Below are 72,089 nucleotides of genomic sequence, written 5' to 3'. Positions count from 1 at the left end.
TGTGCAGCAAAATTAGGGCATCCACGTGTGAAATCTTGTTTAGACCTTGGCTGTCTGGCTTCTTGTGGGTCTTCTCTAACATTGACTTCACATTTACCCTTTTGTGAAGGAATGATTCATTTCAATGTAGAAAGTTTATAATGTATCAAGGAAGCCAAAGAGGAAGGCATTCACCCATTATTCCTTTATTCAAAGATAACTATGGTTTACATTTTGATGTTTATACCTTCAATCTTTCTTCAGTACATAAACATAATTTTAAACAAAATTGTGATTATATTACATTCTGTAGTATAATTTGTTTCCGCTGAACAATATATTATGCATATTTTCTCATCTGATTTTAAAGGCTATGTAATAACTCACTGTACAATAAGTAATTGTGATGTTATCATAATAGCTTTAATCAATTCCTCTATTTTTGGACATTCAGTATTGTTTGCAGTTTTTCACCTGTATTAATAATTCTGCAACAAGCATCTTTGTCAATTGATTTTTATATTCATCTCTTATCATTTTCACAGGTTAAATTCCTAGAAGTCAGACTGTTGTGTTGAAGTACTTGTTTATTTGTAATGCATTTGTTACATGTTTCCAAATTGCCTTCCAGAAAGATTGCACCATCTCCACTCCCAAAAGCAGAGTACATGAGTGCCCAAGAAATGATTTCATCATTAAAGCCAAAACTTAAAGGACACATCAGAGTTTAAACTTAAGTGGGTTAGGGAGTGCTTGTCAAAATGTAAGATGCAAAAATTTGGAGAGAAGAATATAACATGAGACCTTTGTGGACCATGTCATGACACAATATTTCTGTTAAATGTTAATTGCTACTCACTCACTCTATGTTAATGGCTGTAGAATTGTAGAGAATAGAAGATCTGACAGTGTCTCAAAGCAAGAGAGAAACATGGTTTAACTGTAACACTTTTTAAAGTCATAAGAGGTTTACATGATCATTTTATATTTCAGTTATGAGGAATTTCTTTTAAACCTGGTTATAGATAATGTAATATAGCACCTCCTCAGAATTCACACAAAGACAAGGCCCAGGGACCTTGCCTGGCAAGTCTGTTATATGAAAGAAACCTAGGTAGCAGGTTCTTCCCAGATGTGTGGAACATACCTGCATGCCTCTGGGCATTGCCAACTGACTCTTCCGTCTGCCTTTCTTGTTCTCCATTCAGTCTGTCATCAACATTCATTTACCTTCAATGACATGGTGCTCTTACCCAACCCTATCTTCTGACCTTGTTCTGAACCCTGTAAAGTGCAATCCAGATTAATCGACTCAGAACTTAAGAGGTGTATTCTATGCTAGTTGTTTTTGGAACGGATTCTGGCACGTTACCAACCTTTTCACCCATCTCAGAGATGTTACAATGGCATGTACAGATCTCATGGATCTTCTCCAAGTATGGGCTGGTGGTAAGGTGCATAATTTGCATGTGCTAAGGCATAGAAACAGGAACCGTGAAGAAGAGAAGGTATTTGCATGTGGTGTATTTTGGACTCGATATGTTGAGCATCCCTTTTTAACTGCCAAAGCATTAGGGTGGCAGCATTGTGTGAAATCCGGATGGCCGTCAGTTATCAATATAAAACCAAAGTCCTACTGCTACCTACTACTGCTCAGAGATTTCCAAAGGTCACCAATTCAATGGAATGACCAGTTGTAGGTCAGCCAAATCATCCTAGGCTGGTTTCCCAACAACCCCATATCGCCATGATCCCCAGCACCTTGGGGCAACCAGGGAGGCTCCAAAATGCCCATGCCAAATGTTAGCTTGCTATTTGCCAAAACATAGGTAGACCCTGTAGATTCCAAATAGAGGTAAATCCCCAAGTTTTACAAATGAAAACTCCCAAGCCTCCTAGGAATGATTCAAAGTTGCAGAACTGTTAGAAAATCTGATGGAAAAGAGAAGAAAAGACATGGGCTGGGCCAGAGCTTGAGAAAATTATCCTGAACCAGAATGGTCTCAAGAATGGAGCCAAGTGGACTTACACATTGCCTATGTTTTCCTTTTGTTTCACTTGTTTCATTCTGAATACTCTTTAAATAAAATTCTTCCTGTCTGGGCACCTGGGTGGCTTAGGTCATGATCCCAGGGTTCTGGGATCTAGCTCCACACTGGGCTCTCTGCTCTGCAGGGAGTCTGCTTCTCCCTCTGCCCCTCCTCCTGCTTGTTCTCTCAATCTCTCTCTCTCTCAAATAAATAAAAATCTTAAAAATAAAATAAAATAAAATGCTTCCTGTGTAATTTTCTCCCTGTTATATCCACCCGCTCCCTTGGTAATTCTAAAGAGAAACAGCAGACCCTAATGTAAATAAAACTAAATTTCACTGCAGCATGTCACAAGATATCAAAACAACCTCAACGGATAAGCCAGGGAAAAATAAGGAATAAGTATCTCCATTAAACTGGTGGACTTTGAGTAAAGTAGATTATTCTCTACAGTGTGGGTGGGCCTTATCCAATCAGTTGAAGGCCTTAATGGAACAAGACTGACCTTGCTGAGCAAGAAGGAATTCTGCCAGCAGGTGGCTTTTGGACTTGAACTGCAACATCAGTTGTTCCGGGGTCTTCAGCCTGCTGGCTCACCCTGCAGATTTTAGACTTGCCAGCCTTGATAACCACGTGAACCAATCCCTTAAAATCTCTTGATAGATAGATGATAGATAGATAGATAGATAGATAGATAGATAGATAGATAGATAGATAGAAAATAGATGTGAATATATGTATATATACATACATATATAGAGAGATACACATCCCTCTACATGTATAAACACACACATACATACACACATACACATTCTATCGGTTCTGTTTCTCTGGAGAACCCTGACTAATGCAACTGCTCTATACTTTTCAGATGGGAAGATTCCACAGTTGTAAGAACAAGGCTATCTTTTGGGGGCCAGATAGAGCTGCTATCTTCAGGAAACAAACATAGGATGGAGGACAACAGCAAAACAATCACAATGTTGGATGAGTCAGACCACGTAGATGAGTGTACGGGGAGCCCCACCAGGCACTAACTGTCCTGCTTAATCCACTAGTGAGAGAAAGCAGGTGGGCCCAGCATAATGAGAGGGACTCTGCTGATTATCTGTTTATTCCCACAGTTAAAAGTGTCAAAGAAACATAAATAAATAAATAAATAAGAGCTGAAGAGCAAAGCTTGAGAGCTGTACATTTAACCTCCGGAATAAAATTTAGCGCAAAGAAGGCTAAAGTTGTGAGATACTTACTCCCATTCCAGAAGCAGTTAGAGTACTGAGGAAGGACTTTTCCCCTCTGAAGCATGAAACGTGGCTACTGGGGGCAATAGTAGAGAAAACAGCATTCTTCAGGATGCTCAAAAGCAAAACTGGCTGCAGGATTTAGAAACACACAGAACATTTCTGATTCTTATTGAAAAATAAACAAAATGTAGCATCGGTGGTTAAACAACATTCTGGTTTTACGCTGCACACACACAAAACGAAACTACAAGTCATTTGACTCCTGGGTCTAACCTCAAGCTCCAAGACATGAAGTATATTAAACTACTCTCTCCTTGCAACTCTGGCCTGTCCTGTGTTCCAGAAATGCACCCTTTCCATCAGAGATGATTATACCCCCTGCTCTCCAGCCCAAATTCAGCTGCCTGTCACCTGTTAAATATTGGTTCATTTTTTTAAAAAATCATTCAGATAAGCAAGAAAAGCAAAAACTTAATAATACAATCCATCACTCAAAGATAACCCTATTAACATTTGGTGGCTATCCTTCCAGACTTTTCTACCACAGCCAACCTCACACGAGTCATTTTTAGTTCCTTTCTTTCTGAATAATTATTCCCCAAAGGTTTTAATATTTTTTTAAAGATTTTATTTATTTATTTGACAGAGAGAGAGACAGTGAGAGAGGGAACACAAGCAGGGGGAGTGGGAGAGGTTGAGAAGCAGGCTTCCCGCTGAGCTGGGAGCCTGATGCGGGGCTCGATCCCAGGACCCTGGGATCATGACCTGAGCCGAAGGCAGCTGCTTAACCGACTGAGCCACACAGGTGCCCCTCCCCAAAGGTTTTAAAGCAGTTTGGGCACATTCTTCTTCCTGAGCCTCTGTTTTTTACCACTTATAAAATGAAAAATAAAATAAAATAAAATGAAATGAAGATGGTACGCATAACAGCTATGTGATCGGGTGGTTGGGATAATTAAATAAGTTAGCGCACCCAATACATAGAAAGACCTTCCCACACCTCCGTCTGCTCTTCAATTCCTTCTTCCCTTCCTCCCTTCCTTATTGATTCGTTCCTTGAAAATATGTTCATTGAGCACATACTCTATGCCAGGCACTGCACTAGGTACCAGGCTGATGATAATGAAGAAGAGCCGTGAGCCCTGCATCCATGACACATGGACACACTGAGGTAGAGAAAGTGATGGGGCAGTGGAACAGTGGCAAGGACATCAGAACTCGGGGATGAGGAGGAAGGTATTGTCCCAAGCGTGGGGAATAGTATTACAAAGGCCCTGAGATGGGTCATTGAAATACGGCTGGAAAAGGAAAGAGTTTGCGAAGGACCGGGCTGGAGCCAGCAGAAGCTGGAAGAGATAAGGAGGGATTCTCCCCTCGAGCCTCCAGAGAGAGAGCAGACTGCCTCCACCTTGAGCTCAGATTCCTGGTCCCCACAACCATGAGAGGATGAGTTTCTGTTGTCATAAACCACCCAGTTTGTGGCCATTTGTTATGGCAACCCTAGCAAACAAACACATACTTATAATTCTCCTTTTTAAAATTGCTCCTATAATTATCAAGCTGAGTTTCCCTAACTACTGGAATCATTCACGAGTTACATGTTTGTTTTTTACCTGTAAAATGAGTGATGTTGATTGTGCATAAGTGAGGCAAGTATTTTCTTTCTCCGTTGTTTGTTTATGTTTTTGCTTAGTGAACTCATTTATCCAAGTCAAAGCAAAAATAAACGTGAGTCTGTCCTAATCCAAAGCCAAATTTGGGAGATGTGGAATTAATAAGATGCAACTGTAAAATGGTGAGATCTCTGCTATTTTTATAGAATGCAATGCTTGTGTTTGCATTTGGCTAATGTAATTGATCATCAGCCAAAATCATCTGCTCCAAACTTACACTCTTATTTTTAGTGCTTCAAACCGTTTGGAAAACATCATTCCGCTTCTGTTTGTTTCTCAGAGTGAGCTCAGCGGCTTTACTGCAGGTAGATGCTTGCTGTCTATTAGCTAAGGCAGAGGTTCTCGACCAACACAGCGCACACCCTTGGCGGTCCTGGTGCATTTGTTTTTGATCCAGGAGGTACGTGTTACTGGAATTCAATGGACAGGAGCCAAGACTGTCCCACTCAAATGTCCATAACCACCAATGACATAGATTTCCAATGCAACATTTGTGCCACACTGAAGAGAGTCCATTTGTCTTTAGATATGTGAAAAATACTAAAAAGTAACTTGTATTGTCTTCCTCTCTTTGTATTCAAGGTTCCTTATGCATAACTCCCTTAGACCTCTTCCCCATCAGATGGTGTGCTCACACGTCCCTCTCTCATCCCCTACTCTCTGTGTTAAATCAGAATTGAGACACACTTCATTCATCTTGGTATCCCCAGCACGTTAGGAACAGAATGAGTGCTTGATTCAGTTGGATGAGTGAAGGAATGAACGTTGGTAAGCAAAAAGTTTAGGAAAAGGTTTATAAGAAAAATGATCCCTTTTGTTACAGAAGTACTGTTTGAGGAAAGAATGAAGGATTTGGTATATTTGCCTAGAGTCGTTGACTTGCCAGTTCTACCATTATCATACTTGGTCTTGGTTTCTTCAGCTGGAGAATAAAGGGAGTTGGAGTTTGGTCTGCCTTATTCTGAGGTCTTTTTCAGCTTCACAAATTCTGCTTCTTTATTGAAGAAAGATAACAGCCCATCAAGGTTGATACTATAGCATTATTGTCAGGTGCAAACAATTTAAAATTCTCGACTAATCTAACAGCAGCCATTATCATATTCAGGGTCAGAGTCTAGATTTGGCCAAACATCCATTTGTAGAAACTGCCTTTCAAAAACACAAATGTAACTAGTTCTAGAATGTAATCTATGTGGTTTTGTGTCATCTTGGTTTCCACGGCAGAATATTTTTCTTGCCAGCCCTGGAGTAAGAAAGGGAGGTTACCAAGAGATGTTTTAGGTAGACAGAGTTGAAAGAGAATGAGTATGGCACAAAAGAAGAGAGAAGAGAATATGACAAAAATCATAGGATCTTTGTGATTCAGTTGTAAAAGAGGGTCTTCCCTCTTGCTAGTGAACCCTCTTTTGCCTTCTCAGCCTCAACCCTTTCTGAAGCAAGCTGCCTTGTTCACGAGGCCCCATATGACAAAAAGTTGAGGGCAACTTCCAGCCAATAGCCAGCAAGGAACTAAGGTCCTCAGGCCAACACCCACAAAGAGGCAAATCTTGCTAACAAAAACACGAGCTTGGAAGTCAATCCTTCTCTAGTTGAACCTTGGTTGGTTGTAGAACTTGGATGGTTCTACACCTTAGCACTGGTCTACACCTTAATGATAGCCTATTAGAAACCCTGAAACAGAGGACCCAATTAAGCCATGCCTAGATGCCCTGACCCACAGAAAGTGTCAGATAGGTAATAAATGTGTGTTGTTTTAAGCTGCTACATGTGGGAGTGATTTGTTACACAGCAATAGATGACTAATATACTTGGTATCAAGATCTCACATATAGTTTGTTACCTGGCACTGAATGCCAATGACCATTTTTTATTCTTCCCTCTGGTGCTTACAATCATTGTTGACTAAAACTCTGTTGGTCACCTACCATCCAGATCTTGGTTTTTCCATTAAAATGAAGTAGAATCTTAGGGAAATAGTTGACTCGTACATCAGGGCAGAAAAAGCAAATGCAGAGCCTGAAACATTTTGTGGTGCCAGAAAGTAAGGAAGTGCTCAAAAATGATGGGCTATGTCAAAAGAATAGAAAAACCAACTTGAAGGAGACTTCAGTGGTCAACCTAGAACAAGGTGAGCAAGAAAACAAAGGATAGTAATGTCTTATAACACACAGAATAAAATGAATACTCATGACTCCGCACAACATAAATAAGCATGGAAAAGGGGACATAGAAAGAATGATGCAAATAGAAAATAACAAAAGACAAATTCCACAGTAATCATTGTATGATGAGAGATGGTGTGTTGACATAGTCTAAAAATAAAATATCTATTAGTTACTGAGGGGGGGAAGACTGGAAAAACCTTGAGATATCACCTTAACCAAATGATCTAATTAACATCACCAACAAGAGGACATTGCATATAAACATCACATACCTCCTCCTGATATCATGCAGTAGAAGAAAAGTTCAATATCACTTTGGATGTATTCTTGCCAAAAATGCCTAACTTCAATTTATTTATGAAAAAAAATAAGACAGATGCACCATTGAGAGTTTTACTATTATCCAACTGTATGGTGCTCTCTGGATCTTAGTTTCTTTTTCTAGAAAATAAGGGGGTTGGACTGGTCAGTATTCTTCTAAAGTGTCAAAGTCATGGAGACAAGAAAGATAGGATTTTCACAGATGAGAGGAGACTAGAGACATGACAAAGAAATGCCATACGGGATCAGAAAAGGGACTTCAGGGAACACTGGTAAAATTCAAATAAAATCTCTAGATTAGGGGCACCTGGGTGGCTCAGTCGTTAAGCATCTGCCTTCGGCTCAGGTCATGATCCCAGAGTCCTGGGATCGAGCCCCGCATCAGGCCCCCCACTCTGCGGGAAGCCTGCGTCTCCCTCTCCCACTCCCCCTGCTTGTGTTCCCTCTCTCACTGTGCTTCTCTCTGTCAAATAAATAAATAAAATCTTAGAAAAAAAAATCTCTAGATTAGCTGACACAATGTATCAGTAGTATGTATCAATTAATTATTAAATATTAAATCGATTATTAAGTATATATCAATATTTCTTGGTTTTGATCACTATGTGGTTACACAGGATGGTAACATAAGGGTAAGCTACGGTGAAGGGTACAAAGGAAGTCTCTCTACTCTTTTGCAACCTTTCTGCAGATCTAGAGTTATTCCAAAATACAGGGTTTAAAAATAAAAAACTCCATCTGCTATCCTAAGATTGGGATTCTGATGGTCTTTGGCCTCACATCACAACCTAATAGGTACAAGATCTTTGATCTAAGCTGCAAAGGAGCTTCTCCTTAGTAGATCTCTATGGACCCATAGCAAAGGACACCCTGCTTCTGAATAGGGGGTGGAGTTCGCTTTTCTGATATATTGACTATTTTTATTTAAACCTCCTATAAAATATGAGCTCAGTTTTAACTAATCTCTTCTAACTTTATAGAGTCAAGAATCCACAAGTTTTCATCTCTGTCCTTCAAATCATTAATGATAGAAGTGTTCATAGAAATCATTCACAAAAGAAAAATGTGCACGTCGAGGTCCTTATATACTGTTCTTTAGTCACGTTTTTACATGTTTTTCACATGACCTACTCAGTCAAACCTCAGTTATTTATAAATGTGTCCAGAACATACATAGCATGCCACAGTTCATAATGATCTGAGGAAAAGGTGATTCTACCAATCATTATGTGTGTTATGTCGGCGGTAGAAGCTGTCTAACATTGCCTTAATTATTTCTTGTAATAACTAACGTTTTACTCTTCCTGCCTATCGGGCACTGAGCTGATCACTTTATGGATAATTTCCTTTAATCCTTCAGTAGCCTTCAGGTAGGCACAGATGAGACAGCAAACATACATTCCCTAGTAATGTCTGGCTTCAGGGAAAGAACAGGGTTGGTGTCTGCTGGGCCCTGTGGAAGTTCCGTTCAGGGGAAGTGACCTAGTTGCCACAGGCAGCATCCATTATCTGATCAATCCCCTTTTATTTATCTCTCTTTTTTTTAAGGGGGGGGTAAGGGGAGAGGGGCAGAGGGAGGGGGAAAGAGAATCTTAAGCAGGCTCCCCGTCAAGCGCAGAGCCCGTTGTGGGGCTCGATCTCACAACCCTGAGATCATGACCTGAACTGAAATCAAGAGTCCAATGATTAACCCACTGAGCCACCCAGGCGCCCCCTTTTATCTCCTTTAAATCAGATTACTCTATTAGCATTGGAGATGGGGGGGGAGGGAAGAAGGAGTTGAGAGAAGGAGGTATGAAAGGAAGGAAGAAAGGAAGGAAAGCAGGAAAGAAACATCTCAAATTGTATGAAGAATCTCAGTGTTGTCACAAAAAAGGGAACTTTCAGTCTGATGTGTTTTAAATCAGAGAAGTTTCCAACTGGAAGAGAAGGACTCAGGGGGAATATGAAAACCATCTTTAAAAATGTGAAGGGCTGTTTCAGGAAACTGGGATTCAATTATCATGCGTGGTCTGAGAAGGAAGTTTAGAGAGACATATTTCAGCTTATTATCAAGAAAGTCTTGGGGCACCTGGGTGGTTCAGTCGTTAAGCGTCTGCCTTCGGCTCAGGTCATGATCCCGGGGTCCTGGGATCAAGCCCCACGTCAGGCTCCATGCTCGGCAGGAAGCCTGCTTCTCCCTCTCCCTCTCCCCCTGCTTGTGTTCCCTCTCTCACTGTGTCTCTCTCTGTCAAATAAATAAATAAAATCTTAAAAAAAAAAAAAAGTCTTTCCAGCTTTGAAGTCCAGTTATGGGTGAGGCTGCCTGAGGACTTGGCGAGCTCCTGGCCCCAAGAGGTGCTCCACAGGACGCTGGGTGTCCAGCCCTCAAAGAATAAGGATAAAAACAGGGACTGGTGCTTAAATTAGATGACCTTGAAAGTCTCTTCTAGCCAAGAAGCTCCAGGAGGAATTCTGAGCGTCCTCTTTACCACTGGATCAGATCCTTCGGCAAGATGGCAACTTCCACTCCTTGCTCCGGGTATCGCGAATCTAGTCTGCTTGCACATTGAATGGGGAGAAGCAAACTGAATAGTGTTTGGGGATAATAGGCCGACTTAGACAACCAGTAGACTGCGGTCAGAGTCTTTCAGAGCCAAGAGAGATCTATGTGAGTTCTAAAATTTGGAAGACTCACTTTTGTGAACTTCTGTCCCTGAGGGTCTTGGTCAGCCCTTACCTATAAGTAGAAGGCTGTGCAGTGTGATGAACAAGAGATCATCCCTGGGGGTGCCCGGGTGGCTCAGTCGGTTGAGCGTCTGACTTGATTTCAGCGCAGGTCATGATCTCAGGGTCATGAGATCGAGCCCTGCATCAGGCTCGCTGCTCAGAGGAGGGTCTGCTTCTCCCTCTCCCACTCCCCCTGCTTGTGCTCTATCTCTCGCTGTATCTCTCTCTGTCAAATAAATAAAATCTTTAAAAATAAATAAATAAATAAAAATTAAAATACATCAATATAAATTCTAATGATTATGAACAGTTGAGAAACCAGAAATAAGAAAAGGATGCAAAGTATTTAGTGAAATCAAACCCTTACAGAGTATAGGGTTTTGCTCACCAACATTAACTAAGCATGGGACGCTTCTGCCCAATCTTAAATAATCCCTGTTAGTTTTTCCATTCAACAATCTGTGTGATATTTATAGAACAGTGTGGTGATGAATCTTATATTTCTCTAAACATATACCTATGTGTGTATGTCTATGTTTATACATATGAAAATAATTAGGAGAGAGAGAAGAAACACATGAACGCTTTAAGGCAACAAAGGCCAAACAAAGTATCCAAACCTGTTAGAACTTCGGAATAGAGAGAGATGATGGTGGACTACTGTAATCAGGGACCCTTCTTACAGGTAGTAAGATCTGAGGAGGAAGTTGAAGATGATCGAATGCACAGAAAGGAGGAGGAGGGCCTTTCCAAAGTGGAGACAACAGAGTGAGCAAAACCTTGGTAGCAGCCATGAGCAGGTTCTGAGAACCCTGGTTTGGCTCCTCCGTTAAGTTAAATCTTACCTGTGTCTTTAAAAGGTGCCAAGGACCGTTTTCCTCATTTCCTCTGACTCCTGTCTGTGCTTTGGTGTCACTCGTGGTGCAGGGTGAAGGACTGGGCCTTTCTGATGAGTACCAGGCATTCCCAAGGACACAGCGCTGCCAGAGATGAAAGCAATGTTGTCTCATTTCTTAATGCTGGGAGAGCAGAGCAGAGGGCCCTGCAGTCCACACGCTGTTCTGCTGGCTGGCCGGCTTGCCCGCTAGTTCCCCCCAGGCCTATAAATTACCCTCTCCACTCAAAGTGCCTCACACACTGCCAAAATGCATCATGTGGGGAGGTAACAATGGTCAGTTACAGTTTTATTGACATCTATGGAACAATCCAGAACTTAGAGTAAATTGAGCACACCAAGTAATTTGTATACCCTCTGACCATCTATTTCTCAGAACGAACAGGTGAAACTGTGGGTAGAACTTGCTATGCCCGAGACTGTTGGGGTGTGGGGTACTCCAGGGGGATAAAACCATCAGGGGCAGCCAAAGCCTGATCCTAGACCCGCCAACTGGGACTAGGCTGGAGGATAAAGCAAGATGGCCTGGACGATCTCTCCTCTCAATCCAGGTTAAAAGGCCAAGGATGGCTATAACCCTCCAGAACACACCCCCCACTGCCTACCGTGACACGAACTTATTTCCTCCATGACCTTCCTGATGACATAAAGGAAGAGAGCAGAGATGATGCCACAGCAACCTCCCGGGCAGCCTGAGGAAAAGGAGAGAGTAAAATATGAACTTCATGACAAATTTTTGGTGCTCAAACAGACCATGAAAACAGGAGGGGTAGATAGGGCTCACCACGTAGGAATTCAAGCTCATTTTCTGAACCTCCCCCTCTTGTTGCCTCCCTGCCTGCAGATGTTGGGCTCACCACTGCAAAATCTAAGGTAAGCAAAGTCAGCAGCTAGCTCCCAGGAGGCCCCCCCATTGGGACCCCTTGGTTGGGTGGAGTTGCTGGAGGGTTCTGTGCAGTCCCAGGACTATAACAGCATAGGAGGAGGTGTGTGACCCAGATTTCAGGGCAGTGTCAGGAAAGACTGTGCCTACTTGCAGTAAATAGGAGTTAACCTGGCAAAGCAGGGAGTAAATAGGCAAAGGGAAGATCACAGAGAAGGACTAAGAAATGAGTAAGGCCAGTGTTCTCAAGACCTTCAATGTGGTTGGAAGCAGAGGAGTGTGGTTGGTATACTGAAGGCGGTGAGGAGCTTGAGAGACTTTAGGTAACATAATCAGAGCTGTATTTTAGAAAGGTTCGTCTGGCCACAGTGTAGGGGGGGAAAAATGGACTGGGTTCAAGGGGATACAGAAGGCAGCAAAATTAGTTAGGAGCCTGTTACAATAATACAATTATTAAATAAATCAGTTTCTAAACCAAGCTGGCAACAGTCAGGAATAGAGAGGAAAGGCCAGACTCACGTTGTATTAAGGAGGCACAAAAGAAGAAACAGAACTAGGAAATGGACTGGATGTGGGAAGTGAGGGATGGGGATGTGAAGGACCATCCCCAAGCTTCAGCCGGAGCTAACGGAGTGGCTGGTGAGGCCACTAACAATTACTGGATCACACAGCATTGGTCAGGAAGCTGTATTCCAAGCATGAAGGGTTTTAATGCAAGGAATGGGGGGCTTACAAAATCTCAAGAAGGACTAGCAGTGGTCCTCAGAAGCTCTATGTTTGCTGTCCGGAGGAGAAACTATTTTAGATCTCAAGAATTTATAGAAAGCCTGGACCTCAGGCTGATGCAGGCAATCACCAAGAAGGAGCCGGCAGGTGTCTAGCCCACCATTACCAGCCAGGTGCTCATCTGGGAGTTCAGCTGGAGAATGGAAGGCTGATTTGGGGAACACTGTGTGACACCCCCCTCGCTACCAAGGGGGATGTTCAATATATGCATCCAGACAGCATGAACGAGGTCGTGGCTGGAAAGACAGATTGGAAAGTTGTGGGGCTCAGAAATGAGGTCCCCCAGAGAGACTGTAGAGAGAAAAGTGAGAAATAAAGACAGTATCTGCCACTGGCCCAAATATAAGGTCACAGAGCAAGCTTCCCAATGCTGGCCAGCCACTCTCTCACCTTAGGAACTCCTTCATCCTACAGAGCAGACTCAGCCCCCAGATTCAGGCGGTCCCTGAGACTCCCACACCTCACATTATCTAGTGCAGTATTGCCCAGGCCTGATTATGGAGTAGGATCAGCTGATTCAGTGTGCTGGCAAGTATTTTGAGCCCCAATTAGTTCAAAGTAGAAAGAGACAATGGTCAAATGCAGGTGGGTGGGTGGGGAAGAAAATGGGCAGAATTAGGGCTTGAGGTACCAGCTGGGTAGGCTACTTTCTACATTAAATTTAAACCCTTCTATAACTGCAGCCCAGAAGGGAAATATGTCTAAGGAAAACCACATGATTCAAAGCAAATGAACTAAGCAATGCTTCTTTGTGCTAAAGATTTCATGGTCTGTCTCATCTGTCATTGGAGAAAAAAACTTTTGAAAAGAATACATTTTTAAAAGCAATTCATGTTTATCAACCAAGTAATGTATATAAAATCATTCAAGGAAAGACAAAATAAATCAATATCAAAAGTGTGTTCTAAAAAACCAAAGATTCCCCTTGGAACTAAGATATCTCAAGGCATACTAAATATGTAATTTCTATAATTTCCCCCAGATGTAATCATTTGCTAAATCACAGTGGTGAAGGAGGGGACCAAGAAGAATAACACAGGTTGGAAGTAGCTTCCAGACAATTTCTCTTCCAGTCTTTGAGTTTTATCCCACCTGCTACCAACAGCTCTTCCTTTTCCATCTTCTTCCAACTTCTAATCACTTTTATTCATTCTCTGAAGACTTTGACAATTGACCACGGCCACTTCTGCCTTTGTCCAATTCCAGGTCCATGTGAACACCCATCCAATACCTGAGCTACATCTCCAATAAATTCCTCCTTTCCTCCTAAAGGAAAAGAGGAGTATTGTTGGCCAATCCATCACCAAATATTGTTGATTTTAATTCCGAAAGTTTTGTCAAAACTGTTCACTTCTCTCTACTTTTCACCAATGCCATGTTCTACTCAAAGTTGTCCATTGCCTGAGCAGAGGCTATAACCTCTGTACAGATCTCCCACATTTATTCTCGTTCCCCTCTAGGGTTATGGTTTGATCATCTTATGCCTGTTGCTTAAAACTGAATATCTGAATAGATTCCAGTTCCTCACGGGGGAAGGTCCCAAATCCTTAGCATGGACTCAAGGCCCCCCAAGACTTGGCCTCCTCCGTTCCCTGCAGTTTCATCTTGCCCCATGCCTCTCCTTAATCCCCAAGCTTCAATCTTGCTGGTCTTATTTCAATTCTTTCCAGTGACAGAGTCTTTACCCACACTCTTCTGTTTGGATAGAATGGCCTTTCTCCATTACTTGACCGTCACTTCCTCCCCCAACTTGTTCTTTCTTAGCCCTAGTTGCTGCTTATTTTCTTTAGATTGAAGGAAAAAATTAGAAGGCTGGGGACAGAAAGCATAAGCCCAGCCTGGTTTTGCATGTAACGAGTTTGCATTGGACACTTGCTCAATCTCATCCAACTTAATCCCATCTCAGAAAGAAATTATTTTACATCCAGAAGTAAATTGAGACACATGGATAAGAAATTTAGACAGAAAGAATTGCTTGAATTGTGGCCACTGTGGTCTGTTGTGTGGGTTCTGACCTGCTCGAGGGAATAGTCAGGAAGTGGATAGGAGCTAAAATCCACCTTAACTTTCTAAGCAACTCATCTGTGGGGACTGCCCCAGCTGAAGATGTGCCTTTTTTCTCATTTGCATAAAGTAGGGTTGGGACTAGTGATTTCCTGATTCACGTCCCAAAGATGTGGGCCCTTTAGTGATTTCCGTGGTGTCCAAAGAAATGGAATAGCTTGAAAGTCAACCAGATAAGAAAGGAGCCAAGACAAAGCCCAATGCTTGTGGCAGCTCCATCAGTCTGCCACGAACAACTCCAACAGTTAAGTGTGAGGGAGAACAGAAGAGAAGATCTAAATACAAATTGAGCTATGACACGGCAATTAAGGATATCTAACAGAATCTGTAGGTGGTTCCTTTCTGACTTTAAGAGGTCTCTTAGAAGTCAAGAAGGGTCAATCAGAGCCCCCAAATACAAATCTTGCTGTTTAACATTCCCAATAATCTCGACGTTAACCCCTCCGTTGCTTTCAGATCCCGCTCCACTTGCCGCAAAATTAAAATTAGAATCAATACAATGAGCCCTCAGTACGTAAAACAATTCAAGGCTCTATTTCAGCACGAAGCTTCATTTAAGCTGTAGGAATAAAAAGAAAAGACAGCCCTTTGTTCTCCTTATTTCACAAGCCTGCAAATGGCCTCTTAGCCAAAATAGCTCTTCTAATCTTTAAGTTTTAATTAGCTGCCCACAATTCATAAAATATCAGGAATTAAAATGCTGATACCTCATTCTCCTGAGAAATGGCACACAATTAACCTCTTTTTTCTGGTTAAAGACAGAAATGGAGAAAGGGTAATGACAAAATTAATCTATTCTGGTGGCGAGGGCTTCCATGGTGCTGGAAGACAGCCTCCGACCCCAAGTCAAAGGGAAAGCAGTTCCGAGCGTGGAGAAACAGCGGATTCGTGGTGGATAGCCTTGTGGATTCGTGACAAGTTCTAGCACGACATCATGCCAGGCATCCCAAATCTTACAAAAATGTGAAATGATTCTCCACTTAACCGATCTAACCCATCTTCCTTTTTCCTCTGAAAATGGGTATACACATAGGCATTAAATAATGTCCGAAGCTCCAGCTTTCTATCGAGGCAGAAGAAAAGGTTAAGAAACGCACACTTTCCTGGAATGATCTCGAGATCAAAATAGACACCTGGCAGTAAAGTCAGATGGGGTTGCTGGTACTGAGTTTGTGTCTTTCTGGAATAATTATTCCCCCCAAAAGTAGATTTTGCTTTTTTTTTCCTGATGGTAAATATTTAAATAAGACTAGCCTTATCCATGTTCTCAATGAAGACATGAGGACACATGCGGAAAAGGGAGGCTGTAGACTCCATCTGCTTGCTTTCAAACCCCACAGTGAAACCTCACTAGCTGTGTGATCTAGGGTAAGTTGCTTAACCTCTCTGAGCTTTTGTTATGTATCTGTAAAGGAAAGACAAAAACGTGTGTTATGAGCATGAAGCAGAGAAAGCTTACAACAGAACCTGACACTTCATTAGTGCTCATTAAGATTAGCTAAGATTATTGTCAATAGAGGAACCCAAATATCTTTAATGAGGACAAAGATACTGATTCATGTTAAGAACGCCCTGGTAATTCCAATTGCTGCTGTTTGTTCTTTAGGCAACAGCTTTACTGAGTTATAACTCATATGTGGTACAGTTAACCTGTTTAAAGTGCCCACTTCAGTGGTTTTTAGTATATTCACAGAGCTGTACAGCCCTCACCCCAATCAATTTTAGAACATTTCATTGCTGCGAAAAGAAACTCCATGCTCATTAGTTATCACCCCCAAACCCCACTTTGTCCCAGCCCTAAGCAACCACTAATCCACTTTCTGTCTCTATAGATTTGCCTATTTCGGATATTTCATAGAAATTGAATCATAGGATACGCAGTCTTTCTGTGAGTGATTTCTTTCACTTAGCATTATGTTTTCAAGGTTCATCCAAGCTATAGCATATATCAGGACTTCATTCCTGTTTATGGTAGAACAGTATTTTAATTATATGAGTACAGTTACATTGTGCTTATCCATTGTTATTTTTCCTTGATAGAGTAATTGTAAATTCAGTGCTAAATAATAAAAGCATAATAATGTATAATATCAACCTTCATCCATACAGAACTGCTTTCTAGCCTACAGAGTGTGTTGACGTATGTGATTTCATTTGAACCTGAACGATTTTATTTGCGGCTCACAACAATCCCGGGTGGCAGACGTTGTGCATTTCATAGATGAGCCTGAAGTTAGAGGTCATAACAAAGATTACATAGCCCCATAGTTACGGGCAGAGCTGGGACTCAAACTGACCTTCTGAGTAGAGTCCACACTTACATACAACTGAGCCCTGATACAATGGGCACCAGCCAGTCAAACAACCAGGGTATGTGGAGGTCCACAGCTTTGGGTACACTTTTTGTGTCTTGGAAGGAACTAAGAGAAGATAATAAATAAAAGCTCTTTACCGTGACCTCCACTTGCACACAAAATGGAGTCACTAGCAAGGCGGGACAGGATCTTGGCTCTGCAACTTCAAAGTGAATTTATCATTTATCATATCGCTCCTTCTGCTGGAGTTGACCCATTCCGTGAGAAGCAAAACAACAGGTCCCTTGTTAAGCGTTCCATCTTCCCATTCCCCCTGGCTAAGCGCCTAGTTAAGGTTCAACAATGATGCCATTTCTAAGCAGTACCACTGTGATCAGAGACACACTTGCCTGGTCTGAAGGGAGAAGGAGAATTTCCTTCTGTATTTAAAGCCCCAGTCGAACCCCTATGCTTTGCTGCAAACGTGTATAATAGCCAGCTCCCTCCTGTTGTTTAAAGTGTCCTGCTCCTTTGGCTGCGGAGAAATGACCCCAAATTATTTTACTTTTCAAAAGACGTTTTGAGAACTTTTTTAAAAAAGATTTTATTTATTTATTTGAGAGACAGGGAGCACAAGCCAGGGGGAGAGGCAGAGGGAAAGGAAGAAGCAGATTCTCCGCTGAGCAGGGAGCCTGACGTGGGGCTCGATCCCAGAACTCTGGGATCCTGACCTGAGCCAAAGGCAGACACTTAACCGACTGAGCCACCCAGGTGCCCTGAGAAATTTCTTTTTTAATCATCTTTTATTTCCCCCAAGCCTAAATCAAAATGATTTGTTAACAATAATCATTTATATACACAACTCTAGCGTGTATGGGTGTGTATACAAAACCTGGAAACCACTTTGGGAAATGGGAAAAGAGAGAAAGAAAATAGGGTTTGAAATCCATCTGTGGATTTAAATTCCATAAAATAAGCTTATGACTGACCCCCTTCTCCCACTTTATACCAGCACAAGCTGATCTCCTTCCAGGCTGTTCTCCCCAGGAAAGACTCTTAGCCGCAAAACTCAAACCCGGCTGTGACTGGGGCTAAAAGTCTTGTAACCAAGAACTATGGGTTGCTCGCTTCTCTTGAAAGCCATGGTCAACCCAGCAAAGCTCCTCACAGGCCCAGAGAAGTTCAGCGGGCTGCAGCGCCTTCAGAATGGCTGGATAAGTAAATGCCATGCATGAGCTTGGCAGGCATGCCAGGGAGCTGCTGTGTGCGTAGCCTCCGGTCCACCTAGGGTGAGAAGGATGTGTGGCTGCAGAGGACCCTGGGCCAGACCAGCCTGGCAACTCTCCGCAGTCCTTGGTCCTTGTTTAGCCCAGACCCTTGCCCGGTGTCATTCGCAAATGGCCTTGGGGCCCTTGAGATACGTGGACTCAGAGCCCCGGTGCACTGACGTTGGAGAGTGCAAGCTGAGCCAGCATCCCTGTGTGGGTTCCATGGTAACTCTCGCCTTCAATGAAAAGAGACTTTGTTCCATTTTAAGCACCTGTTGCTCAGTTGGTTCCTTCCCCCAAGAAATAATGGAATCTTCTCTTGGTTTGTCCCCATTGGTTGTTTCTGGATATCCCCAGCAGAGTTTCATCATGGATTGATTTGTGTCCCCCCCGCAAAATTCAGATTTTGAAGTCCTAACCCCCAGTATCTCAGAATGTCACCATGTTTGTAACTAGAGTTGTTGCAGAGGTAATAACCCCATACAACTGGTGTCCTTATAAAAAGGAGAAATTTGCACAGAGATACACACAGAGGGAGAACACCACGTGAAGGTGAAGGCAGAGAGTAGGGTACTGCTTCTGTACACCAAGGGATTGCCAGCAAACCACCAGGAGCCAGGTGAGAGGCATGGAACGATTCTCCCTTGGAGCCTCAAAAGGAGCCAACCCTGCCAACACCTGGATCTTGGAATTCTTAGCTTCCACAACTGTGAGGCCATAGCCCCCAAGTCTGTGGTACATTGTCATGGCGGCCCCAGCAAATGAAAACAGGCCCCTTTCCTTGGTTTTTGGAATTGCTTCCCATCTCGTCTTATATCTTTTCTTCATGTCACGGGGATACCTGCCTCTTTCATTCCAGTCTCATTTGGGGGGGCGGGGTTCTCCTTCTGCCTTTGCAGGACTTTGTGAGAAGTTGGAGTGTGTTACGTTAAACCCAACTCTAGAGGCCTCTGCACAGCAGAGGATACTCAAACAATGTTTCCTTTTAATAAATTCATTCCCTTTATCTCTTTGTCCTAAACTTTCTGAGAGATGAGATACTTTCATATGACAAATAATTGGCACAGTAATATAACAAATACCTTTTTAGGGCTTAGTATGTACCAGCCTCTGTTTTGGTTATATATATTAGCAATTTAGGGATTACAGCTCTCCTATGAGGGAGATACTATCATCATCGGCATCATCCCTACTTTACAGGCGAAGGAACTAAGGCAAGGGGAGATTGAATGACGTCCTCTATAGGGTCCGTGGCAAAGCCAGAGTCAAAGCCAGGCTGCGGTCTGGCACCAGAATCTGGGCTCTGCACCAGAATCCGTGCACCTTGTAAGCAGAATTAATGGCATGCGGCACCTGGGTGGCTCAGTCGTTAGGCATCTGCCTTCGGCTCAGGTCATGATCCCTGGGTCCTGGGATCGAGCCCCGCATCGGGCTCCCTGCTCCGCGGGAAGCCTGCTTCTCCCTCTCCCACTCCCCCTGCTTGTGTTCCTGCTCTTGCTGTGTCTCTCTCTGTCAAATAAATAAATAAGACCTTTAAAAAGAAAATTAATGGCATGAATGTGGGGTTTTGAATATGGCCCATCCTTCCAGGTGTCTGTGATCTCTGCCCAGCCCAGTGTCCTGAATACAGGATGATGATACACTTCCAGCCCACTGCTGGTGGGTTGTTTTATACATAAGACTAGCAGGACTGGCAGCCACCAGCAGCTCTACTATGCAGAGCACAGGAACACGCAGCACCCCAAAGGCATCAATGTACCCATGTCAGTGGCCAGCAGAACCACAGGAGGGTCCATGCCGCCAAGCAGGAGATGAGAGAAACCTGATCGATGGGAGTTCCAATGGGGGTGCCCAGCAACCTGAGACTTTTTTGTGAAAATACGTGAAACACCCCCAAGCAGGTAAGCAAGATTCTCTCCGATGGCTGAGGTCTTCAATAAATAGTTGAGGCAAAAGCCAGAAAATTATGAATTATTCCCAGTACTGTGACCCCATCTATACCTTCAGGTTGGTAAGGCAGAGTAAATCGCAAATAAGTGCTGATAGCGTATCAGTACTTCAAAATGGCAGAGCCCAGCGTCGGTTGCCCTTTTTTGCTTTAAGATTTATTTATATTTGACAGAGAGAGAGAGAGATTTATTTATTTGGCAGAGAGAGTGCACAAGCGGAAGGAGGGGCAGAGGAAGAGGGAGAGAGAGAGAATTTCAAACAGACTCCCCGCTGAGCATGGAGCCCCATGCAGGGTTCGATCCCATGACCCTGAAATCATGACCTGAACCAAAACCAAGAGTCCGACACTCAACCAAGTGAGCCACCCAGGCACCCCAGGTTGCCCTCTTCAAGGGAAGATACCCCCTGCCACCCCAGCGGAGGCTCTATGAAAAACTGAAGTCTATTCAGTGCCTCATCAGGCATCCCAAAGAGGTGTTTGCTGGAAATAGTGCAGCCCGCAACGCCAAGGGAAAGTTGCGCTGTGCTTCCAGCTCAGAAGCTGGTAGTGACACAAAATCCTCTACATATAGAGAAAGTAAGCCCTTTATTTAAGGCCCCCAGTGAACCAAAGAAAGGGCCTGGAAATGTAGCAGCTCCTCTAAGGGCCAGTGGTAGACATGGTCCAGGATCCAGAGTTGAGAGGTCCCACCCTCAAGAATCTATTCATCAAAAGGCCTGGACCTGATGATATAACATCGACAATGGGCAGAAGAATGTTCTGGGAGCTGCCAGGGCCTGTGATGTCCAGCAACTGCGCTTCAAAGGGGACCTCCCACGCTCACCTACTGAAGACCAACACCTGCACAGGCTCGAAACCCCGCACGAATGAACGAAGTGATAATTGGTGGATTAAGGAAAATGTTTCCAGTATTAAGACATGTTTCTATTTGTGTTGGACTGTTTGCTGTCTTTCAAGCTCCCGGAACACAAAACCTTCATTTAGCTCTTAATCTCTCAGTTACACCTGGAAGGTTTTTTAACACATGTTTATCTAGAAAGTGATTTGAATCTTACTTTTAAAAATAGCAGTCAGAACATCTTTAACTTGAAAGATGGAGAGAATGTTACTGCTGTTGTTGTTAAGACATTTATTGAATGTCATTACACGGAATGACACCATGTAATGTGTGACCACGATCCTAGCTCCTGGGTTTGTGACCTAAATTAACCTGGGTTAGTGCTCTGGCAGATCCTGGTCTCCAAAATGCCTCAACTTGTCTCTGTCAGACCAAGACAAACCATGCTCATTATGGAGCACTAATGAGGAGACCCAGCTTCCTGCTCTTCTGCTCTGCTATGTTGAAGGGTTAGAGCATTTTTGCACCGTGTTTTTTAAATTATGCAAGTGAGAAATTTTATAAAATGCAGATAAGCAAAAAAGAAAACACTGAAAATCATCCACAGTCTTAGCTTAGCCACACCACCTTTTCAGTCTCTCTGGAAGAGTTGCTTATTGTCAAATCAACAGAGGTCAAGAAGCATTTCTTGAGAACCTAAAAAGGTTCTGGCCCAGGGGCTAGATGACATAAAGGCATAGAAAAGGAACAAAAACCTCAGTCTAGAGCCTCAGAAGAGTTCATTCTCTTGGTAGGGAATATAATAAAAACAAAAACAGCCAGGGGCTGAGCTGTGGTGGTGAGCCACTTTGGGGGGCGGGGGGGGGGGGGTGAGGGGAGGAGACATGTAAGGGGAGGAGAGCTGTTATTATTTGTTGAATAAATAGGCATTGAGTACCTGCTATGTGCTCTCTGCTATGAACATGGAGTGAGGTCTTCAAGAAATAATAGTAACCAGTAAGGGAAAAAGACCTGTGAGATTCAACAAAATATTACCTACATGGTTACATGGAAAGAGGAGATGGAACACTTAAACTTCCCTGGGGAGCCAGGAGGAGCTGATGCGGACAGCGCTTCCCCAGGGCCCAGGTGCGCTTACTGAACACGCCGCGTGCCTGCCGCTGAGCGCTTGTCATATGTGACCGGCTGACTTCTCACCATAGGGCCAGAAAATAAGTCATTTTTTTAAAATGAAAAAAAGAAAAGAAGTCATTTACTTTTTCTCTATTTTGCACCTGGAGAGAATGAAACTGAGCAGGGTTATAGAATTTAGGAACATTACTCTGCCAACAGGTGGAGCCAGAGCGGAGTCTCGGGCCCCTGGCCCCAGGGGCTGGGCTCTGGACCACGCCCCAGGCCATACGTATACACACCACGGGCAGGGACAACTTGGTCCCTTCCGCCTTCTCCTCTCTCTCCTGCTGGGACGCATTTCCTCCTCTTCATCCGCTGCAGTCAGAAAACCCGCGGAGTTGGTGTCCCTTCGGTCAGTTTTCACAGTGTGAGAGTTTAAGGCTATGAACCACAGACTGCTGCAATGAGCCTCAACTCAGATCCTGCAGCCAGGTTGGCTAGGGGGTCACAGGCCCTCCATTGCCCACCACGCATGCAGCTGAGAACTGATTTAAAAGGAATAAAGTGGGTGCCTGGGTGGCTCTGTTGGTTAAGCGACTGCCTTCGGCTCAGGTCATGATCCTGGAATCCCAGGATCGAGTCCCACATCGGGCTCCCTGCTCAGCAGGGAGTCTGCTTCTCTCTGACCCTCCTCCCTCTCATGCACTCTGTCTCTCATTCTCTCTCACACAAATAAATAAAATCTTTAAAATAAATAAATAAATAAAAGGAATAAAGTTGTATTCAGGCTGTCTTGAAGTTTCTCTCTCTGCCTGAGATAAAAGCCCTTCTTGTTCCCACCCTCACCTTCACCACCACCAAAGAGAGGATTTGACTGCCCTGTTCCAGCCCGCCTGCTTCCTTCTCTCTCTTGTTTTTGTCCTCTTCCTCTCGTTCTGTGAGCCCAGCACCACCCCACCGTGGAGGGTGACCAGTGCATGCCCCTCCAGCCATTCCAGATCACATGCCCTCTTCCAGCCCCCACCACTACTCAATAATACTAGCATTTTCTTGCCGGAACATGGAAACTCTGAAGTATCTCTTCCTGAAGTCAAAGCCACCATTTGGAGTGGGTGGCATCTTGCCATAAGGAAATGAGCACACATTCAAAACAGAAAGTGAAAGCTGGACCCCAGAGTCACGTGCCCCATGGGCAGCAGCTAGTACACCCTCTGGGAGGTCGAAATGGGAGAGAGCCAGGTTCGCTTCAACTGTGGGAAAGGTTTCATGCAGAAGAAAAACTTGAGAGACCATTTGAAAGATGGCTATGAATTTGAAGAGACGCAAGAGGAACAAGATGTACAATAAACAAACATCCAATTATATTTTTTCTGAGCAATTTACCAACTTGACATAAGAAGATGCTTCAAAGCAAAATGTTTCCATGCGGCTGTATACCTGTATTTCATTCCTACCTGATCAATAGCTTGATCTACTCAACAAATCAGGGCTTCATTTTATAAAAAAGCATAAAACCAAATTTTTCTGTGAATTATTGTTCCTAAAATAAGAGATCAGACCAATCGAATTTAGATACAGTTTATGCATGTAACAGTAAAGTCCTTTACAATCGTATCTTTAGAACTTCCTTCAATTAGGGAATGAAAACATCATTGCTATTGGGTGAGATTATCTCTGAATACTTCACGGGACACTAAATATGGCTTAAAATTTCAGCTCAGGTTTACAACTGGCTAAGAGAAAAAGAAAGAAAAAAGGACAGGTAATGTGTTCTTTTAAAAGCTTAACAATAGCGTGCTTAATGACACTGTATAAAATGAAATATATAGACATCCATGCTTGTATGAAAATTATTTACTTCAGGATACACTATAAGCTAACAGACATTTGCTCTGAGAAAAGCATTTAGGAAAAAAAAAGAAAGTAGTTTACTTGCAAAGAAGTTTAGTAAAGGAGAGTCCAAGTTTTAAAAAAGAGTAGCTTAAAAACAAAACAAAAGCAAGCAAAAAACTGAAATAAGCAACGACAAGAATTGAAACACACCCACATCTACAGGCAAGATAAGCAATGTGACCAAGTTTACATTTAGTCTGTTCATGGTGGGAAAACAGAGATTTTGTCACAGTATTTTATCTACAAAGGTCACCACATATCTTCAGACATCAACATTGAAATTGTCATGGATGAAATTATCTCTGATGCAGAGTCAATAACTTCCAGGAACAAGTATGGTTTCATTTATAATGGGGTCTCTAACCAGACAGGGGGATCCTCTGGTAGACTGTCTTGCTTTATCTCAGGATGCAAAGTGCCTTTTAAAATTTTTGTCTGACTAGAGTACATGATTTCTCATGCACACTAACTCATCCCAGAGGCAGGGTCAAATGCTATATTGTTTATAGACATACTTACTGTTAAGAGATAATAGGATCCATCCCAATAAGGCCACCATCCTTTTTATGGTCTCTGCCAACAATGTTCACACCCCATTGTGCACTGATGTCAGCCCCCGTGACCATCTCACGTGACCTCAAGGAGAAATCAAAAACAAGAAGAACTGGAAAACCAATTAAGCAGAGGCATGCAGGCAATATTTTTGAACAATCAGATATGATAGAAACATAAGATGAACTAAGGGTCTTTCTCATGTCCATGTGGTAATCAGAAACTTTAATTTTTACAACCAAACAGATTATACCTTATGATGCACAGCTATTTGGAGAACTGCTTGCAAGTACGCGTATCCCTTCCCCACCCCACCCCACCCCCTTTTTTTTTGGTATATATAACCCCCTGTAGCAAACAAGCCTCAGAACAGAGCCTCAGAGCCATCTGGAAGACTCTCCCAGGCTATCGTCCTCAGTAGGACAATGGATAAAGCATTTACTAACCTACTTTGAGGTTGGTTTTCTTTCAATTGACACCATGCTGCTCCACCTGCTTCCTTCCTGAGCAACACTTACAAAGCAACCACAAGTCTGATTTTTTGAAAGTGTCTGAAGGATGTGAATATGTCACCCAACCTTAACATAAAGATTATTTTGATCTGAAGGCACTTGATAAGAAACTATCTGCTCTTCCCCATTTGCCCAAAAGCAGGACATCAATTTGTAAAGATGTTCCCGCCAACTCCCCCATCTCCTACCAGGAAGGAGAGAAGTTAATCACCAAAGAAAACAGGACACCCCAATCAGCCTACAAATGCCACCAGAAGAATCTATGTAACCAACTTTACTAACTAGCCTTATTTGCCATTAGTTTCCCATACGTTTACCTTCCCACAATTTGCCACCCTAGAAAGGTAGTTTTTTCCCTTTGTCTTGTCACTTCTCTACAAATGTATTGTTCTGTGGTTAAGATGCTATAGAAGTCTAAATTCTAACCAGACTTTTTTTTATTTTTAAGATTTTATTTATTTATTTGACAGACAGAGACAGTGAGAGAGGGAACACAAGCAGGGGGGAGTGGGAGAGGGAGAAGCAGGCTTCCCACGGAGCAGGGAGCCCGATGCAGGGCTTGATTCCAGGACCCTGGGATCATGACCTGAGCCGAAGGCAGACGCACTTAACGACTGAGCCACCCAGGAGCCCCTCTAACCAGACCTTTGAGCTACTCGTCACTGACTGCTCCTACAAGTGTGTGCAGTGCACAGATTCATAAACTTCTGTTTGTGTAGGTTCTTTTCTTGTTAATCTGTCTTTTGTCAGTCTAAATGCTAGGGCCCCTGCTGAGAAGCTAAGACGGTAGTGGGAAAAAGTTTTTTTCCTCCTTTACATCCCAAAGGTCCTCATAAGCACGGATAAATCTATTCAACTGCAATTCTCCAATTTACCCAATCTTGGTCAGACAATTTTCTATCACAAGATAGGCCAAATATCTTATCACAATTCCTCTTTTACCTTTCCTGGCTTCATCTAAACCTGTTCTTCTTGTAGCATCTCCCTGGAAATCATACACTCCTGCAAAACAATAATTTGAAGACTGTAATCAAGTTACTCTTAGTTTTCTTTTATCTTGGCAAGTCTATTTCATGAGCTTTTGTTGTTTTTGTTTTGTTTTTTTAAAGTTTTATTTATTCTAGAGAGGGAGCATGTGAGCATGAGCAGGAAGAGCAGAGGGAGAGGGAGAGGGAGAGAGAATCCCAAGCAGGCTTCATGCCCCCTAGCACCAAGCCAGAGGTAGAGCTTGATCTCACAACCCTGAGATCAGGACCTGAGCTGAAACCAAGAGTGGGGCGCCTCACTGACTGCACCACCCAGGTGCCCCATTTTTGTTGTTTTTAAGATAAATCTCCTCTTGGGATGCCTGGGTGGCTCAGTCGGTTAAGCGGCTGCCTTCGGCCCAGGTCATGATCCCAGGGTCCTGGGATCGAGTCCCACATCGGGCTCCTTGCTCAGCAGGGAACCTGCTTCTCCCTCTCTCTCCCTCTGCTTGTGCTCTGTCAAATAAATAAAATCTTTAAAAAAAAAAAAAGATAAATCTCCTCTTCCTTAATCATGTTTTTGTTCTTTCCTAACCCTTTCCTCTTAAATTGAGTTAATCAAAACTGAACAAAATGCTCTAACATGAATCGCACTAACGCAGTGTATAAAAGAATTACTCCTTTATTTTTGTGGCTCATTTCATTTTGATACATCTCAGAATTATGCTGGCTTTTCACAATGGCACACCTATGTATCTTTTTTTTTCATTTATATTCAACTTTGCCTCCTGCCTGATAGAGTTATTGACAAGTTTAGTAGGATTATGCATGAAACATGCTCATCAGAATTCCCAGCACATAGAGAGCACTCCAGAAATGGTGACGCTGGATATTCTTGATAGAGAGTCAATGAGTATGTAGGGAGAGGGGTTGCTCAAAATGCACCGTTGAATATATTTCAGCAATGAATAGTCAAATAGTCGTGCACCCTGCTATAAGACAACTCATATATGGAAATTGGAGTTTATGGAAGTAATACGTGACTTGGGTGTCTGTTGTGAAGAAGACCCTTGCCTTTGCTCAAATTGTCCCGCTTCATTCCCTGGACCCACCCCTAGGACTGCAAATAATACTGCAAGATTTCAGTTGGATCAGTGAGCTACACTTACACAAGGTAATCCATTCTGACACCATGTATTAAGGACTATCGTGTAGGAGCTGTACATTCCTGGAATCTGAGGCAAATCCAAACAGGAGTTGTATTTCTGACCAAGGTTCAACATATAAATCTGAGATAGGACAACAAATACAACAGAAAACTAAACAGCTATAAACCACTATACAGTTAAAAGAGTAGACCCATAACCCAAGACTAATAAAATGGGTATTAAAGTATGTACATATTGATTACACAAAAGGCCCCCAATGAATTATTAAATGCCCATCTAGTTTTATTATATATATAACAATTATAACAGCTTCACTCTATCTTACTTCCACCCTAAAATGAATATAGTACCCAGGATAATTAAGGAATAAACAGTCATTTAGCAATGTGCTTGTGGCTCCCTTAGAAATTTGTCACATGAGCCAGATATCCCAGGTTTCTTCCTAAAACCTTTTCAAGGAAATGTGGAAAGATGCCTTTCCCTTCCCACACTAGATAAATGGCCTGAAGCAGGAGTAGACATTCACAACTTTTTGTTGCCCGTAGAGAACTGGGCTGAGCATAACTGATAAATGTGCGAGGTGATCACATTCTTTCCATTGAAAGCATTTCTTTTCTAAAGTAAGGGCTGACTCCACAACCTTCACCCCTCACCCTTCACCCCCTCCTCAGTCCTAAAGAGCTGTTCCAGTGCAGGTGTCAGGGGCTCCCTAGGAGACAAATCATGTTCAGTCCTGCTCAGACTTCATTCTGGGAAGTAACAGTGTTTGAGATCTATCAGAGCACTTCACACATCAATGAAAAGCAATAAAAGTGATCAGATTACATCTCTAGACTTTACTTCTTAAGGTAAAAAAAATATATATATATATAATATAATTATTTTAAAATATATACATACATAAAATATTTTAAGTGCTCCCTATCTTCTTTGTGTTCATTCCTCGCTCCCACAAGGCCAGCAAAACCCTTTCCGACCACGCCCCAGTGGGGGCCTGCCCAAATGATCCCCTTTTACCTTTCCCCCTTCGGACTTCTAACCTGATATGTGCCTCTAGCCTCCCCCAATACCAAATGTCCACTAGCCAGTACCTGATCTTATTGTCTGCCCCGCAGGGTAGCCAATCCTCAGGTTGTCTGAAATGAACAACCCCTCACACTTTCAGTGTCCACATCATTCCCTTGCATTTAAACATGCAGAGAGCTGGTTGCACCCCAGTTTGGTCTTCCCCCTGTCCAAGAAATCTTTCTCTGAGGGCCCAACCAAGACTTACTTCCCCATAATGCCTTTTCGGATTAACCAGCAAAGGCTTTTAGTTTCTTCCTATAGCTCCCCTCATTTTTATGCACACATCTTAACCAAACATCACAACAACTATTCAGGTACAGTAACATTTAAGAGGTAGCAGATATTAGATGCCTGACGTACGTTAGGTTTAATCTTTGCACTCCTACGAGGACTATTATATGTAAAATGAAGATAATGATGCATACTTTATTAGGTAATTATGAAGATCTAATAATTTCTGGCACATAGTGGGAGGTCAATAATTAATGCTCAATTGATAAATGAATTAATAACGTGAGAGCACACACTACTTCACAAATGCGAAGTACCCTCACAAAACAATAGAACCAGAAGATATGCAAGACCTACTGTGTAAATCCCAAGAGGGATTGTCTTTCATGTGCTGACCAGCAACGCACCACCCCCACTACACTACATATTCCTTTTCTAGTGAGTTAAGAAATTGAAATTTCTTCCTCCTTTAATTCAAATCTACATCCTTGCAACTGCTCCTCCTGGGTCCTGCCTCAGCTCCCAGGAGCCACACAATATAGAATAGGAGGGTTTAGGATTAGCTAGGGGAGTTGATCCCACCCCCAACACACACACTCACTGTGAAAGCAAAAGAGGCCCAGAAAAAGATGTATTTCGAGCACGTGTCAAAGTTTTATTTCAGACTTGCAGGATAAAAGACAGCAAAAGGAAAAAGCTTGTTCACAGAAACAGTCTTAGGAAAGGGCTCTTTTAGAAACACAAAGGAATGTCTAGAATAAGTGGATCCTCAAACTTGAGCTGCTTCTGAATCTCATTCGCAGGGCTTGTTAAAACACCTAAGGCTAGAAACCAGTTTCTGATACGGTAAATCTGAGGTGGGGCCCAGAATTTGCATTTCGAACTAGTTCTCAGTGGAAGAAGAGGCTGCTGGTCCGGGGACCACACTTCGAGAACCACAGGTCTACCCTCCAAATAAAGTTGTTCAGGTGCAAGATGTTAATTTAATAGAGCTGTGATGCCGCCACGCCTCTACCCCTTTGGCCAGTAACCCTGATTATGCCCCCGGAGCGGCCCAGCGTGCGCCTCTAACTGGAAATACGGAGCCTCCAGGTTCCATTACGGGCAAGGCCCGCTGGGGGCCGCTCGATTCAACAGCAGAGTCTTGCTTTTCAAACTGGGAGGTTCTGGGGAATGAAATTTGGGGTGAAGCTGTCTTTTTCGCTCGGCGAGACACAGGGAGCACTTCCTCACAGCAGCACCTGCGCGCAGCACCCTCCAGTCGCCCGGGAGCGCAGCGGGACTCCGGGGGGTCGCAAGCCCTCCCGCCCCCCAGGCTCCGCACGGCGCACGCGCAGCAGCACCTCTGACGCCCGCCAGGAAGGCGCCCCGGAAGTGGGGGTGTGGGGCGGCCGCTGTCCGGGGGGCGCTGAGAGTGGCTGTTTCCACTCCTCGCTCGCTTATCTTTCAAGTCCTTGTTTTCAAGTGGGCTGGCGTTAATAAGCCGGGTTACTCGGGATAAGGCATTCACCCGCAATTTGACTCCAGTCGGACTAAAAAGGAGCACTGCCGAAACCCGGGATCGAACCAGGGACCTTTAGATCTTCAGTCTAACGCTCTCCCAACTGAGCTATTTCGGCGCCCTTTCACTTCTCTTTAGAGTAGACTATTACTGAACTATTCACGTCCGCCCCTTCCGTCCCTCCTCGTCACTTGAGAGCGTTCCTTCCTGGTCGCGTTAAAACGGTTACATCAGAGTTCCGCCTTGCTCTTTACAAGCCATGATTAGATGTAACGTAGACTCTACTTACTTTCTTCAACATAATCCGAATTTCTGACTTAAATTATGAACAGGGATCCCGAGCGCGCCCGAGCGCCAGCTGCTGGGCTCCTCTGCGGCTCCGCGGGCGGGCTCGTCCTCCCGGGCTGGCCCCCGCCGTCCTCGAGCGGCGTGGTCCCCTGGGCGAGCCCCCTGCCCCGGGAGGCGGGCCCTTCCCCGCCGATCCGCGCCTGCCTGCGATCGTGCACATTTGTCATCACTAAGATGAAGGAGCGGACAAGGCCGTGGAAGCAGGATCGCAGCCTCCCTGTGATGCCGGGTCCTCGGAATGCCCCTTGAGCCTACCACCACTGTGCACGGAGTCGGCCTGGCACACCGCGGGCGCTCCATATAATGCTTGGCGAGCTCATTAGGGACGATTGCCCGATGCCAGTGCTACTTCCTACACCAGTAGACAGATGTTTCCCAAGCATCCGCTACGTGCCAGGCACAGACATTCTACAAAGCCCAAACATCCTATTGGAATTTTTTTTTCTCCAATTAATTTGTGATTCTCTAAAAGCAGTAATGATTACCGTAACGCCCTTTTAGCCCGCCCCTTAGAGCTTTGCATTTAAGTGGAACCCTTACAGGCAATTTTGAGGGATGCATGGATGAATGCCTTTGAATGTGAAAGAAAAAAGGGAGATAAGGGATTGAATATTGGAAGTGTTTGCAATCTCTAAGGTGTAGAGTCGCTTTCTGAGTTTCTTTGTTGTGTCAAATCCAGATAAGAGAAGAGCTCGGGATTTCAAAGAAGTCATGGCTAAGGAGAGAAAGAGACCCAAGAAGACTTGGGGACCGACGTTGTTCTGTGAGGGCTTTGTGGGGATTAGTGTGGGAGAAGGGGCAATTTGGAGCAGGTGCCTTGTGCAGATCATACCTAGAGAGAAGAGAAGAGAAGACTTTCACAGGCTTTCTTGTGAGTCATGAATGTAGCTACCTTTCGCATTGTCCTCAAAACACTGAAGGAAAGACCTGAACCTGGCTGACTGGGAAAGTGGCAGGTAAGTTTTGATGAGAGTTGAGGTGGGAGTCGGGGAGAAGAAAAGGCCCAGCATCTGAGGGGAGATGGAGGGAAAAGGATAGGACAGAGAAGAGAAGGAAGAGCACTACCAATCAGCTTTACATTTCAAATGTGATGTGGTCAGATCCTTTGGCAAATTACAAGATCATAGGAACTACATTGTAGTAGAGATCATTTGTTGAGTAAAGGTGGATTTCAGGATGTTAAGTGTTGCGATGTATGTCAGGATGAACGGGGTGGCCACGTAGCTCCATTTGCCCAGGGCACTCCTTGTTCACACCTGTCATCCCAGAACCCTGCCCCAGAAGTACCTCCTTCACTCTTACAAGTCTCCTGGGACTGGAAAAATAAACGATGTAATCACCCCATTTATAAACAGTGAAAAAGACCCACAGCTTGATGCTGCATTATGAACGCTACCAGTTTCACCATTAGTGAAAAGATTTTTAACATCAGCTCAGTATTTGTTGTTGCTCTTTTACAAAGGAGATTGAAGGTTCCCAGGATTTAGTGTCATCGTTCCCAAACTGTGCAGCAGAGTATTTTCCATTTTTGAGGGAAACACAGTGATAACTGGCCATCTGTGGGACACTGCTCAAACTACTAGGTAGTTCATAGTTTCAGCAATAGATCACTCTACATTGCTTTCAGTGACGTCATCACTCTGCAAAACTGGCTTTTTAGAATTTCTGATAAAAAGTAATTGCCCGGGGCACCTGGGTGGCTCAGTCCTTAAGCATTTGCCTTTGGCTCAGGTCATGATCCCAGGGTCCTGGAATCGAGCCCCACATCAGGCTCCCTGCTCCACGGGAAGCCTGCTTCTCCCTCTCCCACTCCCCCTGCTTGTGTTCCCTCTCTCGCTGTGTCTCTCTCTGTCAAATAAATAAAGTCTTAAAAAAAAAAGTAATTGCCCATGAAAATAAATGTATTCTAGGAAATAGACATGGTGACGTCAAATCTGCTTCAAGGCTTGAGAAATTGTGCACTACCCAACAGGTGCACACACCCCATTGTTAAGTAATGATGGTTATTTAAGGATGAAGTAAAAATGTAACTTTCTTTCAATTTATGTATAGAATTCTGCCAAACAGTTACAAAGCTTTTGGACATAAATACTTTAATAAGTTTTGGGCCTGAATATTTAATAAAAGGAACTGTTCAGGATTTCTTTTGGTCTGGGGGCATTGGAAAAAATTACGAAGACTCTAAGAGTATAATGAAAGTTTGAAGACCTCTCGCGTAGTGCCTTAATGTTGATAGCAGAAATGGAAATTATTACTGAATTTGGGAGAAATGTGTTCAGCAAGATTGCAGAGGCAAGAAGAACCATCAGAAATTCCACAGAGACCAAGTGCCAAGGGCTAAAGTGAAGTGAAAATCTGTGCACACACATCACAATAAGGGACAGATGGGAAAGACGTTGGCACTGAAATGAAGATAAAACGTTGAAGACTCCATGTTGAAAAGAAGCGTTGTGTAGGCTGCTGCAGTCCTGTCTTCCAAATTAGCCCTAGGATTTTGGCAATCCAGTCTAATTACCTATGATAACTATGAAAACTAATTACAACTACTAACTGGAAGACCTAAGAATAATACTACTAAAGAAAATATGTTGTATATAGTTACAGCATCTAATAAATTTTTAAGCTGCTGTCAATTGATAATTTGTCCTTAGTTGTGTGTGTGTGTGTGTGCGCGCAAACACACACACACACACACATACAAATAGCACTTATTTTAAGTAGCCTCTGATTTCAATCAACATTTCTCAAAAGTGTTAAAAAGCTGGGAATGTATCAAAAGGACATAGAGCTAGTTTGAAGGGGCTGCTGGCCAGAGCTGAGCCAATCAGGGCACCAAAATAAATAAGGAAATTAATAGATTATTTACTCTTTGGATAAATAAAGATCCACAAGTACGATAATAGAGGGGAGATGACTGGGGATTCTGGTTTACAGGTGAATGACTTGCATGGACTGATAAATGTGGAAGGAGTGGTAGCAGTGGACATCTCCATTTTCAAGCATCATACTAAAGACTGGTTCAGTCAAGAATCGTCAATGGATGCTAAGTCTGGGGGGAAGTCATATGATGAGCAGGACCACTGCATGGTCTCAAAAAGTGTCTCTCCGTAGATTGCATAATAGTTGCAAGGGGAAAAATAGAAACTATATATACAATGGAGAAATGGGACAATGCCTTGATCTAGTCATTAAGATTAACATCACCCATGAAAGACATTCAGATATCATGTGCCTCCTAATGTGATTCCCTGGAAAGAATACAATATCACTTATATAGTGGTCCAGCCAAGAATGTACATCCTGACTTTAATCATGAGGCAACGTTAAATAAATCCAAAGTAAAGGTCATTCTAGTAAATGGCTGGCCTGTATTCTTCAAAACTCATGCTCATGAAAAGAAAGACAAGCCAAGGAACTGTTCCAGACAGAGGAGGGAGGAGACATGACCACAGCGTGATAAAGAGCAGTATGTGATCCTAGATGATTTCCATCTGGAAAGGGAAAATGCTTTAAAAGATATTAACAAAAAAAATTGAAGAAACTGGAACATGGGCTGTAGATTATATAGAAGTGTTATATCAATATGAAATTTCCCCGAGTTGGCAACCGTGGTTAAGTAAGAAAATATCCAGTTTTAAGGAATACATATTGAAATATTAAGGAATAAAGAGATATATCTGCACTCTACCTTCAAGGGGTTCAGCAAAATAAATAAATGTGTACAAATATAGAGAAAATATGAAAAAGTATATGGAGAAAAATATTAAAAGTTGGTGAATCTGGGTAAAAGATACATGGGACTTCTCTGTACTACTTTGTAACTATTCTGAACATTGGAAACTCAGAATTAAAAAAAATTAAAAATAAAAGGGTGGTGCTCTTGTGGAGCCAGACAATTTCAGTTAGAATCACAGATTAGAATGCTGGAGATGGAAGAGAATTTAGGGTTGATTTAGCCTGATCCACACATTTTTACACATCAGAAAACTGAGGCCCGGAGGCATTATAAATAACTTGGTTACAGTTACCGTCTTGCTCAACTTGGACTCCTGCAAGAAAGCATCATACATGCGGTACAGAAAGTTATTCTCTAACAGTTTGGAGGCTGCGAAGTCCAAGATCAAGGTGCCCTCCGATTAGGTCCTGGGGAGAGCTCTTTCTGGCTTGCAGAAGGCAGCCTTCCCTCTCTCCGTGCTCACATGGCTTTTCTTTACTGCCTGTGCAGAGAGACATCTCTCTGCCTCTTCTTAGAAAGCCACCAATCCTATTGGATTAGGACCTCACCCTATGAGCTTTTTTACTTTAATTACCTCCTAAAAGCCCTATTTCTAAATACAGCCACAATGGCGAAAAGGTATTCAACATATGAATTGGGGCGGAAGAGACACTATTCAGTCCAGACACAATTAATTGGGTGCAGAACTGACTGCTGACCTATAGAGTATAGTCTTTCTTTTTTTTTTTAAAGATTTTATTTATGTATTTATTTGAGAGAGAGCAAGAGTGAGAGAGAGAGCATGAGTGGGTGAAGGGCAGAGGGAGAAGCAGACTCCCTGCCGAGCAGGGAGCCCGATGCAGGGCTCGATCCCAGGACTCCAGGATCATGACCTGAGCCAAAGGCAGATGCTTAACTGACTGAGCCACCCAGGCGCCCCCGAGCATTTAGCTTGCACCAAATGCTTGTAATATTTTTTTTTGAAGAAAGTTCCTATTTCAATTAAAAGTTGGCATGAGACAAACTATGGAAAGAGCCCAGATGTCCATCGACAGAGGAATGGATAAAGAAGGTGTGGTATATATATACAATGGAATACTATTCAGTCATCAGAAAAATGAAATCTTGCCATTTTCAATGATGACATGGATGGAACTAGAGGTTATTATGCTAAGCGAAATAAGTCAGTCAGAGAAAGACAATTATCATATAATCTCACTCATATACGGAATTTAAGAAACAAAATATATGAACATAGGGGAAGGGAGGGTAAAATAAAATAAGATAAAAACTAGGGGGAGGCAAATCATAAGAGATGCTTATCACTGGAAACAAACTGAGGGTTGCTGGAGGGAAAGGGGGAAATGGGGTAAGTGGGTGATACTGGGTGTTATATAAGACTGGTGAATCACTGAACTCTAATAATACACCATATGTTAATTAATTGAATATAAATTTTAAATAATTCAAAAAAATTTTTAAAGAAAAAAATAAAATTTATGTTCCAAAAAAAAAAAATTGGCATGAGAGTCTACATCTGAAACTGGAATCTGGGGTTAGGGCTCAGCTTTTCCTGGTAGATGGTTTTTTATAGGCACGTCTATGCACTTTGAAATTCCCTGTGTGTAGAAAATAATACGTTTGCTTGAGGGGTATAAAGCGATTTCTCCAAAGTTATAAATTAAAGTGTAAACATAGGGGAGAAGTATAAAAAAATTAATAGATTGTAAATATCATCAGTGCACTGAATTGATCCAAAAAAAGTTAATTTATTTAAAGCTATTAAACCACAAGTCTATAAAGACCTTATTGTTTTTTGTTTTTGTTGAATCACTACATCAGTATAAAGCCTCTGGGTGTACTTACCAAGCCAAAAACAATCAAGTAAATTATACTCAAGAAAAACCTACCGAGCTTTTCCTACATTCTAATCCAATCCTCCCACATCCATCAGACAAGCTCCTAACTAACCATGTGGACTTTGCACAATGCCCTAAAGGCCAGAAAACTTGGATTCCAAAGCTTGAGTTTCAGAGGCTTGGGTGCTTTTTAAATACTGTCAGCTTAATTGCTTGCCTCTTTTTTGATGAAGTGGGCCAGCCTCCCAACTGCATCTCTGCCCCATCTCCCCACTCCACCTCTATCCAGCAATTAAGGGATAAAGACTGATTATTCACCCAAAGAAATAAGACAAAATAAACTTAGCACAGGAGTTTCCTAAATCCCTCGACAACGATGACAATGATGATGATGATAGTGATAATAATAATAATAATAATAAAACAGAAAGAAGAAATAAATCAGTGTGTTCCTTTGTTCCAGGGAAGATGCACAAGAAGGTGGTGTAAGATGACCAGAGACCCAGGAAGGGAGGCCAGGACACAGACGCCCTTGTGCTGTTTGGCCCCGATGTGCCTCCAACCTTCCAGGTAGCTCCCCTTCTTGACTCTGTACTGCTTTCATCCACTTCTCTAGTCCTGTTGTTTTGTAGCCTTACACACCCCAATTCCATGTCCCTCGATTAGCCAACTCCTGACTCATCTGGCTTTTACTCAGGAGCCTTGGCAACAAGTCAGGGAAGGCTCTACCCTTCCTCCCTGTCATCCTTGCACACACAAGCCAGAGTTTTTCTAGAGCATGTTTGTGGGTGGGTGGGATGGGCTGAGAGCAAGGGACAGTGGGTTTGCTGTGGTCCAGACTTGGGCAGGACTGCCCTGTGTGAGGCAGAAGCCTCATCGCATTTGCCCTCCTCCGTCCTGCAGTTGAGCACATTTCCAGGGCTCTCCTCAATTAGAGGGCAGAAATCAGGGTCCTGACGCTAGATTCCACCTCTCAGGTATCCAGCCCTTTCCTGTCATTGGCAATTGGAAAAGTTGACTACACCTGGTCTTCCCCAACACATAAGGCTGCATGCAGCTCCTCTGCTTCATCATTCTGTGTGTTCTCCCATTTGTAGTCCAGTGTACAAATCCTCCTCGATGGGCAAGAAGGAACCCATCACACCAGACAGAAGCACTCTCTCCAGACGGTGCCTATTGTCCTCTGAGCAATGATTGTCTGAATGACTGGATAAGGGAGTATGACTGGCGCTTGCCCCATAAGGAATGCAAGAAATAAAATCAAAGGGTTGTTGCTTGTCTCCACAAGAAGTAACCTCTGACATTCAGTCACATTGGTGCTTACGTAATATTTACAAAGTGACCTCAGATCAGCTGGGACAGTGGTCTCTCCCTTATGTGTGAGTTGGTGAAAGTGGTTAATGATTCCCAGTATCACACAGTTATTTGGTGACAACAGCTCAGCCTCAGCTCCCAGGCCAGAGCTGCCACCCTGCACCATGCTTGTCCCATATGAGGCCAGCTTTACCAAAATATGGCAGTTCCTTTCAATCTATGACCCACGTGCACTTTGCGGACATTAGGGTTTTGAGGCAAATGGTCTTCTTGACCTTACTCGGCACTGAATTTTGCTGCTTAAGCTAACCTGTCTCATTCCTCCAGCACATGAAGAAACTTTATGTCAGTGTTGCTCTGAGGATCTTGAGGACGAACTGCTTTCAATTTCCTTCCTTATAATAAAAATCTGCATTCAGAAAAAGACCCGCTAGAAACCGTTTGTATTTCACTGTAAATAGAAATCCTTCTCCCTGTTTTTATGGGCCTCCTGTTGATGCTGTGCATAATATAATATGCATAGCATCACCTATGAAGTTTTCTTGCCAAAAAAACGTTTGACCTGAAACTATGCAAAGCCTCGAGATAGAACTAACTTCCAGTTTCTATGAAATTCAGAAAGTGGAGAAATAAGGTAGATGACACCATGAAGAAGTAACCAGATAAATCCAGAGTCTGAGGCACTCTCTAAAACGTCTGGCCTGCCTTCTTCAAAATGTCAACATCATGAAAACAAATAAAAACATCTCTATAGTTAGGAGGCTAAGATAATGTAACTAAAAGAAATGTGTGGACCTTTATTGGATCTTGTTATAGGAAGAAAAATAAGAGCTCTAAATAAGAGACTTTTGGGGATGTAGGAGAGGAAAAATCTTTTCCCCACTACCCTCCTAGCTTCTCAGTAAAAGCCCTAGAAATTAGACTGACAAAAGACAGATTAATGAAAGAAATGCAAACAGGAATTTACTAACCTGGGCACTGCACACACAGGTGGGAGTACCCAGTGATGAGTAATTCAAACATCTTAACAGAAGAACAATAAATCTGTAAAGAGGTGACAAGACTGGGGCGCCTGGGTGGCTCAGTCATTAAGCGTCTGCCTTCGGCTCAGGTCATGATCCCAGGGTCCTGGGATCGAGCCCCGCATCGGGCTCCCTGCTCCTCGGGAAGCCTGCTTCTCCCTCTCCCACTCCCCCTGATGATGTTCCCTCTCTCGCTGTGTCTCTGTCAAATAAATAAATAAAATCTTTAAAAAAAAAAAAAAGAGGTGACAAGACAAAGGAAAAAGACTAAGTTTCTAGGGCAGCAAATTCTGGGAAGATAAATGTACGGGAGACCAATGGCAGATAAGGTCTGTCAGTCAAGTTGCTTATATAGATTCCTCTGGTGCCAATGGTGGGCTGGCGAGGGTGTCCTGTTATCACTGGTGATTAACTTCTGTCCTTCCTGGTAGAGGGAGGGGGCATCTTTACAAATTTATGTTCGGCTTTTAAGCAAATAACGGGAAGGGAGAGAGCTTTTTTTGTCTCCGCTTCTTCTCAGTTGCCTTCAGCTCAAAATAATTTTTATTTATGCCAAAGTGGTATTTTTTGGGGGGGGGCATATTCTGCTAATTCAGGGAAATATGGAGAAATGTAAATATGTATATTAGAAATAACTCAATTTTCATAAGTATGAAATGGTATATTGCCATTATGTAGGAAAATGCTTTGGTTGTTTTTGGGGGTTTTTTGGGGGGGAGATTTATGCTGAAGTATTTTCGGTTAAATTGTCATGATGTCTCACCTTATTTTCACATGTGTCAAACAGACACCCATACAAATCAAACCAATACAGCAAAATGCTAACAATTGTTGAAGCCAGGTGGAGAAATATTTTTCACTTCTTTTGCATGTTTTAAATTTTTTATAATAAACATTTGGAAAAAAGGTAGATATTAATCCTATCTTACAGATCCTAGGAATTTCTGAATATAATGCTACTTTTCAAAAAAGATCGAAGAACTTTGTTCCTTATTAATGGGATTTTCGGTATCAGAATGTGACTTAGGGATACATTTTGTGAAACAAGAGGAGCCCTTCCTAAAATCCATAATCAATCTAAATAGTCCCTTTGTCCATCTATTGCTAAGATTTGTCCTATATGCACAAGGACCATATTTTTGGAATCACCAAATCAGGAAATGTGGTCTGACAAAGGGTTTCTCCCCCTTACTTCTGCTTTTACTCACATGAAAGCTTTACAAAGCATAAAAACGAAAACATGTATAGATGTTATTTTTTTATTTAATATATAATGAATCACCTTTCTCGAAGAAAAATAACACAATTAAATAAAATTATACTGTTTCAGGAAGATTTGGAATGCAGTTTCCATGTTTTATAGTCAATTCCAATGTGATTTATAGCAAAATCTTTCTCTCGCTTTACAAGGTCAACTTAATAATCTATCATGACATATGCTGGGAATAAAAATGTCTTCCTTGTCTTTTATTCTTAACTTTTAATTTCCTTTTTGAATCAGGCTTTCAGTTTTGACCTTCACAATTACTAAGGAAAATCAGATTGTAGTAATTAGAATATTGCAGAAACATCATCTAAAACTATGGTTTGATTAATCCATTAACTTAAGCAACCATAATTTCAACTCCTGAGAATTTTAAACTGATTTAATTTTAGCTATGTGATTCACTCCTTTTTTTTATGATAACTGAAATATTTGAGTAAGTCAGAGGTAGCATATTTAGAATGTTACCAAAGCAAAAGGAAAACCTGCAGAGTAGCAAATTAATGTGAGGGAAATGTGTATTTTCTAAACGTTAACACACTTGATATGTAACATCCAAATAGCTGAAATGAACATTCTACTTTCGAGGCTTTTTTCTGGGCAAAGAAAATTGTTTAAAAATTTCACCTAAGTTTATTCTACTAAAAAAAAAAAAAAAAAAAGGAAGATCAGAACTCCAGAACCATTAATCAAAGTTTTCAGATTTGTTGGAAATAGACCTCAAGAGCTTATTTGGCCTATTTTATTTACTATTTCTCAACTCTGTAAATTTTATTCAGCATTTTAACCTGAAAATGTACTTTCTCCTTCTCCTACCCCTGTAGTTAATCCTCACAGCTATCTTCATTAAGTGAGCAAAATTTTCACTCCAAGTCAATAGAGGGGGACTAAGCAAAGTGTAGAACTGTTATTAGACATTCGATTGAAGGGTTTTCCACCAGTTTAGAGCCAAGGGAGGGAGACCATGAATTAGAATTACTTCTTGCTCCTCAAAATTGACCTAATTAAGTCAGGATGATGGAAAGAGGGCTTCCCACTTTCTGCATTTAGGATAGAAAGATTACATTGGTAAAACAGGTTTTCCACCATTGGGTAAAACTCTTCTTTTTAAGAGTGTGTCAGTTAGAACCTAATGAGTTTTGCTATAAACACAAGAGTATCAGAAATACTATTAAAGCCAAGAAAAGATCAAAGAGCCATTATTCAAAGTGTTAACCTTAAAAATAAACTGCCAGTTATTTTACTAACAAATATGGGTTCGTTGGGAATAGCAGGGGCTAAGCCAAACCACAGGTTTACTATAATATATATCCTAATTTATCAGGTATATTTCCATGGTTTCATGGCTAAGCCAAACCATAGGCAACTCTGGAGAACAAAGGGAGGACAGCTCTTTTATAGAGGAAAAAAAGGGGGTGGGAGGGGGTGGGAGGGGGTGGGAGGTGCTCTTATAAACTAAAAGTCCATTGGAATAAACCAGGAGTTTGAAGTATAGTAGCTTCTCACTGGCTGAGCTGTGACTGTCTCTCATGGGCTGGGCTCTTGGGGGTGGGGGACAGGGGGATAGAGAAAACTTCCTTCCTCCTTTCTCCTGCTGGGGTAGGAAAGTAGTATGGATTAGCAAGGAACCCCTGTTCTTCTTGTTGCGTCTGCAGTGGAAAACTGGTGCTGGCATGAGAGGTCTCTCTGCCACCACCTCTCCCCCCCACCCATTCCATTCTAAATGAGGTTTCCTTTTATTAATTTTCACAAAAGATACATTTCTACAATGAAGAACCGAAGTGGGGATTAAAGATCAGTCCATCTAAACAACAACTGAATGTAAGTGAAATCTGTAACAAGTACAAGACTTGCAAAACTGGTTTATCTCTTAATGTCTTGCAAAACTGGTTGATCTCTTCACAGGTGAGATTCAAGGAAAAAGTGAGCTTCAAGTGGTCAGTGGGGTGTGAAAAAGCAAGGAGCTCTGCCTGGAAGAGAATCGAGAGAAGATGAAGGAGATTGGATGGATGGAAAGAGAGGCAGAGAGAAACCAAGACAGACAAAGAGACATGACAAAGACCTTGCTCCTTTATAACCCCACAGATGAATAGAGATGCTGAGTATCCAGGTTGTGGGATACAGAGATGATTACACTGCCAGGGGCATCAAGTCTGGTAGACCACACATACCCATAAATTCATGAATCATTTGAATAAAGAGCAATGGTAATATAGAGGATAGAACCTCAGCATCTTCAGGCAAGGCCAACTTGGGGGAATAGATGACATTTCGGTGGCCGTGTGTGAGGGTGGCTGGGATGGAGCTGCCAGGAAAGAGGGAGAGCCTGTGTGTGCAGCACCCTTTGGAATCTGAAGCACTGAGCATCGGGGACCCAGCATGTATTTTCTGTACCAGGAAGTGGTTTGATTTCTAAAAATCCACGTCCAGGAAAGTGTGAAGGAAAAGTCTGAGTGGGCAGGGTCTGGAGGGGAAACCAGTGGGGAGGGAATAGTGCTAAGTGTAAGGTGGTGGTAAGGGGAGCTTTAGAAGAGTCAGACTTCAGAGATGGGCAAGGAGGAATTGGCAGGATTTAGTGACTATAGACCTAGACAGTGAGAGTAAGTCAATGATGGCGTCACAGTTGGTGGTCTTGGATAGGGTGGATGGTGATACCTTTTTTCAAGACTGCGAACACAGGAGGCCGACTAATCCAGGGCTGTGGAGGAGGGGAGTTCTCATGTATCTGTGAAAGTTGAGAAGTTGATTCCATCTTCTGGAATCCAGATGGGTGGACCAGGCTGCAATAGGCCCTCTGAGCCTAGAACCCAGAAAAAAAGTAGGTGCTGGGAAAATGAAATGTGGGTATCATGGTCACCATGAAGATGGCAGTTGAGGCAACAGGAATGAATGAGACCCCACCAGGACAGCACATGAGTGAGGGGGCCGAGGAAAGAATTCTGGGAACATCATCACTTGGGGCAGTGGTTCTCAACTAGAGATGATTTTGCTCACCAGGGGATGGTTGGCAATGTCTGAAGGCATTTTTGGTTGTCAGAACTGGAGGAAGAGTAGAGGCCAGGGATGCTATTAAACCTTCTACAATGCACATGACAGCCCTTCACAACCAAGACTGATCCAGCCCAAAATGTCAATTTAGGGAATGGAAAAGAAGAAGAAGGCGGAGGAGGAGGAGGAAGTGGAGGAGAAGAAGAAGAAGAAGAAGAAAGAAGAAAGAAGAAAGAAGGAAGAAGAAGAAGCCAGCGAGAAGAGAGCAGGGGAATGGAGAGTGAGATGGGAGTGGTGTCTCCAAAGACCAAGAAAGAACAAGTTTTAATAAATGGGGCATGAGGAGGGCCACATGCTGCCAGGGAACGAGAAAGAAAATTGGCCTTTGGCTTCCCACTTAAGAGGCTGACTGAGGATGGTGAAAACAGACTCAGAAAGTGATGGGGCAAAAGTCAAGGGATCAGGAGGTGAACAGATGAGACACTGAGTGGGGAGGACACTCTTGAGTTTGTTGGTAAATAGAGGAGGGGGGACCAAGACAGGAGGCAGGGAACAATTTTTTGTTTAGGGAACAGAGACTCCTCTTTTCTCTATTTTTGTCCTGTGAAATAAAAGTCAGTAGTTTTTATTTATGTATCAGTCACTGTCTGAGTGTTTTGCATGCATTACTTTATTTAAAATTCATATTAACTACTGTTTCCATTTTACAAAGAGGGATATTGAGCCCCAGTTGAAGAAGTGTGCTAAAGATCACAGAAACAGGAAGTGATGAACTGGGCTTTGAACTTGGAAGTGCTGGGGGCTGTCCTGAGCTTGGTGGTGGTTCAAGGTCGTCCTGTATGGATGCTGCGGCTGCTGACTTTCAGCTGCCTGTTTGGATGGCTCAAAGGCAGTGTTCAAATTCGAGAAATAGGTCAGGACAGCCTTGTAACTAACACTGGTGCTCACTTTGTTCACGCCCAGCAGCAGGCTAACAAGATAATCCTAGGACACTGTAGTTTTCCATCGCAGGTTTAGACAGTTGGGTGTATGATTCCTCAAGAATTCACCAGCTGTATGATGCCATGTGACTGATTCCTTGCTCAGTCCCTCCAAGCAAGTGACAGCCCAGAAGGAAGTCTGTCTGGTCCTGGCACTCTTCCAGAATCTCCTCAAACATGGAATGGTGCAAGGAAGTTCATAGGATCGATGGATCTAGGTATCTAGGATTTTGTGAGCTTGAGCACATCTGCTCCAGGGTTACTCAAGAATGTTCAAAGGTGGGTGCCCGGGTGGTTCAGTTGGTTAAGCAACTGCTTTCGGCTCAGGTCATGATCCTGGAGTCCCAGGATCAAGTCCCGCATCAGGCTCAGCAGGGAGCCTGCTTCTCCCTCGGACCCTCCCCCCTCTCATGCTCTCTCTCTCTCATTCTCTCTCTCTGTCAAATAAATAAATAAAATCTTCTTTTTTAAAAGATTTTATTTATTTGTTATTGTTATGTTAATCCCCATACATTACATCATTAGTTTTAGATGTAAGATTTTATTTATTTATTTGACAGAGAGAGAGCTAGAGAGGGAACACAAGCAGGGGGAGTAGGAGAGGGAGAAGCCGACTTCCCGCTGAGCAGGGAGCCGATGCGGGGCTCGATTCCAGGACCCCGGGATCATGACCTGAGCTGAAAGCAGTCACTTAACCAACTGAGCCACCCAGGCACCCCAATAAATAAAATCTTAAAAAAAAAAAGTTCAAAGGTGAGAACCAGTTTTCACATTTGCTCTAGCCCAGAAGACACAACTCCAGCACTTGTGACCATTACACCATTTTGCCTTTTTCTACAATAGTAACAGAAGAATGGGCTGAGAATGAGTGAGATCCCATTTGGGTCAGGAATGTAACACTGTGATAAAAATCGAGAGCTCCTTCCCTGGGGGTGTATAAGAGGGAGCTCAGCAGGAACAGATGAAAGCATTGCTTTCGTTTTGAGGATCCACCTATTTAGGTTGGTGGTACCCACATGTAAAACTCTGAAGTTTTTTCAGCAATATCCTCTGTATAGGTGTAGCATTAGGCAAGGAGAAAGGTTAGGTTCATTCAAGGTTGGGCTAAGGAAAGATAGTGCTTGAAACATGGTAGGTGTTCAATACTATAGACTGAATGAATAAATAAATGAATGAATGGACGGATGAATGAAACATCAGGAGGGCAGGCAGCAGAATGAAGAGTGCTGGGAATGAGTTTCCACCAACGGGCACAATGGTGGGTCCAGACTGAGTAGAAGGAGCCGTGAAGCCACGTGGAACACGAGGAGACAGACCACTGAGGCTGATCTGAGTGGGGTCTGAGGTGGGAACAGGATTGGATGGTCCCTGAAGCTCACGCCATCAAAGGAGATGCTCCAATTAATGTTTAATCATGTCATTAAAAAAGATCTGCTTCAAACACGCCGGTTGAAAAACCAGCAACAGTATAAACAGGCAGTTCAGAGAAAAAGGAACACAAGTGGCCCGTAAACATACACAGAGAGGCTTGAGCTAGCTAAAGATTACAGAAGTGCAATAAAACAACAGAATGTTGGCACAGATTAAAGGCTTTATGACTATCCACAAGGGCAGTTTCAGCCGTGCCTTTCCAACTAGAGGCACCTGTGCCTCCGGACCCCAAACAGCTGTTCTCAGCATCAGCCCTTCAGGAACGTGCACACCTGTGTGGGTAGGTGTGTACAGGGATGTTCAACACAGATGCTTCTTCCGTAGCGGTATCAGGGGCCACTGGGGATTCATGGCCTTGACTTGGCTGTGCCCTCACATTGGCAGTGGCAGAGAGCCTGCCCTCACATGCCCCTGAGCCTTTTCAAAACCCCCACTTCGCTCTTCAGCTCTTTCCCCCATTACTCTCAAGTAGAGACTGAGGCCACAGTGATGTCCCTCACGTTCCTTCCCTCATGTCTCTATATCCAAACTCTTCTCAACTCCTGCTTTTACTGGTCTAGGAGGATGAGCTGGACACCACCGATCCCATCCCCCCACCAAGCTAGTCCTTCCCCATGGTGCCCATGTCCTCAGACACTGCCCTCAGTAATTACCCACCCCTGATCATCAATCTCTCCTCCTCTGCTGCCCAGGCTGCAGTTTAGAATAGTTTAGAAGTCCCTTTGGTGCTAAAAACAAAATAGAGCAGCTTCTGAAAACCCTTCTGGAAGAAAAACTAGATTGCCTCCTCTACTCTCTATTATTACCATACTCAGACTTCTGGGCTCCAAATGTGTGGGTTTTTCCCACACCAGGCAGTTTTTCAGATCTCTGTGGACACCAGCTGGGCGTCCAACAATGCAGTTCCATTGACATTATCCAACTGGAGTGGCCATCAGATCCCGCAGGATTCACTCCCGACTAGAGCTCAGTCTCACCAGACTGCCCGACTTCAGACACCCCTGGCAAGTCCAGTATGTTCCCTCTGCTTCTGACCAGTTGGCTCTAAATTGCAGGTTCCCATGATACCTTTGTGGGGCCTCATAATTTGTTAGCATAGCTCACAGAACTCAGGGCAACACTTGACTGACAATTAACCAGTTTATCATAAAGCATACAACCCAGGAACAGCCAGATGGAAGAGATGGACAGGGCAAGATGTGGGATAAGGCATGCAGAGCTCCCCACACCCTCCCCGGGTGCAACCCCTCCCAGCAACTCCGAGAGCTCGTCAACCTGGAAGCTCAGCAAATCTCCTGGTTCAAGAGTTTTTTATAGAGCTTGATCTCCAGGCCGTTGGCCCCTTGCCCAGGTTGGCGGGTGGGGCTGAAAGATCCCATTCCCTAATTACTTGATCTTTCTGGTGACCAGCCCTGTCCTGAGGCTATCTTGGGGCCCCAACCCCAAGTCACCTCATTAGTATGAACTCCCTTGTGATCTGAAGCTGCTCATTATGAATAACAAAGACACTCCTATCACTCAGGAAATTCCTAAGGTTTTAGGAGCTGTGCCAAGAGCCTGGGACAAAGACCAAATATATATATATATATATTTTTAATTTTATTTTATTATATTATGTTAATCACCATACATTACATCACTAGTTTTTGATGTAATGTTCCATGATTCATTGTTTGCGTATAACACCCAGTGCTCCATTCAATACGTGCCCCTTTTAATACCCATCACCAGGCTAACCCATCCCCCCACCCCCTCCCCTCTAGAACAAATATATTTTTAAAGCGCACCTTCCATGACCCTGCATCCTCCATAGGGCTGGCCATTTCTTGACTTTTCTCAGCTCTTTGAAAAACTGGTCTAAATTTCATGTCTCCTATCTTTGATCCCTAATCACTACTCAACTTTTATTATCCAGAGGCTCTCCTTCCCCACAGCACTACACTAAAATGACTAGAAAATTTGCCGACACATTGCCAGAACAGACACTGTTAAAAGTCTTTGCCTTGCTGAACTCCAGCCGGACCGCTGCTTATCATTGAATGTTGAACCCTTTGCTTTCTGTGGTATTACTTCCCCTGTTCTCTTCCCCTCCTCTGACTTTTTTCTTTTCTTTTCTTTTAAATAATCCCTTCTAAATGTTCTCCTTGGCTCCTCTACCTACGACTTAGACCTTGGTGTTTCTTATGGCTTGTCTGTGAATCAGTGTTGTCCACCTGGCCATTCTGTGTGCCCTCCTTGGGAAGATTTAATCCACTCTCAGGGCTTTAATAGCCATTTAACTCCTAAATATGTATGTGTATATCTTGAACCTTGCCCAGCAATTTGAGCTCTAGATCTGCACGTTGGCCAGTTAGTTAGGTATCTCTGCTCGGGCGTCCCACGGATCTCTACATCTTAACATCTCCCCCAAATGTAATTTACCATTCTCTTAACAATTCAACATCCAAACCTTAAAATATCACCCAAGAAAGTGCACCCCCCTGCATAATCAATCACTTTTTTTTTTTTTGATCTAAAGAGTTCTGCCGTCTGTCTCGACACCACCTGTTCGCAGCGCGGTGCTTTCGGCCTTATCATCACCAGCCTGATTTATTGCAACAACTTCATAACTCGGATCCCTGCAGGAGCTCAATCTTGCCAGAATCTCAAATTCATCTTCCATACTGTTGCCAGAATAAGCTATCAAAAATGTAATTCTGCAGTCAATAAAAATGGCAAAAGATCTCATAACATGTAAAAACATTCATGATATATTGCTTAGTGTAAAAAAAAGCAGACTCCAAAACAGTATGTCTCCATTATGATCCCATATTGTTGTTGTTGTTTTTTTAATGTGTATATATGCTCCAAGAAACGAAGAATATACATCTAAATATTAACAGGGGTTATCTCCCAATGGGAGATCAAGTGTGATTTTCTTTTTTTATTGATTTAGCTTTCCAAGCTTTCTGCAATGAGCACACATTACTTTTGAAATCGGGAAAAAGCTTAGTCCCACAAATCTAACAATGTCAATTTCTTCCTTAAAATCTCAAGTGAGCTCTCTGTCGGCAGGAAGAGGTCCAAGCACTTTTTTGGGGTACACAAGGCCTTCGAGGACCTGGCCCTGGCCCCTATTTTCCCCTCTAGCTTCACTTCCCCTCTCACGTTGGAGAGCAGTGGGGCTCAAACATGGGGGTGCCCCAGCCAGAGTTTCAGATTCTGTAAGTCTGGGGTGGGGTCCAGGAACTAGCATTTGTAATAAGTGCTAGAGATGCTGTTGGTCTGGGGGACACATTTTTAAATAATTATTATTGTGGCAAAATATACACAACATACAATTTACCATCATTAACTACTTTTAAGCATACAATTCAACGACATGAAGTGCATTCAATGTTGGGTAGCCATGACTATTATGCACTTTCAGAACTTTTTCACCCTCCAAACAGAAACTTTGAGGCATTAAATGATTTCACCCCCATCTCCCCTTCCCCTCGCTCCTTGTAAACCTCTATTTTACTTTCTGTGTCTATGAATTTGTCTATTTGTAGGTACCTCGTATAAGTGGAATTCTACCATTCCATCATTTGTGTATACCACACCTTACTTGTCCACTCATCTAAAGATGTACATTTGGGTTGTTTCCACTTCTGACTACTGTGAATAATGCTATGAGTGTTGGTGTGCAAGAATCTGTTTGAGCCCCTGCTTTCCACTCTTTCAGGCACATACCTAGAAGGGGAACTGCTGGGTCATCTGGTAATTCGATGTCTAACTTTTTGAGGACTTGCCATCCTGTCTTCCACAGTCGCTGCACCATTTTACATTCCCACTAGCAACGCACCAGGGTTCCAGTTTCTCCGCATCCTTACCAATGTTTTTTAATTTATTTTTATTTTATTTATTTATTTTATTATTTTATTTATAATGTTTTATTTTATTTATTTATTTTATTATTTTATTTATTTATAATGTTTCTTATTTATTTTATTTATTTATAATGTTTATTATTTATTTATTATTTTCTGCTTTTTCAAATAATAGCCATCCTAAAAGGTATTAAGTGGTATCGCGTTACAGTTTTTGATGTCGCTCATGGACTAGAGACACATTGTGAGAACATCTGTGCTAGAGCACTGCTGAGGACCTCTGTTCCGGGAACACACAATATCGTTCACGGCTTGGTGTTTCCACAGGGCTGGCCCTTCTGCCTGGGATCCTCCTCAGTTTCCTCTACTGACTGTGGTTCATCCTTTAAAACACAGCACAACGCAAATGTCATCTGCAGAAAGTTTTCTCAGAACCTCTAGGTTGGGCTGGCGGACCTCACTAAAGGTCCCCAGAGCACCAGGAGCCATGGAAGGTGGGCACGGTAGTGGGGGGGAAGGGGGGAGAGGGCAAGGCACTGGCCGAAAAGCAAGTGGTTTGGTTGGAAGTCTGTGCAGGGAGCTGATAAGCCCCAAGACCCCTTCCCCATGGCAGACAGCCCAGCAGGGGCTATGGAGGTCTCACCACTTGCATTTCCCTTCAAGATGGAGCTTGTCATCCAGCTGCGGTGAGCACAGTTAGCGGACAGCCTCTGTCTGCAGAGTCGTCAGGATCCACCTCAGTTCTTTCAGCGCAGCCGCCAGCCCACGACAGAGCACAACGGGGTATCCGGCATTTCTGCCCAGTTTGAGACTTCTCTGCCAAGCCGTCTTTGCTCTGGGGCTCCCTGTGGAGTTGGCTGGGGTTTGTTTGGGCAGATCTACATCGCGGGCTTAGGCTCTCCCGGCCCACACTTCCCCTCCCCTTCCTTTCTGCAGCTGTCTGACCTGCACTGCAGCCTGGGGATCCCTCCTGCCCAGATAAGCATCCTCCCTTGCACATCTTTCACAAGCATTCCCCCTCCTACAATCAACTGCTTGCACCCCTACCTCTGTCTCAGTCACCACTCCCCAGAGGATCCAACTGACACAGATGGTCCCAAGAGTTGGTGCAACAAAGCAGGTGGTAAGTTAGGTTTGTCGACCTGGCTGGTCACGAGAATGCCATCCTGAGTGGGACGTGGGGCACACGAGCAAGGTGGCAACCCCAATGCCAAAACTTGCAAAAATTCAGGCATTTGAAAAGTTCAGGGAGCAAGTCATATGAGGACCATGGAATTTGCTGGTTGTTCCTGAGTCACATGGATGCCCCACAGCGGGTGAAGAAAAGCTGAGGGCAGTTAACGAACAAGTGGCAGTTAAGTGTGGGGGCCCTATTTCTTAAAATAGGAGAAAAGAAAAAAACCTAAGACCAAACTCAGAACTTTACAGTTAAAAAACTTCGAAGAGTCAAAATCTTTATGGGTATCCACCCAGATATTCCTATCCCAAGTGCCAGGGGCCCAGGTTTTTCCAAACAGCCTGAACTCCTCCTTTAGGGGAGATAGTAAATCAAAAACAAAATTGCGGGGCACGTGGGTGGCTCAGTCGGTTGAGCTTCCAACTCTTGATTTTGGGTCATGGGATGGAGCCCCACATCAGGCTCTGCGCTCAGCTCACAATCTGCTTGTCCCTCTCCCTCCTCCCGCTTGCACTCTCTCTCTCTTTCTCTCAAATAAATAAAATCTTTAAAAAAAAAAAAAATCACAACTTGGAGGAGCCCATGAAGATGAGCACCACCCTAAAGGGTCGCAAGGACGCAGGGCCGGGTCCCCATCAAGTCACCATTTAATTCACCAATCTGGCTGGATGCTGGAGAATGGCCACAGGCAGTTGCCGCCTCCATCAAGTAGTGGCGCCCACGGCAGCAGCCGTGCCCTGCGGCATCTCTTTTGCTAGAGCAGATTACAAGTTCCCTGGAACATAGTATCCAGCCATGGATCTGGTGAATGTGTTCTTTTCTATCTCAATCAAAAAAGAACATCAGAAACCAGGTGCATTCACGGTTTTGCCCCAGGGCTATGTTACTGGTTCTGCTCTCTGAAGAGACTTGGGTCTTCTGACCATCATGCAGAATGTCACATTGAGGGGCGCCTGGGGGGCTCAGTCATTAGGCATCTGCCTTCGGCTCAGGTCATGATCCCGGGGTCCTGGGATCAAGCCCCGCATCGGGCTCCCTGCTCCAAGGAAAGCCTGCTTCTCCTTTTCCCACTCCCCCTGCTTGTGTTCCCTCTCTTGCTGTGTCTCTCTCTGTCAAACAAATAAATAAAATCTTAAAAAAAAAAAAAAAAGAATGTCACATTGATCTATTAAACTGATGGCATCATGCTGATCAGGCAGAATTAGCAGGAGGGGTTAGCATACAGCTGGCTTTGGTAATGCACATGCAGCCTAGAAGGTGGAAGATAAACCCCATGAATATTCAGGACTTGCCATTTCAGTAAATTCTTAGGAGTCCAGTGATGAAAAGCAATTTGATTTTCCACAGAGAAGGAAGCGCAGTGGCTGGGAGGCCTCTATGGATTCCGGAGGCAACACATTCCACACGTAGGGATAATGCTCCAGCCCATAAACTGAGTGACACAGAGGCTGTCTAGGGCAGGGAGAGGGCCCTGCAGCAGGGCCAAGCTGGGGGGCAAGTACCCCCGCCACTTGGGCCATCTGCTCTGGCAGGCCCTGTGGTAGTGGAGGTGTCAGTCATAGACAGAGATGCAGCATACATTTTATGGGGAGCCCCAGTGGGAGAATCACAGTGCAAGTACCTAGAGTTCTGGGGGGAACGGTGGAGAATTTTATGATTTTAGAAAACAGCTCCTGGCAGGTTACTGGACAGAATGCTTGACATCAAGTGACCATGTTTCCAGAACTGTCCATTACATGCTGGGTTCTTTTGGACTCACTGTTATGGACTGAATTGAGTACTCCCTCCTCCCCAATTCATATGTTGGAGTCCTAACTTCTAATACCTCAGAATGTATTTGGAAATAACGTTGTTAAAGAGAAACTTAAATTAAAATGAGGGGGCCTGGGTGGCTCAGTTGGTTAAGCGACTGCCTTCGGCTCAGGTCATGATCTTGGAGTCCCTGGATCGAGTCCCACATCGGGCTTCCTGCTCAGTGGGGAGTCTGCTTCTCCCTCTGACCCTCTTCCCTCTCGTGCTCTCTGTCTCTCATTCTCTCTCTCAAATAAATAAAATCTTTAAAAAAAAATTAAAAAAAAAAAAAATTAAAATGAGGTCTGGGGGTGGGGCTAATCCAATCCAATCCAATCCTGATCACACTGGGGCGAGCACTGTTCTTATAAGAAGAGTGAATTTAGACACAGACATGAGCATGCACAGAGAGATGACCACATGAAGACAGAGTGAAGGTGGCTATCCACAAGCCAAGCAGAGAGGCTCCAGAAGAAACCATCCCTGCCAACAACTTGATCTCAGACATCCAGCCTCCAGAAGTACGAGAAAATAAATTTGTTGTTTAAGCCACCCGGTCTGTGGTATTTTGTTACGGCAGCCCTGAGAAACTCATGCACCCAACTAGCCATCAAGTCAGGTGGCCCCAATAGCAGTCCATGGTAAGATGAAAATGGCCCATTGGGATTGAGCCTGCGTGCAATCAGAGGGCATCAGTAAGCTGCAGGAGCAGGTAGCCTAGACTCTGATGTCACCAGCTTGGTTCTACCTCTCAGCTTATTCCTGGGGCCACGTGAAAGGGCCCGGACAACCCACTGAAAGGGGAGGAAAAAACCCAACGTTCTAGACCAGTTGGCTTGTAATGTACGAGCCACAAATAGATGGGTGCTGCATTAAAACCACACAGGGGTGGGGCGCCTGGGTGGCTCAGTTGGTTAAGTGACTGCCTTCGGCTCAGGTCATGATCCTGGAGTCCCGGGATCGAGTCCCGCACCGGGCTCCCTGCTCAGCAGGAAGTCTGCTTCTCCCTCTGACCCTCCCCCCTCTCATGCTCTATCTCATTCTCTCTCTCAAATAAATAAATAAAATCTTAAAAAAAAAAAAACAAACAAAAAACCACACAGGGGTGACATTAAAAGAATGTGCAAAGGAGAAATCTGTCAAACAGCAGAGCTTTGAGCAGTGTACTTGCTCCTGCACTTTGTATAGAAGTGACCTGAGGTGAGAAATGTATGAATGCATAGGCAGCAGTGAATGGCCTGGTTAGCCACTTCGGAAACTTGGAAGGAAAAAGACTAGAGATGCAGAGATAAGAAGGCAGGCTTGGAGGTGTGTGAATGGCCACATGGGGTTGGCTGGGGAGTGTGAAGATCCAGGTGTCACACGTTGATGCCCACTAGAAAGCAACCACCGTGCAAGAGGCACTTAACTATCAGGTAGACAAAATGAGTAGGTTAATTGACTTTGGCTAGCCTTCACCATCAACTACCCCAGAACTGCCACAGTGGGCATAGGAATGGACTCACCATAGATGTTGAGATGGAACCTACTCTTGGGCCCCCAGCACGGACTCTCACTTACCAAGGCCAATCTAGCTGCTGCCACTGCCACACACCCAACCTGCTGGCAACAAAGGCTGAGCTCCCAATAGGACACTATTCCTTGAAGAAACCAACCAGTTACTTGGTGGTAAGTTAACTCCATCAAGCACTTTCCAGCCTGAAAGGGCCAGTGGTCTATTCTCACGATACTTTTTCTGTATGGATTTGCCCTTCCTGCCTGCAAAGCCTTAGGCAGCACCATCATCCTGCCCAATCTTGCTTCTTCTTTTATCATTACAGGTGTTAAATTTGAGCATGTTTCTGCACATTCCCTTCAGATTGGCTTCTTTCACTTAATAATAGGCAGGTAAGCTTCCTCTGGGTCCTTTCATGGCTTGACAGTTCATATAATTTGGATGCACCAGTTTATTTATCCATTTACCTACTGAAGGACATCTGGGTTGCTCCCAAGTTTGGACAACGACAAATAAAGTTAATGTAAACATCTGCAGGTTTTTGTGTGGACGTAAGTTTCAACTCCTTTGGGTAAATGCCAAGGGGTGCGATTGCTGGATCACATGGTAAGGGTACATTTAGTTTTGTAGGAAAACTGCCAAACTGTCTTCCAAAGTGGTTGTACCATTTTGCATTCCCACCAGCAATGTACGAGAGTTCCTGTTGCTCCACATCCTTATCAGCATTTGGTGTTGTCAGTGTTCCAGATTTCGGCCATTCTAATAGGTATCTAATTTTTGTTTTAATCTGTACTTCTCTGATGACATATGATGTAGAACATTCATTTTTTTTACACTTTTTGCATAAAGGTTTTTTTTAACTGGTTTATCATTGTGTTCCTAATGCTTCCCAAGGTCATCTCCTGAGACTAGATAAATGATAAAGGTTAAGCTATATTGAGTATATTGAAGTCTGAAATAAAAGTGTACACAAAAATATGTGCAAAAAAAAATGACACAGAGAAAGTGTTTTTATTTTGTCATCTACCCTCAATGACCGAAGTTCACCAAAGACCATTTGCTTTCAGTTGGTCCCATTTTCTACCTATAACTTCCTTGCCTCTCCAAGCTCTCACCTCCACGCCCTTGTGCCCATTCCCCGCTCCATTTCTTCTAGCTACCAGCCACCCCCAAGAAGCGCTTTCTTTCCTACACAACTAGGACCAGTGGGCATCACTTCAGTCATTCTCACTCTCAGCCCTCTGCTCCCTCCGTCCCTCCTGACTCCGACTATGCCCACCTCTGGATCAATCTACTTTTACACATCTCAGAATTCTGGAACTACAATGTTCACCTTCAGTTTGTGTTTCACTCCTGTTTGGCAAATCCTCTTATTAACTTTGGATCTGCTTATTCTCTTCTTGATCTCCACCTCCTCAAGGCCCTTACTCCACTCTTATCCCCCTCCTTTAACCACTTCCGAGTTAATGACCTTGCTACCCACTCCACAGAGGAAACAAGCCATCATTCATGCCCTGAAGCCAGAAAGCTGGGCAGTCTTGGACTCCTTTCCCTTTCTCAATGCAATATCCAGTCAGTTGCTTTTTCAAGTCATCTTAAAGTCGTTAGGAGACAGAGGAATTAAAAATATTTAATCAAGTAATATAAAATTTTTTCTACAGCAAAATAAAAACATACCTTACTAAAAATAAAGCCACATTCTACATTAAATACATTAAAATATTGATACTTTTATAAATAAAATCATTTTAAATGGTAAATACATGATAAAATTTCTCTCATACACTGTTACTTATATATAGTTCAACAACTGATTTCGAAAATATAAAAACTACATCCTTCTTTTAAAAAACATTTAACTTAATATTACAAAATTACCAAAAGTTAAAAAGTGCTAAATACTCGTCCATTGTTCCCATTTTAAAACAATTATAGCACATCAGATCTTTAAAAAAAGATGAATGCGGGCATATGGCTCATCCTATATTGCCTAAAAATGAAAACTTGAGACTTTCTGGGCAGTGGGAGAGGCTGGGAAGCTGAGTTCAGTGCCAGCCAAGGCTGTCATCCATGCAGAGCTATTTCCCATCCTGGTTCTCAGAACCATGAGATTCCTCCTTCCTGGCCCCCCTTCTACAGACAGGTCTTTCTAGGCCTACTGGTTCCAGACTTTCAGGAGAGAAGCTTTCTGAAAGAATCTTGATATTTAACTCATATGGCAATACTAAAACAATTCTAAATATTGAGGCATTTTTGCATTTGAATTTTATGCAAAAGTCACAAATCTAATTCCATCTGAAGAGGACACTTCATCTGGTCACTTGATTTCATATCACTTGTTGAGGTAGGATAATTTCTCTGAAAACTGTCCTTTCTACACAAACGGTGGTTGTACTGGAAAGGGTTCTAATGCTTTTTCTGCATTCTTCCAATTGTGAAAATTCTCTCTGTACCAGTCAACTGGTAGGAAAAAAACAAAAGACGAAAATAAAAAATAAAACACTAAACACCAGTTAACCAATATTTACTGGGTTCTTGCTAAGTAAGAAAAATCCTGCCCATCAGCTACTCAGCTAATTTTACTTAGATTCTTAATTTAAGTAAGAATCAGTCTTGCCAAAGGGATGCCTCATGAAGAAAACAATTTGATTCTGGACTAACCAATGTCATTGATCACAAGATGTTTTAATACCCGAAAACTTAGATTTAAAAATCAATTATTGTTTTCTTTTTAACTTCAAAAGTCCTTCAGTGCTGAATTTGCTGGTGTAAGTGTTTAAGACATTCTAAGAAATTCAGGGAAAGAGATAAGTCATTTGCACTGGTTTTAAAGTTACAGAAAAAAATGCAATGTTTTGCTCATGTAAATGCAGCAATACTACATTACAGGCATAATGAGATGGTGTGATCTTCCTTCTGGTAATATGTAAAATTAGTTTATGTGGCTATACTACCAGTAAAGTGTTTTTTTAGTTAAAAAATGATAAATTATCTTTGAATTGGCTTTTAAAAATTCAACACATCTACTTTGTGTCAAGCTCTAAATGAACACTTTTCTACATGTGAGTTTATCTTTTCTCATAAATACATTTTTAAACAAAACTTTAACATATATACAGATTTTATATATGCTCATTTTAATGGCTATTTCTGCACATACTAAATTTTGTTTGTTTCAATATAAAAAGACTTAAGACACTCAAAGATTGCAACTGTCGATATCTCATCAAATCTAAGATGCCACTGACCTCAAAATGGACCGTTATTTTACATATTACCAAGAAAGAAAGGAAGATGGAATAATAATAAGACACTTGTGACATTAAAACTCACACCTTTAAAGGATGTGAAAAAAGTGAAAAATTTGCACCTAAGGATCAATGAACTAGGTTTCTGACAAATGCTGATAAGACACAGGAAGCCTAAGCAGAAGTCTGGGTGTGAAATTCAAGATGCTTAGGAGATATGTTACTGTTGCTGGAAATATATGAGATGTAATAACTTGAAAAGTGAAAATGATGCATCACGACATTCTACTGAATTTATAGTGTTCTAAAAGTAAATTATGTTCCCTTTAAATTTTTCTGAATCTCCTCTCCCCCCGCACCAAAAGAATCAATGCAGAACATACTTGTTTTCTTTATTCCTTCTTTCCAAGGCACTTTGGGTCTCCATCCTAAGCCATGTATTTTTTCTGACTTCATTGGATATCTCATGTCATTGGTAGGTCTCGGAAAACAAAACAGATTTAAAATGACATTGTGGATATATATTTACAAATTTAATACTAAGAGAACTAATGTGTGTCCATGAATCTTTACCATAATTCAAATTTTTTCTTAAAAAATTCTCCCTGATGACACACTTATAGAAAATTTGTAAAATAAAGTACATATTAAAAAAAAAAAGCATCTGTAATCCCAGAGGCCTAACCCTCTCCGTGGCTCACCCTTTTCTGCTTTCAGCCATGATCTGGGTATGAATGCAGTGCCTCATACCTAAATGTTTGATGAATGAATAAATAAATCCCCATAAATGTATTAGGGCTCTTATGTTCTACACCCTGGGTACTTTATATACATTATAATAAGACCTCAAAATACTTCTGTTAACAAGACATTATTATCCCTATTTCACATTCGAGGAGACGTCAGACTTGGAAAAGGTCAGTAACTTTCTTTAGTCACACAGCTAGTAGGCAATAATGTTACACTTTATTCTTCTGACACATAATTAGGAAAAAGTATTTTAGCTGAAAATTCAAGAGCAATAATAGTAGTTTCTGGTTAAGTCCATATATTTTAGAATTGTATAAGTATCTAAGATTTCACAACCTTTCCCCAATGTTTTAACTTGTAACTCACCTATCATTAACATAATCCACCCAGTTTTCCATTTCGGACTCTGAACTGGTGTCTTTGATCTGTCAAAATGGAGAAGGCTTTTGAGTCAAAATTACAAAACAAGACCAGAGAATAACAAAGGTATTCAATAGCTGATTAAAAAGACAAGAAAAACAACCCCTTGGGGTGCCTCAGTGATGCCCTCTGTTAAGCACCTAACTCTTGATTTTGGCTCAAGTCATGATCTCTGGGTCGTGAGATCGAGCCCCACGGAGTCAGCTTGAAGATTCTCTCTCCCTCTCCTCTCCCCTCCCCTGCCCATGCGCACACTCTATCTCTCTCTCTCTCAAATAAATAAATAAATCTTTACAAAAGAAAAATAACCCCTTCAAAGTGGAGGAGACAGCTAAAATGAAGAGCATTTTAGTAACACTTTCCATGCTTTATAACCCACATTCCATCTGAAGCTCACACGGAATACACGCTGCATAAACTAGGGGAGAAAATTAATTTTTTGACTCTTGGTTATTATTCAGTATGATACTGTAATTTATGATATGAAGGATATATTTGGTCTTTATCCAAGTTCCTAAACCCTTGGAATTTCCTAAGTGATGAGAGATAAAAGTGTCTTTTGCTATTCATAACAAGCCCCTTTTAAGCACACCAGAGTTTATGTTAATGAGTGAATTTTGGAAAGCCCCTAAGGATGGGGGCTGGTTGCCAAGGGAACCAACCCTGTGCTCTGAGGGCTGGAGGTTGAATTCATAGCCAGTGGTCAATGATTTAACCAATCATGACTACTTAATGAAGTCTCCATAAAAAAACAAAACAAGGGGGTTTGGAGAACATCTGAGCTGCTGAAAACATGCAGGTACTGGGAAGGTGGCAGGCCCAGAGAGTGCATGATCAATCCATGCTCCTCTCTCATACCTCGCCCCAGGCATCTCCTCCCTCTGGCTGTTCCTGACTTCTATCCTTTGCAATGAGCCAGTGAGTCGCTGTGTGTGTGACTTCTGTGAGTCACTCTGGCTAAACACCTCTGCCCTATCGCCAGTGGTCAGAAGCACAGGGGACAACCAGGTTTTGTGGTTGGCGCATGAAGCAGGGGATCGTCCTTGGGAGGACTAAGCCCTTAGCCTATGGGATCTGAAGCCGTCTCCAGGCAGATAATGTCAGAATTGAGTTAAATAAGAGGTCACTCAGCTTGTCTCTGAGAATTTCTTGGTTTGGAAAACCCACATGTTTGGAGTACAAAGTATTCTGAGAGCAGTGTAAAGGAAGAGTATTTCAGTACACCAAGTCTCCCTTTCTACTGAATCCTGAGACTGAGAATTGATGTTCACTCATACATACATACACTCCCAACTATAATTACTTACAGGTCATCGATCCTTAAGATTAGCACACACAGTTTTGTATTCTGACATTGAGGTATTTGTTATAATGAATATCTACACTGAATGTGTTAGGATTGTTATTTTCCTGAAAAGCTGTTATAAATGAGTGACAGAACGTCCAGTAATGACATATCTCCATGTACTTTTCATTTTTTTTACTCATTCACTTTCCAACTGAGTAAATTGTAAATTGCTGATTTTGACTAAATGATTAGTGCCACTAATTTAATGACAATTCTGAAAACACTACCCTTTTGCAATATATACATACCAGTTGTATTAGTTCTTTGGCAAGCTGGAGAACTGACATTTCAAAATTGGTTCCGATGTTGTAAATTTCACCTGGCTTCCCCTTCTTGAGGACAGTGAGAAATGCTTCTACTACATCAGTCGCATAAAGGAAATTTCTTGTTTGAAGCCCTGATCCATGAATGCAGCTAAAAAGATTAAATGAAAGGGATCATAAAGTATAAAAAGTAAGCTCTCCCCAACCAGGGTAACACAATTCCAGAGAAGCCAATTTCCATGGGGAGCCTAGAAATCTCTTACTGAAAACACAAATTCTCATGACTTTTCTAAATTTTATCCGTAATTTTTAAATGACCACCGAACCTCCTACAGCACTCAGGGGGTAGGTAAGTTGCAAACATATAAATGACCCCTGAGAAATAAGTTATTCATCAGTTTTCTACCTTAAATTCATCTTGAAGAAATATGTATAGCTCTGTGAATTAGATAAATCCTTTGGAAAAGTAAAATTATATAAAGACTGATGTCAGATCTTAATGCGATAATTCAAAGTTCTAGGATACATTATTTAAGAATTGAAATTATAAAAAAAATTCAAATTATCTAAGTAAATTATAAAGATGAGTAACAGATTGTAATTATTTAAAGAACCATCACATTGATTGTAGAAGGAATTCATAAATTTGTTGAAACATTCCATTCTATGGCCTTCAACTCTTAAGACTATGATTTTCAAGAAAGGCTGTCACTGAATACTATCCACATACCAGAAAAACATATGGGTACAAAGGTAAATAATAACATACCATTTCCTGTTGTGTTGTAGTAAAGATATAAATTTTGGAATAACCTAAAAGAATATTTAAATATCATTTCAGACATTGGAAATTCACTCATTAATATGAATCTAACTCATCTTAAGATTAATAGATTATGATTATTAAGAAATATACATAGAGGTAAATTCTAATTCTTATCAGTTCAAGAAAAAAGCTATTGTAATTTTGATAAGTGAGAGAACTCTAAAATAGCTTCCTATTTCACAAAAACAAGATATCTGCTGGACAAACATAAAGACAAAATGATACAAATAGTGTAAAAATTCAGAAAAAGTCTTCATGAACAGTTTGGTCTCATCACAAAAGCTCACCTTTGATTTCATAAGGGCAGGAATCATATCTTATTTATTGCTTTGCATACAGCACCTATTCAATCAGTGCTTGTGAAATTAATAAGAAGTAAATCCCAGTGCCATTGACCTCAAAGAAAAGTCATGTTAAACAGGGTGAGATATATTATTAAACTTACAACGCACCTCTGAAAGATACTTCCCAAATGAAGCAAAGTAGATATTAAGACCAAGAGATCATGACATGGCCCCTTTCTTTGGCCGAATAGATAAATGCAATGAGCTGGAAAGTGAAAAACCCTATCTCCAAATTTTTAGGCACAGAAGGTAATGGTTACTTCAATTAGGCTTAATGATAACAGAACCAACTGCACAGTTGGTTCAGCCTTTTAACTACATTTCTTTATTCACTACTTGTACTACTTTCTGGAAGACATTCAGGCCAGCAACAGTAAAGAGGAGCTGGGGAACAGTGAGTCAGCAGACGGGAAGACAAATTTCTGTACAAGCTTCCCGCAGGACTCTCTAACTAGCTCTCAAATTTCTAGATTGCAAACCAGGAAGGAGTCTTCAGCAACATGACAGAATGCTCTATAGTGCTTCAAAATCGTGAAGAGCACCAGGCATTTCCACATTATCATCTCACTGGATCCTTCAAAAATCCCTTCTGAGTATTTTCATTATCCCCCAATTCAAAGATGATGCTCCAAGGGCCTAAGGTCACGCCATCTGGTGTCAGGTTGAGACTTGAACTCAGGTCTTCAGACTCTAAACCTGATGAGATTTGCATGTGTGGCCTATACAGTGCTTATAATTATGTACAATTACAGCAGAAATTATTCCAGACAAATAACTGAAGAGAGATTATCTTAAATAATGAGAAGCTATAATCACTAAAAACACACCATGGATTCACAAAATGTACCTTTTCTGGATACTGATGTGGTCCGTAAACATTACTGCTTCGCGTGATGACGGCTGGAAACTTAAAAAAGTAGTCAATGTTAATGCAATAAGAGGTCCAATTGTAATGATTTTCTGAAGATACGCAGTCCTAAAAGATGGACACCTGCAGCTAAGTAACTCCACGCACCTTAAGGACAGAAGCGAAGGGATTTTTTTCTGATGTAAGGTTCCTGAAAATATGGGAGAAGATAGGATTCAGAGAAAGGCAGAGGCTCGTAAAAGGAAAAGGAATATTTTCTTTCCTGGGACAAGAGCAGGATGAATATAGATGGGGGCAGGTTAGTTAGGTTTGATAGCAGGAAATTAAGGGAATGTCTACCCAATGATTTCAGAGACTGCGTCTTGGACCTTAGGTTTGGTTAGATGTGAAACTTCACGTTGTCTTTCCCTGATGCACCAACACTTACAAATAAAAAGAGCTACTACGAAAGGGAAAAGGGCCGGTGCTATGGAAAACAAAAGGCAAGAAAATGTCAACTCCCACTCACGAGGAGCCAAGAGAGGTGAACCATGCAGAGACGAGCATGTGGCAGGTCACAGAATCTGGCCCCCACTGTCTTCCACAGGATTCTGGGAATCAGGATATTCCAAGAGGGCTTTTCCCTACACCTGTAATACTCTACGTACCACTGAAGTAGAAAACATATACATAAATTATTCCTTTAAGTGGTGAACTGAACAAGAAGTAGGTCCTACTTTGTCCACACAATATAGGAAATAAGTATTTTAAACTCCTTAATATATAAACTCCTCAATCTATGTCTTCAACTCTAAAAATGGAATGTGGCTAATGATAACTTGGAGTTGTATCACCTAAGTCAAAAGAAAAATGATTCAAAAGGAGTTCTGAAATCAGTTCTTACTTTATATCGTTCCCAGTATGACTGTACAAAACACTCAGCAGCTGCTTTAGATGATGCATAAGGATTTGTAGGTTGTTTGGGTGAAGATTCATCAAATTCCTAATTTTAAAAAGATGCATTAAAAAATACACCTATTATGCACAGTTTCTAAGCAGAAAAATCAGAAAACATATTATAAACCTGAAATGTTAATTACTGCACATTAGAAGACATTTACTGAACCCCAACTATGTCCCTGGCATTTTTCTAAGCATTTTTTATAGAGCAGCATTCACAACAACTCTATAAGGCAGGCAGAGAGAACAGCAAGTGCAAAGGTCCTAGGACAGAACTGTGTCCAAAGGAACTGCAAGGAGGTTGATGTTAGAGAAGAGAAACAGGAGATGAAGCTGGAAAGCTAGAGGGAGGCCAGAACATGCAGAACCCTGAAGGCCTGTGTCACAATATGAACATTTTGGAGTCCCTCAGTGTATATAATGAGGGGATGAAAAAAGCCCACAAAAGGTTTTAATAAGACAGATTTGCATTGTGGTCCATGGTAAGTAGGTGAAACATACCATTTCTGAGCTTACCTTATCAAGACTGCCTCCGTATACTTCATCTGTGCTCATGTAAATAAACTTCTCCACTCTGGCTTCATGAGCAGCACTTACCAAAACATGAGTGCCATAGACATTAACATACGTAAACTCAAAGGCGCGTACAAATGAAAGATCTAAAAAAAGAGAAAAAGCTAGAACAATTCCATCCAAAGGAAAAAACAAATACCCAACAGTAGACTCGGGTTTAAGGAAAGCTCTATTCACTTCTCTTCATTCACCACAACTGCAATAGTTTAAAAAAATAACAAAAATACATTGCTACTTATGATTGCTTTAAGCCTAAATTATGAAGTACATGAAAATTCTTACAACCTAGAAAACTATCAGTGCTAAATTTGCAGGAAACACTTTTTTCTTATTCTAAAAAGAAAAAAATGATACATCTAAATTTAAAACATTCTTAAATTTAAAACTTGAAACTTCTAGTTTCTCCTAATAGACAGCAAGGCTTTTCAGATCAATCTGTTATTGCTGAAAACACAATAAATGCTGGATAAATTATTTTTAAAATAAATTTACTTTGAAGAATAGGTTCTCTATAATCTGGGAATGAGGGGAACTTTACTAAAAACGGCTCACAATCCAGAAACAAAAGGAAAAAAAAAAAACTGATCAGTTTGACTATGTAAAAGCTCTTGCATAGAAAAAACAAACAACCAGAAAATCTATAAACAAAGTAAAAAGACAAATGACAAACTGGGACAAATATTTGAACTTATCAGAAACAAAGGGCTAATATATTCAATCTATAAAGAAGTTATAAAAAATAAAAAGGAACAACCCTTTTGGATAGGAGACCTAAGCAACTAGTTTAGACAAGAAATACAAAGGTCCTTAAGCTTAAGATGCTCAGCCTCAATTACAATAAGGAAAATCCCAAATGAAAACTCATACATACCACTCCTTACCTATCAGACTGGCAGAAAATTTTAGAATTTGACAATACCTTCTGTTGGTGAGGCTATGGGGGCAGATACTTTATACATTAGGAGTAAGAATACAATGTGTTTCAACCCTAGGGAAGGAAATTTCTCAGTATCTAGGTAAATTACATATGCTTTTATCCCTTAAGCCTGGTTATCGGGCTGAACTGTGTTCCCCCAAATTCATGATAGAGCCCTAACCCCAAGTACCTCAGGATGTGCCTATATTTGGAGATAGGGCCTTTAAAGAGGTGACTGAATAAAAATAAGGTCATTCGGGTCCCTAGTCCAACATGACTGGTATGCTTCAAAGAAGAAATTTTGACACAAAAAGAAACACTAGGGATGCGCAGGGGGAAACTATGTGAGGACACAGTGAGAAAGTGGCCATCTGCAAGCCAAGGAGAGAAGATTGAGGAGAAGCCGGCCCTGCCAGCACTTGGACTTCCAGCCTCCAGAAAGGTAAGAACTAAATTTCTGTTGTTTAAGCCCTCAATCTGTGGTATTTTGTTATGGCGGCCCTAGCAAACTAATCTACCCTGAATTCCTCCTTCTAGGAACCCCTACCCAACATCAGTTGACAAATATACAAAGGACACAGGCACGAAGCCATCCACTGCAGTACTTAAATAGCAAATATTTAAATAGCAAAATGTAGGAAACAAACACAAATGTGGTACATCTACACAATGGAGTATATGAAAATAAAAAGGAATGAGGAATATCTCAATATTCTGTTATACTCTCCTAAATATACTGTGGAGAAGACCAAGGGAAATTATAATTTTAAAATCAGGTAATAAGGCAATAATATACTAACTACCAATGAGGATTCAGCAACATTCTATCTTTTGTTTAGGTGATGGCTATATGGGTATTCATATCATCATTACTCATTTAGCTTTACTTCTAAATTCTTCTGAAAGTATGGTATATTGCACAATATAAAATGGTAGACAATTAGAAGATATCTCAGATGCACAAAACAGTATGGATAATAATATAATGTTCAACCGTGTATACACAAGACCCAGCTTTAAAAAAAAAAAAAAAAAATTAAAAACACAGTTGAAGGCCCATCTCCCCAGAAGTAATCACTATATTGAATTTAGTTAAACTCAAAGTTTTAAGATAGCATTCAAGGTTATATTTCAACCTACATGAATAAAAGTGCCTGGAAAAGCACCCAGTTTTCCTGGTAGGGCATGGCATGTGCTCTTTCAAAGACATATTAAGCCCCTACTTGTTTGATTTCAATACTGGACTTTGATTTAGGCTAATTAGTCACTGGGGGGAAAAAATGCCCTTCGTAACTGTAACATAAAACAATGCTTACCTACATGTGTTTGTGCAGCAAAATGTAGTACTATATCTATTTTTTCTGTTTCAAAAAGCAGTTTCACGAAGTGAGAATTACATATGTCACCCTATACGAAAAGCAAACAGGAAAAAGCAAAATTTCATTCAGCACTCCCATTGGTAATAACTATTTAACTACATGAACCCAAACATTGATAAGAAAAAAATTAATCCCCCCCCACCACCACCCTGCTTTAATAGAGAATATCTTGAAAATCCAACCAAGGGGTCAAGTAAGTATAGTAATGATGTACTTCTCCAGCATCCTAGGATATAAGATATTCAATTCAAGATACTTTTTTGCAAATGTGTCTAAAACAGTATTTTATCAAACACCAACTACGACTAAGAACCATGCTAGCTTTTTCCCATAACATTCTTGCCAAGCTCATGTTAACAGGAAACCTTTAAAACATATTTTTAAAGTTTGAGGTAACCATTATTGCAATATATTTAAAGTAAGTGTAACAATTACAATGACATTTTAAAAAATGTGTTTCACCACAACTAAGTGAACTTATGAGTACTTTTGATTTTATATGTACATTTAATTCTTCTAAAAATATGTATTCTCAACAATTCTTTGGTGACTGAAAGAAACACTTTCATATAGAAGAGTAGAATTATAAAATGTTTGCTCAGTATATTCTTTATAATTTGTTGTGAAAAAGAGAGTTTATAGATTATCTTTTTTAAAGAAAAACATAAATCATGAGTTAAATAGTTTCATCTGACATTAAAATTTCCCTTTGCAACTTAATGGCCTGGCTCTCTGGTTTATACTTTGGACTCTTCTAAGAGTGCCTAGTAAGACTCAGCCTTCCAGAGCCAATCAATCCACCCTCATAGAAGAAGATCATCCCATGGGCTGTATGTTGGGCTTTTTGGCTGTTGCCTGGCCTGATTAACAGTCCCCTTTATACCAATCTCTTTAAATCCCAGCAAGGCCTCATTAAGGCTAGTGAGGACCTAAAAATCATAAACCACGTAAGTTCAATCACCTCCCCATAGATCTGCCAAGGCACCAAATATCACATGCAGCTTTATAGTGGTATTAATCTAAAATCAGTATTCTCGGGTGCCTGGGTGGCTCAGTTGGTTAAGTGACTGCCTTCGGCTCAGGTCATGATCCTGGAGTCCCAGGATCGAGTCCCGCATCGGGCTCCCTGCTCTGCAGGGAGTCTGCTCCTCCCTCTGACCCTCCCCCCTCTCATGTGCTCTCTCTCTCATTCTCTCTCTCTCAAATAAATAAAATCTTTAAAAAAAAATAAAAAATAAATAAAATCAGTATTCTCTATAGCACGTGGTACTTCTGGAAATTAAAAGGTCTTTAATAAGCATGCTTTCCAAGCCCACATTACACAAGCTTGCAAAGTAGAAAGATAAAATGTCTGAATGGCTAGAGACACACCATAATAATTACATAATTATAAGAAAAGTTTCATACCTGTATAAATTTGTAGTTTTGTTTATTAGAAATGGTTTCAAGATTCTTCAAGCTTGCACAGTAATCCAGCTTAAAACAATTAAGTGAGGGAGGGGGAGAAAACAACACAAAAAGTGATAATAGTTTTTCCTATAAAATATTTTGAAGACTGTAGATATTCTGATCATAATATAAAAACATGTATTCTTAAAGTGTTTGTTCTTTGTGTTTTTAGAAGAAGTCTCTGATATCTTAAAAAGTAAAAAACAAAAACCATGCAATTTTGTTACCTTTTCAAAATACAAAAAAAATTACTTTTTAGAAACCCCTCCTTTAAAAAATTTTTCTGCCCAGATTTGCCCCCAGCCACCAGAAAAGCTTACCATTTCTTACTGCAAAGGAATTAGTACTTGAAAACAATTACACCTGTGTTATACATATTATAACTCATTACACTGTTTCCTGAGTTAATTGCTGGTAAATCCCCATACAAAGGGGGAGAAAAATTACTGCCCCTGATAGTAAGGCAGGCAAAAATTGATAAGACCTACAGATTATTCTGTCTATAGATTTTTACTATTACATTTTATGAAACTAAGGTAACTAATCACATCTGTGTTTAAAGTAAAAAATCCAGTGATTACCAATCATGGCTTTCAGACTCTCCAGGGAGACTTCAATTATTACAGAAAAATCCTCAAAGCTAAATTAGTTTTAATTTAAGAAGTAAATGTGTAATTTTCCAGAGGTGGCAGTTCTAATAAAATAATAAATTATAAGTTACAATAAAATAATAAAATCAAATAATGAGAGTATCCCAACTCTGGAAAAAGGTTAATAATCACAAGATTACACTAAATATTTAGGTTGAAGATTTTCTTTTGGTAAAAATACTGCACTTAGAACCTTTACTTTATGGGCTATCATAATGAAAAACTTTTAAAAGACTAAGATTAAATACAGCATGATCACATGACTATGTAGGCCCCTAAGTTGTTAAAATGACTAAATAAAAAATTAAAATATCAGCGTGATAAGATTCTAATACTTAAAAAAAAATGTACATAAATGTCAGTGCATGAAGCTCATTTTTATAAAACTCACCTTGTCTAGATTTATGATCATATAGTTTGGATAATCTTCTACTAAAGAGACAATCACATGTGATGCGCTTTAAGAAAAAAGTATATTGTGTTAGTAGAAAACTTAACCTTTTCCCTAAATTCTTCACATTTCTTAAATGTTACCTTAACCTGTTGAGTATTAGGAAACATTCAAAGATACCTTTAAGTTTCTGCAAAATAACAGAAATAACATAACTACACTGAATACACTCCTTCCCCACCCCCACTTTTCACTAACTTTCTCACAGTATCAATAATCGGTACTGATATATCGATATCCCTTTGCACTGTGTAGAAAAGAGAATTTACTGGTCCTAGGTATAAGGAAAAAAAATAGTTTAACCAAATGATTTTGTCCATGTGCTTTGAGTGTGGGAGCAAAGCAGGATAAATACAATGGGTGGTGGTCAGTACAGATAGACTGAAACTGTAACAAACCTTTTAAGACACTGTAGGTTTAACTATGCAAAACTTAAGTTAGTATGAGCATAGGAGTTGTCTATGTTCACAGTAACCCTACTGCAATTGCTATCTCTTGGTACAAGAATTTGGTCGTGTAAACTAGAATCCTCTGGGAGGTTCTAGATTAAACCTAGGTTTCCAAGGCTAATAATGGCTGAGGCCATCCTGAGTTAGAAAGCCATAGTGGCTCCTGGGTTTCCGAGGACCTGAAGTGGAACCAGAGACATCTGTCAGTGAGATGATCCACCAGATTTTCTCATAGACACAAAAACATTGGGCTCCCAGGAACAAGGACAGCCCTTGACCAAATTATGAACTCAGAGTTTGTATTTGACGGCCCTTTCACATCATTTTCTAGAACTTGCCCTTCCGGGACCAGCATTCTCACACAAGGACCACCCTTTTATGCCCATGCCCCTCTTCTCATTAGATAAACCCTGCCTGTCTGATACCCTCCTCCAAGTTATTGTCAGATTTGAAGAGGTGATTTAAGGTGCTAATGGGGGAGGTGATTCCCATGCTCCTCTTCCACTAGACATTGGGAGTTTCCTGTTGGTACCTGTGCATTTGTCCATTCAATAACTACTGAAGACCTTTGTAAAATAAGCCAGGCATTTTTATAGATGCTGAGTGAACAGCAGTCTCTGCCCTCATCCAGTTGACATTCTACAGCGGGGATGCAGACAATAAGCAAGTAAACACTAATACACAAAATAACTTCAGACTTCAGGTAGTGATTAGTGTGTTAGTTGGGAAAGGGGCTATTTTAGATGGGATGGACAGGTAATGCCTGTCCCAGGACGTGATATCTAAGTAACCATCCGAACTGAGAGATGCAAGCACTCTAACCAAAGGGGAAGCAAGTGCAAAGGCCTCAAGACAGGAGGAATGGGCCTCATGTGTTCCAGGAACTCCAAAAAGGTTAAGTGTGGCAGGTACAGAAAAGCAAAGAGGCAGAATGGCAGATCAGGTTGGAAAAGTAGGGCCCGGACACTTGAGTCTTCTAGATATGCTAAAGAGTTTGGATTGTATTCTAAGTTTGACAGGAACCACTGGGGTAAAACTCTTATGCACTTACTTAACAAACACTGACTTCTTTGTGCAGAACAGACTTTAAGGGAACAAGAGGGGAAGCAGTATGACCAATCAGGAAGCTACAGTAGTAATCTAGACAGAAGACAGTAATGAGGACTAGAAGAGGAGGGGAAGGGGAGAGAAGTGTTCGCTTCGGAAGCAGTGAAAGAGGGCTCACTGATTGCATGTGGGTGTGAGAGAGAAAGAGGCATCACATATCTCATCCAGGTCAAAGCACCAAAAGAGAGTTTTTTGTTGTTGTTGTTGTTTTTAAGCCCTCTGAATAAATGAATGTCCTACTATAATTCAAAACTCGTTTCTTGGCGCTTATACGTACAAGGCCTGCCTGTGTATGGAGGGGGCGGGATGGAGGCTGGGGCAGTTGGTGAGAAGCTTACTGCAATGTCGGGGCACTCAGAAGAGTGTCAGGTGCATCCCGGGCCAGGTGAGAGGGCAGATGGAACCACAGCACTTTGGTTTTGATTGGGAGGCATCTTAAAGAAGTCGCAGTTTCAAAGGAACCAAGTCTTCGCAGACCGGGAGAGGGGGAAGAAGGTAGGCTGATCCTGTTCGTGCGTTAAGAGCCCCCCCGCCCCGTATCAGACCCCCCCCCCAAGCTGGTTCCAAGTTGCCAAGAGCAAGCAGAGGCTCAGGAAAAGGCTGGGGTTTCTGGGGAGCCACTACTCGGCCAGCGGCGCCGTTACCTACATGAAACCAGCACCCCCGGTCACCAGGAGCCGCTTCGCAAAGCTGCTGGGAGGACCCAAGGGCTCCGTCCGGACTGCAGCTGACATCTCCCAGCTCAGCAGTGCCTGGCAGCGTAAAGCGCCAGATCTGTACACCGCAGGTAAGTTCCACCGCGACTTTTCGCGACGCGTCCCGCTGCCCCGACACGTCAGTAGGGCAGGCGGCAGCAGCTTCCGGAGCCCGGCCGACTTATCCCCGCCCACTTGCGGGCTGGGCGGGGCCCTTGGGTGCGCGGGTGGCGCAGCGCTACTGCGCAGGCGCATCTCTTCTCTGCCCAAACCTGGCCCGCTAGGCGTAATTGGGGTGGCTGGGAAGTGGGGTCTGGAACGTTTTCGTGTCAAGTGACACCAGTATAAAATCGGGCTTTACTTAATACGCAGATGGTCAGAGTTATGAATGATTACCTTCTTTTCATTCTTGTACTGCTAAAGCATCTCCACAGATTACTCACCAGTTGAGCTAACTCCAGAAGTTCTCTGCTTGCAAAGTGTGGAAATGGGAGGTTGCAATTGCAAAATGCCTTCTCCTTTGTTGTTAATATTATTACCGACAATGCATGCTGCTGGCAATCATGGTGAAGATGTCCCTAGAGCCTACCCTTAACTATTCTCGCTCATACTCACTGTGCCCCAGCTTGCCTGCCACTCCTTGTATCTCCTTGAATTTGCCTGGATGCCCTTTCCCCAGATGTCTGCCTAGTTTTCACCCTTACTTCTTTTTTTTCCCCAAGATTTTATTTATTTATTTATTTGACAGAGAGAGAGACGGTGAGAGAGGGAACACAAGCGGGGAGGAGTGGGAGAGAGAGGGAGAAGCCGGCTTCCCGTAGAGCAGGGAGCCCGATGTGGGCTTCCGTCCCAGGAGCCTGGGATCATGACCTGAGCCGAAGGCAAATGCTTAACCACTGAGCCACCCAGACGCCCCTACCCTTACTTCTTCAGTTCTCAGATTGAAGGTCACCCTTGTAGAGAGTCCTTCCTTGACCACCCCAATTAAAATAGCAAGCTCTACCCCAGCCCGGCCTAACAACTTTATCCTTCTTTTTTCTCCATAGCAGTCATCAACATTTATATTGAACTACTCATTAGTACTGGCTAGGGAGGGCAGGGGCTTTGTTTTGTTTCCTGCTATAATCCCAAGGCCGTGGGACCAGGCCTGGCTCAGAATAAATGATCAGTTAATGTTGAATGGATAAATAAATACCTTGGGTTTTTTTTTTTCTTTTTTCATATAATGTTTGGCAAAGTATAAGAAGACTGAGAATACCCAGTATATGTGGAAATGTCATTTGTTACAACCTTTTTCAGGGGCAAAATGGTAACATATAGGAAAAGGTCAAATGCACATAACCTATGATTCCCAAATTCCATGATGTATGATATAGATAACTGCAGAAAAACACAAATATGTTCACCAATACACTGCTTATATGTAATAATGAAAAACTGCATACAATCTAATAATAGTCTCACTTCTTAAATACAATGGATCTGCAAGGGCTACAGGCTCAGAGAGGAGAACTTGGGAGTGTTCAGCGCACTGATCGTGGCTCGGTAAGGATGGAGCCAAAAAGTCGAGATGGAAATTTGAGAGACTTGAAAGCTATATTCTAAAGAGTTTTGCTTGTGTACTACAGGCGATCAAAAACCTTTGAAGGAAGTGATGCAGTCAAATTTCGTTCCCCATAGCTTTCTGTGGCTCTAGGGTAGAGGTGGGCTGTGTGTGGCCAACTGGAGAAAATTAAGACTGGTGGCAAGTTACCTGCCACAGGCCAAGTAAGATCATACCATAATGGTCTGGATATCGACATTGACAACTCCTTCCTACCATCGCCGCCCAGAATCAGTGAGATGATTTTATGTACGGATGTAAGCTATACTTCCCAGCTGTCTGACGATAAAACTCAAGAACACAGGGAACCTAAGAGGTTAAAATCGGTTAGATGTGCCAAGAGAATTCATGCGTTAAACTTGTACATGTACAGTTACGTGTCTTTGAGACAGTAAAGCGGAAACGTTCAGTAGGTTGCATAGGCACCTCGGGCTTTGCGGGAGCTTTCCTTTCTTCATCAGAACCGGGG

General features: G+C 42.1%; 1 protein-coding gene and 1 non-coding gene across 2 annotated transcripts; both read right to left on the bottom strand.

The window, feature by feature from the left end:
• Positions 1 to 30,152: 30,152 nt before the first annotated feature.
• TRNAF-GAA lies at positions 30,153 to 30,225 on the bottom strand. Its single transcript has one exon. It is a non-coding gene; the product is annotated as a tRNA-Phe (tRNA).
• Positions 30,226 to 54,934: 24,709 nt separating this feature from the next.
• On the bottom strand, positions 54,935 to 70,148 carry TGDS (TDP-glucose 4,6-dehydratase). Its single transcript, XM_021695990.2, has 12 exons — positions 69,971 to 70,148; positions 67,707 to 67,773; positions 66,624 to 66,692; positions 65,154 to 65,244; positions 62,865 to 63,007; positions 62,293 to 62,391; positions 61,389 to 61,448; positions 60,141 to 60,184; positions 59,357 to 59,522; positions 57,707 to 57,765; positions 56,974 to 57,071; positions 54,935 to 55,802 (listed from the first exon to the last, which is right to left on the bottom strand). The coding sequence occupies exons 1-12, from the start codon at positions 70,054 to 70,056 to the stop codon at positions 55,717 to 55,719; spliced, it is 1,068 nt and encodes a 355-aa protein (XP_021551665.1). The 5' UTR covers positions 70,057 to 70,148; the 3' UTR covers positions 54,935 to 55,716.
• Positions 70,149 to 72,089: the final 1,941 nt, after the last annotated feature.

This window comes from Neomonachus schauinslandi, chromosome 3, assembly GCF_002201575.2.
Source record: "Neomonachus schauinslandi chromosome 3, ASM220157v2, whole genome shotgun sequence".
Lineage (NCBI taxonomy): Eukaryota > Metazoa > Chordata > Mammalia > Carnivora > Phocidae > Neomonachus > Neomonachus schauinslandi.
This window is presented reverse-complemented; position numbering and strand designations above follow the sequence as displayed.

What these genes read in the sequence shown, in the direction of transcription:
- TGDS (XM_021695990.2), bottom strand. Translation starts at nt 70,056, where the DNA reads ATGTCAGCTGCAGTCCGGACGGAGCCCTTGGGTCCTCCCAGCAGCTTT. An exon ending in TGATCATAAATCTAGACAAG is followed by an intron (nt 66,693 to 67,706) that starts GTGAGTTTTATA and finishes AATTGTTTTAAG; the next exon opens with CTGGATTACTGTGCAAGCTT. An exon ending in GTGGATTATGTTAATGATAG is followed by an intron (nt 57,072 to 57,706) that starts GTGAGTTACAAG and finishes TTGTTTTCCGAG; the next exon opens with ACCTACCAATGACATGAGAT.